Source organism: Grammomys surdaster, unplaced genomic scaffold (genome assembly GCF_004785775.1).
Source record: "Grammomys surdaster isolate TR1022 unplaced genomic scaffold, NIH_TR_1.0 215, whole genome shotgun sequence".
Taxonomy (NCBI): domain Eukaryota; kingdom Metazoa; phylum Chordata; class Mammalia; order Rodentia; family Muridae; genus Grammomys; species Grammomys surdaster.
This window is the reverse complement of record NW_021604660.1, coordinates 5,347,544-5,410,542: the sequence shown is the minus strand read 5'-3', so window position 1 is coordinate 5,410,542 and position 62,999 is coordinate 5,347,544. Positions and strand designations below refer to the sequence as shown.

The following is a 62,999-nucleotide window of genomic DNA, read 5'->3' as shown; positions in this document are numbered from 1 at the left end:
GTGGTGGTGGTGGTGGTGGTGGTGGTGGTGGTGGTGGTGGTGGTGGTAGTGGTGGTAGTGTGATGTATCATTTTCATACCCATGCCATCTCAAGCCAGACTACTAGCAAGTGCTGGGGCCATCTCTCCTGTACTCTCATCCTTGGGGACCAGCTCACCTGCACCTCTTCCACTATGGCTAGCTCTTCTGTGCTGCCCAGATAGATGCAGGGGCCACTCTCCCTGTGTGCAGCAGCCTGCCTGCAAGGGACAGGGCCAACTCACCCTCTCTTATGCTCCTGGGGTCAACTTTCCTGACTGCCTCAGGTGGTGAGGGGCAGAGGGGCAGACGGGCAGAGGGCATCTTTTTACTTGAAGAATCTAATATTAAGTATTTTCAGCCACTTTTAAAGTTTAGTTTAGCCGGGCGCTGGTGGCACACGCCTTTAATCCCAGCACTTGGGAGGCAGAGGCAGGCGGATTTCTGAGTTCGAGGCCAGCCTGGTCTACAGAGTGAGTTCCAGGACAGCCAGGGCTATACAGAGAAACCCTGTCTTGAAAAAACTGGAAAAAAAAAAGCCAACCTTGTCTTGGGATTTTTAATGTTGGAGAATTATTGGACACTGATTTAATACATTTACTGTTACATGCCTATTTATGGTTCCTAATTCTGAAGAGAAGCACAAAGAACCTCAATGATATTTTATAAGAAAGGCAATTTATTTAAAAAAATATAGCCAAAAATTTGTTTAGGGCCTTACAAGATATTAGTTTTCATTTTCATTGATCGGTTCAATTGGAAAATTGCCAACTATTCACTTAGTGTCTATATGACTCACATACACAAACACAGCTCTTTGATATCGAGTAGGCTGTATTTTAAAATTAAAGAAGAAATTCTGGCCTTTTTCTGAACATTTTTCTCATGGTTGTGTGACATGAGTGGCTAGAGCCTTGCTGTGAACACCAAGAGGACTTCCATTACAGAATACCCCTGAGGGTGTCTCTGTAAAGGTAGTATATTGTAAAATCGAGCACTAAAGTGAAAACCTCTACACACGAAGCAGGCTGATAGACTTTCAGAGGACTAGGGAGAGAAGGTAGGGAACACTGGGTGTGTGGGAAAGTGTGTGGCTACAGCCAATGTCCAGCAACCAGAGAAAGCATGTGAGACGAGCTTTGCGCTTCGAGAGAAGTGATGCCCTTTCCAGCAAGGGTTGCTGAAAACGGAAGTAGACACATAAGCAGTTTGAGCTGCTGTGGCAAACGCTGCTCTCTCTGTTGGATGACTCCTGCTGTCCTTCCTTTAATCATCTGTTACTCTTGGTTTCATTTTGCTTTCTTGGTGTGACCTTAGTTTAATGTTATTTCATACTAAATTCAAAGGTGATATCCCTTGCTAATTCCCCCAAAGAAGATACAGGATTGGCTGCAATGAAGCAATGGAAACCACGGCAGGATCCCTTCTTTTTCTGGAGGGCCTATTTGTCAAAAGGACAGAGAATAGAATGAGGAAAACTGCGAGTCAGCCAGGCAGGAGGATCCCAAACCTCCACTCAGCACCCTTCTTTATAGAAACCCCAACTTACTTTGAAACAAACACATATTTTGTCATTTGGGACTGAAATACTATTAAATTATTAATAATTATCAAATAATTTCAATAATTTAATAATTAAAAAATAATAAAATTATTAAATTCCTGTTTCAATGCTGGGCATGAAATGAAGAATTGTAAGCGATGCACATGCGAGTATGAATGGGGATCCATCTTTTCCTTCAATTTCTATAGTTTAGAGGGGTGTGAAGCCCAAGTATCTAAAGTACAGAGCAGTGTCTCTGTCTTCCGGCCAATAAAGACGTGCTCCTCAATCCTTACATTATTTTGGGAATGCATCTGTGCAAAGACTGGCAAAGTTTTGTTTCCTTCCATCCTATACTCAAATCAAGGCCCTGGCAGGTGCCTCGGTTAAGAATCTCGATTGGGACAGTTGAAGTTGCTTGCTCCACTAGAGAGGAGAGGTAAGCTTTATAGGATCCCTCAGGAAGTTTTCAGTAGAGAAGTGGTACTGAGTCTAGAACAAGAAGAAAGGGCTCCGTGTGACTGACAGCCAATGTGTAAGTGAACTGGGGGCAAGCTTCTATCCAGACCGAGACACTGGAAAAAGGCAGGATAGCCTCCGCCCTCCTCCACCCCGCCACCTGTGCGATACCTGTTCACCCTGTCCTGTCTCTGCCATCGGGGGCTCCAGAGTCTGCCCAGTGGCCACAGGTTCTCCAGCCCCGCCCCGCCCCGCCCCGCCCCGCCCCAGGGCTCTGGACTCTACACAGAGCTTCGCCAAGTCCGGGGTGCTGAGGTCCGGCGGTGAGAAGGATGGCTAAGGTCCGGGAACTGGAGGAAGCCTTCGTACAGGAGCAGTCTTCGCCTCAGCTTCCCTCTGAGATCGCGGAGGAGTGCTGCGCGCAGCTGCTTGGCAAGGGCTTGCTGGTCTACCCTGAGGATAGTGCTTACCTGGTGGCTGGAGCAGCCGCGGGCGCCGGGAGCTGCGAAGAGAAAGGCGGAGATCCTGGGCTGCAGGTGGGAGTTAAATCAGGTGAGTGCTCCACTCGCCCGGCTGCGGTGCTGAGTCCTAAGAGTGTCCAATAATAAAGAAGAAACACACTTTGAATACACATAAAGTAGGGTGCTCTGTCGGAACCATTTTACTTAACCGGGAAAAATGCTAATGGAAACACTGTTAACTCTGAGGGCTTTGCTCAACTCCTGCCTTGCTCCTCCTTGGGTGCAAAGCAGGAAGGTGTGGAGGTTACTGGACTGATCGCGTGTTCCCTTGTTCTTTGTCACTCCTTAAACTCGCCCTTAGAAATGCATTTAAACAATGGCAACTTTTCCTCGGAAGAAGAGGATGCGGATACTCAGGAGAGCAAGACCAAAGCAGCTGACCCACAGCTCTCTCAAAAGAAGAGCATCACTCAGATCATGAAGGACAAGAAGAAGCAGACTCAGCTCACCCTGCAGTGGTAAGCTGGTCCTGGTGCCCGCACAGGCTAATGATGTTCACCAGCCCATATCCCTAGGACCCTGATTTTCCCCAACTTGCTTCTCCTTAAAACTTCCACAAGTTTAAAAGACCCACGACAAATGCATTTATTTCCTCGCACTGTCTATGCTCACAGAGAACTATTCTGACCCTGTTGAAAAACCGGATACGTTCTTGACTAAAACCACAGGTTCTTCACATGTAAGCAGTGATGAATTTTTCTGTGATTGTTTGCTTAATATAAAATGTATTTCTTTGATATTTTTATGCTTTCAAGATATGATCCTTCAGAACAACAAAAAATGGAAGGCTCTTAACTCTGCTCTAATCTGTAGAAGGGCTGGCAGATACTTTTTAGTTAGAAAACAGATGGATTGAGTTAGAGTTACAAAACGGAAAAAAATCACTCAAACTGTCATGATTAAATAATTTTCAGTTTTGCAGCATATCACATACATGACTTACTATAGTAAAATATCACAAATTAACTTTTTTGCCCAAATCTTTCAAAACTGAGAAATTATCAGTAGGTCTACATATGAAGTGTGTCTTGTAATGCTTGCTACAAAAGGAAGAGATATCTAAATAAGAACATGTCATTAAGAACCCTTGCATAATGTGAAGCATTAGGGGCACAAATTTCTCCCCAATTTCAAGTAATAAATAAAGACTACTTATTTACTGGTTAGTTATCCTATCTACCTACCAATCTATCATTTATTATTATCCTAGGATTAGAAAAATAGAATCTATAAATGCTTACAAATTTTATTTTTGTTTATTTAAACATTAAGTTCTAATTTTATAGCCAGAAGTTCTGAAAGTATATGTTTAAATCCTTTCAACACCTGAAAAAGAAAATAAATATGCCCGTAAAGTTACATTTTAGATGATAAAGTTTGACGTCATGATTACTAGTTGAAAATACCCCAAAACTCTAAATAATTGAGAAATTATCTGAAATATTTAGGAAACAACTTCTGTCATCAGGAAATTGGAAAAAATGTTTAATTTTGAATTTATTTTAGAGAATTTTGAATGATCACTCTTAGGTTTTCAGTTCAAATTGAGTAATTGGAAACAATCTTGAGTTTGTCAAAATTCATACTGTACATATGTCTAGCTTAACTTGGTGTTTTGAAAAGAAAACAATAAACATAAAAACAACTATCCAAATAAATGAACAGTAGGTAGTATATTCCTACCTTTAAACTGAAATTTTTTAAACAGCTGTTTCTTTCTCATAAGAGAGTTCATTTTTGAAGATTATAGATTATATTACATTTTGCAAATTTTCTGAAGCAAATGAATGTTATACATTTTTTTTTTTAAAAAAACGAAGATCTTTGGATTGTGAGAAATCTGTGAGGCTATAGAATTGTGGTTGGAGTGTTACAAATTAGAACTGAAAATCAAAGTAAAAATATGACTTATTAACTCCAGCGTTGTCAGTTAGCTATTTGATTCTAGGTAGGTAAATTTATTTGTTTTTTAAATACTATATCCTAGTTGATTTGGATCTTTTTAATTAAAAAATTTAAAAATTTAAAAATTTAATAATTTAGTGTCTGAACCTCATGGAACCCCTAACTTTTATTTTGTGTGCATTGAGAGTATGTTAAATCTAAAGTCTTAAAGGATTTGACTCAATTTTATTCTGAATAATACCGTATATTATATTGATCTTATGCTGTAAATGATTATGTTTTATTAAACATGGAATTAATATAAAGTGCATTTTAGTAAAAATAATTTACTGAAATGTTTGGGAAAAAGGGGAATAGAATCTAGAAGCTTTGGTTCCTTGATTGTCATTCAGATGATTGCAACACAGATTATTTATTACATTCCATGTAGTTGAAATTAACTGGAAATCTACCCAGATTTTCAAAGCTTATATAGTTATATCAGTATTACAGAGTTAGGATTGTATATGTTATGTATGGAGGCTTTTATAGATACTGTCTTAGTTATATCTGATAATTTAGTTGAATATAAGTATAATCACAGTAAAAAGGTGTAAGAGTAGAAATAGATCATTACCATTTCAGCTTCACTGAAATGAGTTTACTCTGGTATCTTTTCCAAACAAATCCAGTATCTTTGGTTGTTCAGTAGTTTGTGGATAAAAGTAAGGGCATGTAAGCTTTGACAGGCTGAAGCCTGGCAGTCCTTTCAAATTGAAGATGTTCTTCTAAAAACACAGCATCTTTAATTTTACCATTCATAGTCCTAGATCAAAGAGTAACTACTGAACAGTGAAGATTCATACAGAAGACCTGGTATCTGAAATGATGGCCTGGAAGGAGTGGTTTCTACATTAACATCCCATTGTAATTGTACTAACAGGTGTTTGCTCTTGATTTTACTGTTCTAAAATTAATCCTTGTGATTTCTTTGTGTTCATGTGGTTACACGTATGCACTTGCTTACAACATAATATATTGTCTCTGTGTGTCTGTGGGTCAGGAGTCTAAACAGGTCACCTTGACTGTAAGTTCATAGTCATACCAGATAGAAATGAAGAAATTAGTTGATGCTGACAGTTCACATCAGATATTTTTACTCTTGTTTCTTTAATCTTATTGGTTATTGACAGAATTTATTCCCTGAATTGTAGAACTGAGGCCCTTAGCACTTATGGATAACCTACCATTCTCTTAGAGATGGCCCTCTTCAAGAAATTGTCACTTGCTTCTCCAGATCTGTGGAGGGTTTCTGCTCCTACTTCAGATCATCCTTCTGCTTCTGATTCCCAGACATTGTTTCTAGGGCTTGCTAAGTGAAATGGTATCATCAAGAGAATTTCCTTACCTAGGAAATTAATGAACACTTATCATAATCTTTGTACACATTTTTAAAGTCCACTGGTATGTTTTGATTATGTATGTAAACATTGGGTAGTGACAAGAGTGTAAGGAGTTTATCTATATACTCTTTCACATAAACAATTTATGGTGTTTTTAATGAGAATTACATGCAAATTTCTCTCTTAGCAATTTTGAGATATATAGCACATAGCTTTTTGCTTATTTCATCTTGGAATTATTTTAAATAGCAACTAGAAGAAAGAAAATCCATGTATATATATCTACTCATTAACTCACTTTTATGTAGTCTGTTTTCAAAACTAGCATAAGGTCATTGAGGGAATTGGGAGGTAGTAGTGGAAAAGTTTGACCTAATTCTTGGCCTTTTCTCTCAGGCTTGAAGACAATTACATAGTGTGTGAAGGAGTTTGCCTCCCACGGTGCATTCTTTATGCTCACTATTTAGATTTCTGCAGGAAAGAGAAACTGGAGCCAGCTTGTGCAGCCACCTTTGGAAAGGTATATGACACATATTGGCTATACTGCCTTATAACTAACATATTGTATAGACAATGTGTAACTAAATTTACCTAAATGAGTTCTCTTAGACAATCTTAAAACATTTGCTTTACAGGCATAAGTGAAATTTATCCTTGGAACTGCTATACGTATATATCTTGATTTTTCTTTTTGAGTCACAGATTATTGGCTATCAGATCTAATGTGAGCTCAAAGCAAGCTCCATAAAAAAGTGTCATGTTTCTTCAAAGAGGATGAATTAAAGAGATTGGTACAAACTATAATGAAACATAAAAGCAATTGAAGGTGAACCCATAAATGCAGGCTTTCCTTATTATTCACATAGTCCAAATATTTGGGTTTTTGACAGAGTTATTCTATTACTTAACAACAATAGTTATTCTATTACTTAAGTAGTTGTCCTTAATCTTTGACTTAGTTTGATTATGCTTATGGCACAGAATTAACATATTTTATAATAGGATTGGTTACATTTCTATCATTTAACATTTCTATCATTAGAATAGAAATCTATGAATCTAACATTGGATGGCTTATATATGTTGATATCATTTTGAGAATTAGAGAACAATATTAATTGCTTGGTAAAGCTTTCAGCTTTAAACCTCTTCCAGTCATCTATTGTCTGGGAATCTAGGATATCTTAGTAGAACTGTAGGGAGTTTGGGTCTCAAGTACTAGATTTCCAAAGTCCAAAGTAATGAATGTTATGGTCTATCTCCTCAGGTTTTCCAGGAGGGGATGGAGGCAAGTGATTTATATATAGGTATATAGCAGGACTTCTTTACATACCTCAAGTTTATCTTGAACTCATTATCTGGCTCAAGTTGGCCTTGAACTTGTGATCCTCTACTCATCTTGTTGAGTGCTGGATTTAAAGACATGTGTCATTATACCCAGCTCACCACTTTAAAAGTAGACCAAAGCCATACTTTAAAGAAGCAGTTTATTTGCGGGGCAGGAGAGATCCCTCCGTGGTTAAGAGAATTGACAGCTCTTCTAAATGAACTGCTGTAACTATATACACGTATAGCTATACACACATATAGCAAGTTCCAGGGCATCTCCTGCCTCTTGTGGCCTCCATGGACACTGCATGCATGTAGTACACAGACATATATGCTGGTAAAAAAACCTATACATATACAATAATACTAAAAAGTAGTTAGTTATTTTGAAAACATGTTTTCTTACAGAGGCAGTGTGATGTAGAGTATGGTATGCTACATGTAGAGCAGGGCCCTAGGATCTAGCCATGTCTGTGATTGGCTTATTGTGATAATTGCTGATAAACGATCTCCTCAAGGCTTAGTATACCCTCTAAAGCTGGATGAAACAGCTTCTGATGTCTATACTAGCAGTACCATTTTTCTGAGCCTACCCAATGATGATAATGCCTAAGTGGGAATCACAGAGCACATTTAATGTCCAGTTAAACTAGAAGTAATTAACCTATCAAATTTTTCATGGAGCTCTCTTAAGATTCAAGAATCCTTTCAGAATGGTGATGGATATTTGATATGGATAAATCTCTGGATGGAATTATTTTAAAGAAATCTAAACAACCCTCCTTTGGCATAAATAAAGTAACCGTGATAATTTATGTATTTCTTATCAACACATGCATATTACTTTAAGTGCTCCTTTTAGTTTACCACTTACTTTCTTGAGTTAAGAAATTAGTACTTTGCATTAGAACAACATGTATTCTAAATCTTGTCTTTCTTTTTAGACAATTCGCCAAAAATTTCCCCTCCTAACAACACGAAGACTTGGAACAAGAGGGCATTCAAAGTAAGAACAGAATAATAGGTCTTATAAATATAAGGTAACATTGTCTTCTCAGTGAATGGAACCATGTATTTTCTTCTTAATGAGGTAGAAGCAGACAAACTATAAGAACTAACATGTGTGTATGTGTGCATATATATATATATATATATATATATATATATAGAAAAATTTACAAAGACTATTCATAATATTTATCTTGCTTCCTCCTGAAATATATGAAGTGAACAATCTTGATAAAGTCACCAATGTCTTGAACAAAATATGTACAAGACAAAATTTAATGACCAAGGAGCCTGATAACATCCCCTAAATGATAAGGTCAATAACACAAGGCGAGCCCTGGCATGCTTCAAATTCCTCTTCAACTGTTCTCATCCAGATGGTCATTTCAGTCATGTGACATCCCATCTTCCCCCATCAAGCCAAATGACATGCACAATAACCTGCTTGATCATTTCTCACTACAAATATAAACATACAGTAAGCTGTATTCATCCTGCCCCTTGACACTCTTGGATATTCTTTTCTAACTCTCTGTAGATCCTCCTTAACCCATGTTCACCAGTGTTTCCTCTGTCCACGTTTTCATTTTGGAACAGAATCAAATCTTTCATATTGAAAAAAGCATCAGGTCAGACCTGTTGTTCCCTCCACTACTTTTTGTTTATCTTCTCTTTACTGTTCTCGAAAGACTAGTTACCAGTCACTATTCCCAGCACTAGGTACATTACTCTGCCAGAATACTTCTGTATCTGGGTAAAACCCAAATAGCCTGTTTCTACAATTACTCATTTTTTTGCCTACTGTCTAGCACTTGTTCTTTCCAACAACCTCCCTCTTCAACACAGAACCTTGACTTATAACTTCTGAGTCACTTTCCAGCTTCCTCCCATCCTTCTAGCTTGCAGGTGGTCTCATGAATTCCAGTACACCATTGACCCATAGTGCAGCCTCATATTAGTCCAAAATTTTCTGGTAACTATGGCAAAAGAGTAAAAAGCAACAAGTGGAACTAATTTCAATAAATTTTTATTTAACCCGGTATACAAAAAATATTTCAGTATATAATCCATATAAAAATTTGAGAAGATATTTTGTTTTGTTCATACTGTTTTTAAAATTCCATAAATATTTTGCACATTTCTGTTCAAAACTAGCCACAGTTCAAGTGTTCCCTACTAGTACTAGCAGCTGCCTTACACTAGTCAGCTCTAGTCTCTTGCAAAAAAATTAAGTCTTAATTTTTGAATTCTCCTGAAGTTGTCTTTCTTCATTTTCAGTTTTGTAGTGTCATATTGACGCTCTAGTCATTCAGTACAGTGTTTCCACATTGACTTTCTGAAGTTCTGACTCCATCTTTTCTCTCCAATGCTCAGGGACTTACACAGGCTTACAACTTCAGTTCTTTAAACTCTTTAAAATGTATCTACGTATTTATTTTCTTGCTCCCTCTCCTTCTTCTTTCCCCTGCCCCTCCCTCACCCTCTTCCTTTTCCTCCCCTGCCCCTCCCTCTCCCTTCCCCTCCATTCTCTTTCTGTCTCTCTGTCTCTGTCTCTCTGTCTCCCTGTCTCTGTCTCTCTGTGTCTCTCTGTGTCTCTCTGTGTCTCTCTCTGTCTCTGTCTCTGTCTCTGTCTCTCTCTCTCTCTCTCTCTCTCTCTCATGTGTGTGTGTGTACGTGTCTGTGTACTGTGCATGGCACACATGGGAAGGTCAGAGGATATCTTTGGGAGTCAATCATCTCTATTAAGTTCTGGGGATTGAATTCAGTTTGACTTGGAAGCAAGCACCTTCAGCATTTCCATCTTCTCACTACTTCATGATTTCTACTCTTAAAGATAGCTTCTTACCTTGATATGCAAAGTGTCTTATGACTTGGTTTTCCTCCCATATAGTTTACTTCTAAGTTATCAGTATATTGCTATGTTTGTCCCTTAATTATCATCCCAGTACCTTTAGAATCACTCACATATCTCTCTTCCATGTTAGCTTCCCCAGCTGAGGACACTCTTGCCTTTGTATGTATTTTGAAATCTTAGCCACTTAAAGGTATGCCTTATGAAGCTTGAATGTTCTCTTAGTCAGTTACTTTGGGTAGATTCTTTGCACTCTCATGGTTGTTTATTAATATCTATCTAAATATGATATTAGTTTAGCTCCTTTCTAAGCAGATACTATTTTGAGGACAGATACTTTGTTTCATTCATTTTTACTTCTTTCTGTTGTCTAACACATAATTTATTATCAGGCAATACTTACTTTGCTGATTTTTAAGTACTTTTGAAAATACTATGGCCTGTGAAAGAAGAATAAACTACCACACTAGGGGACAAAAGCCTTTCCATTCTAACCAAGTCAGCTTTATGTCAAGCTTGGCTCAGTCCGGTTTGATGATTTCTAAAGTACTATATTGTATAAGTAGAGGCAAAATAAGACAGTGTTTGAAGTATGAAGATAGGGGACAAAGAGGCAAAGCAACACAAGCAATCCTCTTGACAAGATCTAGAGGAGGGTGGGTGGGCAGGCTGTAGAGAAAGTCAATTAGTCCCAGAAGGAGCCTTTAGGATTAGAGATGAATCATTAACTGTGCCCATTGTGACACAGCCACACTCCAGTTCTTACGTTGATATAGCAACATTTGGTGGCTTCTGGCAACTTATTTGATAATTAAGAGTCATTGACATGATCAAGGCCAAATGATTTAAATTTTTTCTGCCTTATTGATATACTATTTGCTTTTTATGACATGGCTATCACCCTTTTGGGCATTTTTATATTATAAGTAGAAATAATGTCCACTGTGCAAACAAAGTATGTCAAAAGATATTGCAAGGATCATCCTAGATATGGTAATGTTCTGATATGATTGTTCTTATCTAGGTAGCATTTCTGGTTTTGCTTCTAAAAAGCATCTTCAGATTTTATTTTGGAAGACAGTACATCAAAGACACCATGCCTAATGGTTGGAACATGAGTTAAAGTTGAACAAATCAGGCTGAATTCTAGGCTTCCATATGTAACTGTGTGAGAACAGCCAGATCACTCAGGCTTTATCAATAAAGTGGATTGTGATACCTTATATCATTATTTTGAGAATTAAATAACATTTAAACAATATTAGTGGAAGATCAAGTATATTTTCAACCTTATAATGATACTCTTTTATAAGAGAAAATTGTGACTGAAAGCATCAATAATCATCAATGCATTTAATTTAATGTTTATATTATTATATATATATATATATATATATATATATATATATATATATATATATTCCTTAGGTTTAATCCTTTCAGTAATGATATAAGACAGGAATTGCTTTTTTATATATAAGGAAACTGTAGTTAGAATGTTATTGACTTGCTTACGTTCACAAGAATACAACCCACTAACAATGCTGGCAATTATACCAAGGTTCAACTGAGTCTAAGGTATATGTTTGTCAAGTAGTAAAAGTAAAAAAAACACTTGTTTCTAATATCAGTCATATTACAAAAACAATTAATTTATTAAACTTTACATTATCTTCATCTTTTTAATTGAGATTTTTATTAATTTTGTTCTGCTAAAGCAGTTTTTAAGAGTAATTACTATTACATTCTTCCTTAAAGAAAATAATATTTTATTAACCTTTAGTCACTAATTTTAGTGATATATATTTTGTATGAGAGCAAATTTGCACAACCAATGAACTCCCAGGCTCCTAATTTTAACCCTAAGCATCCTCGAGGTAAATATATTATCTTCCAATTATTCTTTCTGCTAGGTGTTTAGCATTTTGTTGGTTTAAATTTTATAAAAAATATTTTATGACTATTGCAAACACGAGCAACTGAGACATAAGTACAAATGAAGGAATCTTATTTAGAAAAATCAGGAAATCATACTTTCTTCCAGAATTTTAACTCATTTTCTTGAAGTGTTGAGTAAGTTTTCAATTTTGCTATATTTTCATAGAATAATTGATTTTTAAATATTTTTGTTTGGGATGTCAGATGGAATTGCTGCTAGGTGATGATGGCTCTTTTGTCTTCCGGACAGCAAGTAGGGGATCACAGTTTCTGAAACTGACCTCAGATATACTTGGGATTCATGGAGTAAAGTCTCTTTCCATTTCATAGCAATATATGGACTCTAAAAGTTGGGAAGCTATGATCTATGTGACAAGGCGTAGCAAAGTGATCAATCCCAAACTCTACAAATCAAGTGAACCCCATTTCTGTTCCTTAAACCTTATTTTTCCAGCCTCAGTAGCATATTCTGTATATAAGTAGATATCAAGACAGAAAATGGCTTTATCTTCATGTTTCTTCTTCTTTCTTTGATGCTAAAAGAAAGGGTTTCTTTTACATTTTTAAATTTAAGTCTTCAAAAAATAAAATTTTAGTCACTACAGAATAAATCACGCATATTTTCTGATTATGAATATTTCAGGAATAATTGATACATTCAATTGGAATTGAGGTACAAAGCATGGTTCTAAAAAGTTTTCGAAGTATAAAGAATGATAAGATAGGTTATCTGCTATCAAAGAATTTTCACTATTAATATTAATAAGCATTATATTAACAGTCTCAATAGTGGCTAGCCTTTGGGGATACAAATGAAACAAAAAAGCCTGTATGTGTCTTTGCTCGAAATAGGTGAATAAAGTAAGGGATGTTGTAAGTCATTTCTTTAATAGATACTATGTACAACATAGACTGGTTGAATCAAAGTTACATTTTAATTTCTGGCAGACTTTGATCAACCAAATCTTGGTTTTCAGACATGATGGGCAAAAGCTATTATCTTATTTATTAGTGGTGATTTAGTGGGTTAATAAAAACTGATATGACAGCTGCTCTTATCACAGCAGGTTATTGCAAGTCCCTGAGCAGCTTAACCCCATCATTTCCTTATCGGTTTTCATTTGTGTAGTGTAAACAACTAACATCAGGGCCACTAGCTCAGTGGGAACATATGTTTCAGGAATTCTATATGAGAAGTGATGAGGAAAAGAAGAAGTGTAAGCATAGGTGTATCCAGATCAGCTGATGAAGAAAAGTGCTGGACAGAATGTCAACATGTTGACCATGAAGGAGAAATGTAATAGTTTCACTTAATCTACTAAGAATGTTATAATTATATTTTGAGCCTGTGAATTAGTTAATCATTCCTTTGTGTTCATAACTTGTAAATGAGATCAGTCACTTGACATAAAGCATAAGGCAGAGGACAGTGGTGCTAATGAATAGACACAATATTGTTAGAAAATCAGAAAGATTAGTTGTGTGACAAACTTTTTGTTTCTAGACAACATAACTAATCACTCAGAAATTGTAATGGTGTTATAAGATGTTTCCCTTAGTAAACTGTGTGTAATCATAGTGTTAAAGAATCGTGATCTAGTAGAATAGCCCTCAAAACAAGAAGCTGGCAGAGATACATATGTCAAAGCAGTGAAACAAATTTTACTCTTATTTACCATGTATTAGCATATGTTACTTTGTAGCGATGTTCCTGGAAACATTTTCTAGTGAGGTTTGTTTTAGCCAAATCTACTAATGTCAAACGATGTTGTAAAATACTACAGCAGAGATGAAGAATCTGCACATACCCTGCGTGAACTCACTCCTCCCAGGTTTACGGGGTTTATGTTTAACTCTAGGAAGACGGCTGTGCTCGTGCGCTATCTTTCCTCGTTTCTGAAAGACACTAAATCATCACTAAGATGATAACAGGTGCTTTGTTAGACCAAAAGAAAGCTTAAGGGGAAAAGATTGTTTTATTTGCTCCCAAAGAACCTAGGAGCACACCAGTAGACAGAATAAAATCCTGAGATCTGTGTCAGCAGCAGCTTCCTTTCTAAACTTGCTGACCTCGTGTCAGTCCTATAAAATACTTAAACATTCAACTTTGGCTTTGCACAAGAGTTTTATTGGTAACATGTAAATTCACAATGTCAGGTGTTCACTAAAACAAAACAAAAAAACCTACTGGATTCATGTTTATGTTTTACTGGTTTTCAAATCCATAGGACACAAACATTGATAAATTCCCGAGGATATCTTCAAATCTTAGTGTTTAAGCCATTGGCAGAGATACTAATGATTACAGGGATAAAGGCTACAATGGGATAAGTGGCCAAGAATGGAATTCAGTGGACAGAGAGATTAGTTTTGCCTCAGAGAGTAGGCAGTTTCACTCACTAACAATATACCTCAAAGTTGACTAAGAAACAATCTTATCCCAGGAAGGAAGAAAGATATCCAACAAAACAACGGCTGGAGCCAGCACAAGCTCTTTATGGAGAGCCAGTAATCCAGGCAGAAACAGCTAAGTTTACAAAGTGCTTGTGACTAGGTGAAAAGAATGAGTATTTTTCATGTATCACTTGTGATAAAATATTTTGATCTTCCCCAAATTTTAGATTGTGCCAGTCACACTTACATACATGGTTATATCTGCTTGACCTTAATCGACAAGTTGTTTATACAATCTCTTTTATGACACATTGTTAGTTTTAAAACTTTTTTCATATATTCAATTATTCAACAAGTTTATTGACTCCCTGTTATAGGAAGCTTGCAATCTAGAAGGCTTTATTTACACGTGGAAGGTCAAATATGAAACACCCGATCAGTGCTGCAGGTCTGAGGGATTCATGCTGACTATTTGTGCTACTCTGACTCATGATGACTCCGAGAGAGAGAGAGAGTGTGTATATTAACACACATGTATTCAGACTGTATGTGGCTTAAAAAATTCTAATTGTGAGTAAGCTTGAGATTTAAAAAAAATTAGTTGCATCTTCTGCATTTCAGGGATGAAGGCAACATACACTGTTGAAGTACAGAGTTGCTCTGTGAAACTGTGGCCTTGAATTTTGCCTTCAAACCCATATAGCTGTTAAATAAGCCTTTAAATGAACCACAGGATTGATAAAATGCCACAATGGGTAAAAGCACTTGGCACCTAATTATTTGAGCTTGGTGGAAGAAAAGAACTGACTCCTCAAAGTTGTCCTTCTGGTCTCCACACACATGCACTCACAGTCACATCACAATACACACCTGCACACACACTCACACATACATATCATGTGCCCATACACACAAAAATAAATAAATAAAAATTAACATAAATCACAGATTGTTTTTCATTCTTTGTTATGAAATTGAGATAATGTATTACTTGTAGACTGTGAGCATTTGAAATCATGTATGTACAAAGTTCTTTTGTTTGTTTGTTTGTTTTTTTCAGTTTTTCAAGTCAGGGTTTCTCTGTGTAGCCCTGGCTGTGCTGGAACTCACTTTGTAGACCAGGCTGGCCTCGAACTCAGAAATCCGCCTGCCTCTGCCTCCCAAGTGCTGGGATTAAAGGCGTGTGCCACCACCACCCGGCTCAAAGTTTTTTTTATAGTAGTAGGAATTCAATAAATGGCAACTACTATTATCATTTGCTATCATTGTCTTCAACTGATGTAGTATATGTTAATTCAGAATTGCCTTTCTTCCTTTTTAAATTGTTTTATTTATTTACATTCCAACTGTTGCCCACTTCCCAGTTCCTCCTCCAAGAGTTTTTCACCTCATTCCTTCTCCCTTTTGCCTATGAGAGGGTGCTCCTCCACCCACCCACCCACCCACCCACTCCCATCTCTCACCTATTTACCCCCTCACCGACCCACTCACACCTCACCACCATCCCCCTTCCTTGAGGCATCAAGTCTCTAGTCATCAAGATTAGGTTCATCCTCTCCCACTGAGGCCAGACAAAGCAGTTGCTTTGCACACTTTTCTGCCCCAAGACTGCTAACTCCCTTGGGTCTGAGACCCTCCTCTCCCTGGCCCTGAATCTTCACAATCTAGCACACAGATAACATTTGACTTCCTATTTCCAGGCCTGTTCATGATTCTGCATTGTGGAGGTCAAGGCAGCTGACCAAGTCAGAATTCTGGTGTCTGAGTTATTATGTCAGTTACATTTGGACCAGAATAAATAAATAAATGAATTAAGTGCACAAGACTTTGACTTTGAATTCAAGTTTGTAAACTTTCATGCTCTAATGGTTGCATTGGTAATAAACAACAACGATAATGAAGAAGGTACTAGTAAGTATATATGAAAACAATCTTAATGTCATAAATAGAAAATAAATTACAAATCCACACTAGCCAAGGTCTTGAAGGATGCTGCAATTTAAAATAACTAATGCAACTGTAGTTAATTGCAATTAATGCAACTATCAGGTAATTTAAAACCTAGAAATATACTTTCCTCAGTGCTGCTCACTGTGATCACTACAGCAGGACCGGCAGGCATCTAGTTCAGGAGGCCATGAACTGGGATGAACGGCTGGTCTTATTTCTCATGTCTACTGCATTCATCATCATTCTGACAACTGTCCCAATGGCCAGACATGATAGACATGCTTTGATGTTTATTGAACTCATGGCTACATCTTGGCATTATCTGGTTGCCTGTCACCTTTGAAGGCAGTGTAGTTGTTTATAGATTGCATGGCAAACCACTTTACTATGGGTTAGGATTATTTTATTACTGTTGAAAAGAGGGTTAGAGATGAAAAACAAAAAGATAGGAGAAGTTTATCAATGTTTGAAATGATGCTTAGGATATATTGTTTTAGCAAGTAGATAAAGTGTAGTTGTTTAAACTGTAGAGTCTGGAGAGCAAAAGTACATGAAGTTATAACATTTTTTCCATTTAAAAAGATTCTCTCGACTTTGGATACCACTAGTTTATTTCTTCTAATGCAGTGACATTGTACTGGTATCTTATTCTAAAGTCATAAAAAGGAAATATTAATACTTATTTCAAACTCCCAAGTTCATAATCTGAATTCTACTACTATATCTGACCAAGTACATATAAATCTGCTAGTTTACCTATAGTTTAAGTACTGCTGATAGTGTTTATTATTTATTATTTGCTGTTTAATTATTTCTATTACTGAATTTCCTTTGATCGGGGGGGGGGTCTTTATTAGTTAAGCTTCTTTCTTTTACCATAGACATGTAAAGTCAGTTTATTAGTTTTGAGCTTTTATACTTCCTACTTTTCTGTCTCCATTTTTGTTTCAATACACCTTAGAGATCCCCTTGCCTCATATCATATAGTATAGCTTTTACCATCTACAAAAGTAGAGTAGTTATGGCAGTCTTCTGTTCAGGTTAATAGGATATTTTTTTCCTTCTACCAAAACTGATAGTTTAAATATTCTCAGTCTTTCCAGACTTACAAAATATCATTCTTCCTGTTTTAAAAATATAACATTATTTTAGTGTGTATCTGTTTGTGTGTGTGTGTGTGTGTGTGTGTGTGTGTGTTAATTTTAAAACCACTGTCTGAGTCAAATGACATTAAATCAATAGAAACAGTTTTGCTACCACAGTCCTTGTGTTTGAAGGCTCTGATCCCTCTTTCATCAGGCAGTTCATAGCCCATGTGAATGCCTTCATTAAAAGACTACATCTTTCCCCTCTGGCCCTGGAGCCCTGACATTCCTCGTCTGAGCAGCTTTTCCCCTTGAGCTCCAGTTAGTCTGAAGTTCAATGAAAATGTTCTCATCTTTTAGTTTTTTTCTATTTCCTGACCATGGATGGAAAAGCATGGCAGGAAGATGGGCAGTGGTATTTCTCAGGGGTGGTTTCCTGTGGGTAGCAGGTCTTGATGGGTTAGTGCAGTTATCCCTAAGTTTTGTTTCCCTTTCATTAATGAAGAAATGGTTCTTATCTTGACATAGGTATCATTACTATGGAATTGGCATCAAAGAAAGCAGTGCATATTACCACTCTGTTTACTCTGGAAAGGGCTTAACAAGGTAGAGTGATAACATATTTCACCAAACATTTCTTCATTTCTTTAAGTATATGTGATATCTATTCAATGAATTGCTTTGTAATTTTTTCTTACTATGAAAATGTTTTCTTCTAATTGTCAAACCTAATGTCAGTATAGTGTGAACATTATCAAGTTATCAAGTTATCTAGATAACTTGGTAAATTATATAATTTTAATGGTTAACGAGAAAGTAATGGTGAACCAAGTGTCCCCCAAGAGATAAGGAGGAGAATGCAAGGAAGAAGAATTGCCTTTAAGTTTACACTTAGTCAGGGGCTGGAGAAGATGGCTCAGGGTTAAGAGCACTTGGTTTTGCAAAGGACTCACATCCTCTAATTAACAACCATTCAAAACTAAGTTCCAGAGGATCTAATGCTGTCTTCTGGCATCCAGGACATACAGACATCCATGCAGCCCAAAACACCCATACACATAACATAAAAATAAACAAATATTTTAAATATTTTTATTTATTCGTAAGGGTGAGTCTATTTTCAGGCTGGATTCATAAAAAATAAAGTTTAAAATGTGATACTTTTAAAGAGAGTTGTTTTAAAAATCTGTATATTAGAATAATACCTTAGCAATGCAAAAATTTTATTATAATCATTGTTAAACATAATCTTTGAGTACCATATTACTTATTAAGAGAGTACTGTATGATTGTTCATTTGAATCTCTGTGACAAAAATACATGTTACTATAAAGAGTGCATTGTTTTAAGCTGCCATGAACTATCAGGAGCAGAATATTAATATGTGATGTTATGATCAACAAGACCTGTGGGTACACAACTTTTAGAAGAATGTTGGAAAAGACTAATTAAAACTTCACCTGAGATTTCCTCATGACATAGTTATGTAGAATTACTTATAACTCTTAAAAGAAGAACTAGTTTTAATGGTAAAATATCTTAGGAGAAAAATTAGTCACTTGAGTTATGCTAAGATTAATTTGGGTATTATTGTAGTAGGTTACTAGTAAATATCCACAATAAAATGTAAATACAGGCTAGGACACACACAAAACTTTAGTATAAAGTGTTTTTGCTTGTCTCAAATCTTACCCAACATCCTGAGATATCTTCTGTATTAATTTCCTCCATCAAACCATTTTATAGACATTTGAACAGTAATGATGCTATGAAACAGACTTCTTTTAATGTCCTCTGTGTTATTTTGCTGTAATGGTAATTTCTTTGAAACTAATGGAAGGTTTATGATTTTTAAGGTTTTCCGGAAGCAAACTGAAGAATGAGGTAAGAATGCTTCTCATCTGTTTCACATCTGCTATGTATCTTAGAAGGTCAGAAAGTTTTGTTACTTAAGTATAAAAGTAAATGTTATTTATTGGGCACCAATTGAAAACAAGAACTTCAAATACAGTTAAATTAGAGTGAGAATCTTTGCATGGACCTGTTTAAGAGTTTCCAGTTTGCTTGGGAGGGATAATTTTCAGTTTAACTGAAATAATTTAATACCATATACTTAGAAATTAAAAAGTAGGCCACTACTGCCCTAAGAATTTCTACTTCAATGACTAGAAAAGCTTAAGTAGAAGATACAGGAAGAAATGGTAATTGAACTACATTGATTCAGGAAAAAGCTTTCATAGTTGTCAGGAAGTCCCAATGCTGTACTGCCCTGCTGTGTATTCTGCTACTCTGTGTACACACACACACACACACACACACACCACTCACACACACACAAACACACACACAGAAGCACATATATTCATATACACACATGCACAAGCACATGTACATGCTTGCATGCACACATGTACACACACATGTACACATATAAAGGTACTCACATGCATGCATCCAACTACACACATGCACTTGTACATGCACACAACTCACAAACACACTATATGAAATCTTTTTCCCTTGGCTTCCTCTCCAACCTCTCCTTAAAGAACATATCAGCAAACTGACTTTATCTAAATGAGTTAGACTGCCATTAAGGACTGCATGGCTAATTAGGCACATGATAAGACCTTCATTATCTTCATCTTAACTAATCATTAAAACAAGGTGCCATAGAACTCAAGGCACATGACAATGTGCTGTGTGGTAAATCATAACTCAAGTAAAGTGGAACTCCATTAACTTGATGAAATAATGCAAGCAAATTATTGTAAGAAATAATAAAAGGTCCCAACTCTCTGAAATGACCAGTTTCTTTCCAATACTTTTTAAAAAGTTAATGGTTAATTACACAATAAACTCCAGATTGCTTTTTTTATCAATGAAATAATAGCTTTTATTAAATAAACAATCACAAAACTGCAAAAATATTGACTTAGAAACGCACGTTGGTTCATTTAAGATTAGGTCAATAGGGGTTGTCAGTGATTTCACTCAGGTGTTCTTCGAGTCCGATGAGATGGCCACTGAGCTTTCATGCATCCACTGATCTGCCCTGTGTACAGCATATTTTAGCTCACAAAGTAAAAGGAAAATGCATCTGAGATCTACTTGTTACTCGTTAGTTGACTACATTACTAATTCACATTTAGCTATTAAAGTTGTTAATAAACTCTTTGTGGCATGTTATTTTCTACAAGCACCTGCAACAACAGTAATATATTTTTGTAATGATGACTGACCATAAAAGAGCTTTCCAAAAGCTCAGAACCAAGTACCTGTTGCAGGCAGAGGGCTGAACTAGAGGCATTGCATGTGTTAGGCAGTTTCTACCACTGAGCTGAACCCTCATTTGCCTAAAAAGTGATCTTTAAATGAGATATTTGCACAACAAACTTGAAAATTTAAAAATTATTTTTGTGCTTAAGGTGATCAACAATTCCTATTTGATAAGGACAAAAAATAATCAGTACAAATATATGTATACTTTAGGTTATTTGAATATTAATAATTCTGAGATAGACTGAGTAGCTGCTAATCCTGTTGATTTATGGCCAAAGCTACGAAGGCTGAGGGACGCATGGGCATACACATCAAGTGGGTTCTGCTTTTTAAATCCACAGTCTAGGCAACTAATTTACATATTTATAATACTACAAGTTCTAGAGGACAAGGTAATATGTGGAATTTAAAACATGTATTTATGAACTAAAATTTAAGACAATCAAAATTTATAAACCACTATGTGTATTAACTTTTTTGTCATCTCTTTTTCATTTTAATTGTTGTTTAGCTTTTGTTATGTCCAGCTTTTGTTTGCTTTTACATTCTGAAGTGCTTAACGCTTTGCAAAGACATGTATAATAAATAGTAAAATCCCATATACTCATCATCCTGACGAAGACATGGGAATGAAGGTGCACCTCTTCCTTTCAAACTGGAAAGTGGAAAGGCAAATTCAGATGGATGTGGCAAACTCTATGACAGCAAGTTGAGGCAGCTTCCCTAAGGTGCTGTTTCTCTGTCAGGTCACCAGCTGTGAAGCAGCCTGAGAAGAAATGGGTTGGGGGAGCTTTAGGAAAGTCAATTTTTCTCAATCACTTTTCCCAGGGTTGGGAACTCAGTCCTAATGTCCCTAGGCACTCACCATATGCAGAACTCTTTTGAAAGACACATATTAGTTACATATCTTTCTGGGAGAAGTAGGAAAATCCAGATAGTTTTTGATAATACTTCATTTCTCATGGATCTTCTGTTGAGACATGTGGAGACAGTCTTAGAAAACATGAATGGTAGGAAATTATAGAATTTGGATGACAGAAATCTGAAGAATTTTGAAGGGGAGTCATAATTTTTAAAAAGCACAGTATGTTAAAATTAAAATTGTCAAAGATACTACTGGTTAGATCCACTCGATATTATAAATATGCTAATTCTTTATATAGTAGTCTAATAGACACCTTTATGGTGAGTAATTTTGAAAATAATCAAAATAGCTATAAGCTTAGAATATATAGAAAATAACACTTAAAAGAAGTATAAACCAGAAGACTCCATAAGAGTACATATCTATTAGACACCAAAGTATTTTGAGTATCTGATATGCACTCAACTGTAGACAGAAAAAATGCAGTAGAGATTGAGTAGCTGAGAAAGTTCTCTGGTATAAATAAAGACTGAGTGTGTGGTAAGGGTTGGCTACAATAAAAAGGGATGAAGATATTTTTCAAAGACTTGCTCCAAGTCATTGCTAGAGAAAGTAGGCTTATCAAAGCAAAATGTAACACGAGTTATACCTGTCAGCACAAAGCCTGCCTTGATGCTTCCTCAAGAGAAAAACAAAGTTATTTTTGTTGTTACTGTTGTTTTGCGTTTCTACTAATATGTTTGATATTGATCTTAAAATAATCTTAACATATTGATGTGTATGACAGAAAGACATGATGATAGTAGTGTTGTAGTCTATTTCATCTCAAACCTATAGTTTTGATTATTGTTTGTTCTCCTTGTTTGCTTGTTTTTTATTCTTTTATTGTTTGAGAACTTCACACATGTGTAAATTGTTTTTTGATAAAATCTTCCCCACTTTCCTTTCTTCAACTAAAACTTGGGTAGGTTTTCACAGATGGCATCCCATCAAAACTGACTCTACTTTCCCTAGGTACCACCAGTTACAAATAGCCCCTAAGCTAGGGTGGGGCTTCATGGGTTCCTCTCCAGCACATGCTGGGATCTTTGGTTGGCTTGATCTTGTGCAGATCTTGTGTAGATCTTGTGCATGAAATCACAGCAGCTGTGAGTTCATTTCTGCAATCTGTCAATCATTTCTAGTAACTACTGTTTTGCTATATAGATGTGTACGACTTCTGTCACTTGCAATCTTTCCACATCCTGTATCAGGATGACCCTTAAGTCTGGAAGAAAAGGGGTGTGATATAAATGTCCCAATGAATGCTGAGTACTCCATAGTTTCTTATGCTCTGCACATTGGCCAGTTTTAAGTCTCTATACTAATAACTATCTAATACAAAAGAAGCTTTTCTGATAAATAATAAGAGACTCACTAATCTACATGTACAGTAATGAGTCATTAGGAATTACTTTAATACTATATCCATTTAGCAGAAAAACAGTATTGTGTTTTCATCTAGGACTTTTGACTTGTCTAGACAGAGATAGTATTTATAAGTATATTCTGGGATATGGTGGCTACTAATTATGGAAAGCCATTAAACAAAACTAAAAATTAAAATTTGTAGTCATACTAGCTATATTTCAATTGATTATAAATTATATGCAGTGAATGGTTACTATTTTAGACAGAATAAATACAGAACATTAACATTAGAGAAGTTCTACTGAGCATCACTGTTCTATGATGTGTAAAAAATGTGATACATTAGAAATGTAACAGAATGAGGTGGACCAGATGTCTCAGAGATTAAGAATACTTTCTGCTCTTCCAGAGGACCAGAATTCTTGGTTCCCAGCAACCACATCAGATAATTCACAATCTCCTGTAAATCTAGTCCTAGAGTATTTGACACCCTCTTCAGGTCTCCATGGTCGCCTGAATTCATTTATACATAACCACAAACATGCACATAATTAAATAAAAATTTTAAAATCTTTTAAAATGACATATAACCAAGAGTAATATAGGCAATTCACCTAACAATAACAAGAATGACTACCATAAAGTGCTGATGTTCCAGCCACCCATTTTAGATGGCTAGAATCCATACTAAATGAAAAAATAATATTTTGAGTACTATCTTTGTCAATAAAAATTACTCAATACAAATATTTGTTAGAAAAATGCAAGCCAGGCATAGGATGTTCACATTTGATCCCAGCACTTGGTACTTTGCCTGGTCTACAGAGTGAGTTCCAGAGGAGCTAGGGTTACACAAAGAATTCTTGTCTTGAAAAAAAATGAAAAGAAAAAGGAAATGCAAAATTATTAAAACTATTATGAATAAATTTTCACAATTATTAAATTCAAAACAATAAAAGGTCTGAAGAAATGCTGTAGTTAAGAGTATAGAAAAAAACACTCCTGAATACTAGAAAAGGCAATATCTGATGAAGTTGAAGGCATCATATTTAATAGCATTCTTAAAGAAACTCTCACAGAACAGAGAGGCACATATAAGAATGTTCATTTCAGCATCGTTTATCAGCATTGTATTTGAATGCTCGAAAATAATTTAAATATTTACTGTGATTTAATGAGAATGAGAGAACTGTCTTTAGAATCTGAGAAATTTTGAAACCATAGTAGGTGGAATATAAAGGACATCAATATAAGATACTTTATGTATGGTACCAATTTTAAATAATAAATATTGATTCAGAATCTATCTATAGGAAATACAGTTAAAGTACGAATAGTGGTGATCTAGACCACACCCAGATCATTAACTTTTTCTAGTGGAAAGGAAAAGTAACCTGTCTTAGTCAGGATGATAAGTACATTTATCATACTTGCAAAGCTATTCTACATAGCTTTGCAAAGCTACAGCACAAGCTAAACAACAATAAAAAAAACTCAGAAACAGGACAGTAAGTATAATTCATTTGTAATCTTATGAATTTAGATTAATTTGAAATTTTTGTTTATAAATACATGTTTTAAATTTCAAAATTGTGGAGAATTTCTCAGAAACTTTTAATCCCTTGCAATAAAATAAAATCTAATTATATTGTCCTGGTGAAGAAATATATTCTATTATTTTTGTTAGAAACTGGGTTTTAATGTTTTTATCTCATTTTATTAAAAATAGAATATTTTCTCACACAATATATTGTTAATTATAGCTTCCCCTCACCCAGTTTCGTCACCCAGTCTCAGTTTCTTCCCATTTCCCTCTCCCTCTTGAATCACTTCCTTTCTGTCTCTCATTAAAGAAGGACAGGCTTCCAAGAGACAACAATCAAACTTGACAAAAGAAAATATAATAAGATATAGCAAAAACTATCATACTGAAGTTGGACATTGCAATTCAACAGGAAGAAGAGTCCCAAGGGTAGGCACAAGAGTCAGAGACACACTTGTTCTCAAAATCAAGAGTCTCATAAAAAGACTAAGCTAATCATTATAATAAAACATATGCAGAGGAGCTGGAGTAGACCCATGGAGGCCTTGTGCTTGCCTGTTTACTCTCTGTGAGATCTTCTGTTCCTTGGTTAGTTGAGATTCAGAGGACCTTGTTCTCTCTGGGATGTTAATTTAATAATATTATGTTTTGGGGGAATAGCTTTATCTACCCATGCAAAATACCTCTGTTCAAACTCTTTTTAAAATGTTAGTTTTGTTTAACTTATAAAGTTGCACATTTCCTTATAATTTTAAAATATCTGCTTACTTTTGGTTGACCCTCTCCTCACTCCATCCTTGAACTAATCTTTGTCCTCTCTCTTCTCATGTAAATCTTTCTACTCCCAGTATTTCTGCTACCACTTTCACATCACACATGATTATTGCCACTTCCCCAAAAGACTGTTCCTCTCTCAAAGAATTCTAATGGGCCCTTTTCTGTTTCCTAACTTTTAGACATAAATACACATTCATAAAAATTATAAGCTAGCATTGTCTTATGAGAGAGAACATGTGATATTTGTGTTTCTGAGCTCAGGTTACCTAAGTTAATATATTTTTCCAACAATATAAATTCCTACAATTTTTGTGCAAATTTCAGTTTTCTTTACACACAACTGGATAAAATTTTATGACATATATCATAAATATATTTTATATATCATATATGTATATATCTTAATATATATGTCTAATTAGCCATTCTAATTTATATGCATCTACACTGATTCCATTTTTTTGCTACTATAACTAGAGTATCATGATGCACACTTTTCTTTGTCATAAATTATAGAATCTTTTGGGCATATGTTAAGGAGTGATGTTACTAAGCCTTAGGATAGATCTACGTTTAGAGCAACTTCCATATTGATTTCCATAGAGGCTACCCTGTTTGCACTCTTATTAACAGTGAATAAGGTTCATCTTCCTTACACCCTCATGAGCATTTATTGTCATTTGTTTTCTTGAGGCAAACAATTATGATCAGGTGAAATGGAATCCTCAAAGTAGGGTATGTATGTGGGTGTGTGTGCACGTGTACAATTGTGTGTGTGAATACAGACGCATTCAAGCCACAGTGTGTTTATGGAAGTCAGAGAAAAACAGTGGTTGTCAGTTCTCACTTTCCACTTTGGGACAGAGTCTGTTTGGTACTGCATAAACCTGACAGCTGGCGAGAGAGATCCAGGGGATTTTCTTCTCCACTTCTCTTCTTGCCTTAGAAGGGTCAGGTTTACAGACGCATGCTCCCTTTCTGATCCTATGTGAGTTAAGCCAGTTCAAATCTAGGCCCCCACATCTGCACAACAAGCACCTTTACCCACTGAGTCACCTCGGTCAAACTTGAAATTCTTTTCTTTTCAAAAATCTTTCAATTTCTTATTCTATATCTTGATTTTTTTGGTTTTTTTGGGGGGGTTAGTTTTCATAGTTCCTTGTAGATATGGTTTTCTGTCAGATGTATAAAAAGATTTCACTCACTCTATGGGCTGTCTCTTTACTCAGCTAACTGCTTCTATTGGTGTACTGAACCTTTTTTTTTTTTTAATTCCATAAGATCCCATTTGTCAATTGTTGGCCTTATTCCCCAAGCAACCAAATTCCTTCTTAAAACCTTCCTCATTCTCTATGTTTCTGGCTCAGTTTATGGCTTAAGCATGCATCCCCAGCCACACTTGTTGCTTAATTTTTGTTCAGTTTTACTCTCTATAAAAATGGCATCATTTGTTCGGAAAATTTGTTTTTATTTAATACTCAGGTTTGTGATTTTTCAAATACCAAATATAAAGTTCTAGTTCCTTTATTTTGTACTATTATACAGACCTCCATTATGGGAAAACACCAAGATGAATGTATTCATTATGTATTTAATGAGATATTTTTAAATATGAAAAGCAATATTGATGTGAGCACTCCATAGACCCTTATGTATAAGAGTGGGAATCCAGATCCTAGCATATACGTTCACTTTGTTTTACTATGTCCCCTTTGTCTCTAATTTTTAGAGTACAATTCCCCTTCTCACCAACTTTTGGATGTACTCTCTGACTGCTAAATCTCGGTAACACATAAAACCAACTACTTTACACGTCTATCCCTATCCTTTTTAGTAGTGTCACAAAATTACACTATATATATATATGTATATGTATATGTATATATGTGTGTGTGTGTGTGCGTGTGTGTATGTGTGAATGTGTGTCCTAAAATCTAAACTAATAGTTACTATTTATTAAATTATATAGAAAATAAAATGTAGAGGTAAAAAGTAAAACTTACAAGACTAATGTTTACATTAATAATTGTTTTTTTCTTTATGTATTAGACTCTTAAGTGAAGACAGGAAGTAGAGTTCATCTGACTTTTGTAATTACCTTGTATTTATTCCCCCTTTCTCTTAGCTTTTTATTTCTTAATTCAAGTTCAGGTACTCTATGGCATTCTTTCACTTCAAAACTCTCTATTCAAATCTATAGTCTACTTTTTAGTTGGGTTATGGGTTTGACTCTGGTTTTTGAGCTCTTTATGTTTCTGAATATACATCCTCAGTTAGATGTATGAGATCTTTTCCCAGTCCATGAGCTTGCTCTTTACTTGGTTGGCTGGTTCCTTAGCTGGATAGAAGCTTTTTCATTTTTTGAGGTTCCATGTTGATCTTAACTCCTGGACAATTAAATTAATTAACTTAAATTTTTAAATTTCAGTTTTAGTCTTTGTTTTCTGAGACAGAGTCCCAGGTAGATCAGGTTGCCTCTGGCTCTCTGTGTAGGTGAGGCTGTCCTTTAACTCCTAGTTTTCCTGTTTCTTCCTCCCAAGGATTGCTGCTTTTGAAAAGTGTGTTAAAGTCTGTTTCTGGAGCTGGAGCAATCAGTTCTGTCCTGTGGAACATTTGTGGAGGCTTCAGGTTCATTGTGAAAAAGCACTCACTCTTCCTGTGCAGGTTTCTTATAGGTGCCAGCTCTGCAACATTACACATTATTACAAATATGCATTTGCATTTTTTCTAATTTCCTGAAAACAAATTTCTTCTGGAAAATGCAAAGGAATGACAAACACCAAATTCAGTGTGGTGGACAGTGTAGAGAAGTACAGATGAATAATTTGGAGATCAGGTGATTTAGATTCTAGTAAAGTTCTAGCAGTAGTTAACCCACCTGAGACTGGACAAGTAAATCTAATTGTCACCATCTTGCTCATATTACTGATAAATGCAGAGTTGGGATCCAGCAATCCTTGATTTTGTAGCTAAAATAATTTTAATAATTCCAGAAGTAGATCTTCCAAATTATACCATTAATAAATATGAATTTAAGTTTACTCTAAAAGTTGCAAAGATTGACAAATATTCAAAACAAAACTCTCAATGTTTATTTCTGTTTCATTACCAAATTTGGGATTTGACATTTTTTGTGCCTCTCTTAATTACAGGGTGGTTTTACTCGTAAATACTCACTTAGCTCAAAAACAGGAACACTTCTTCCAGAATTCCCCAGCGCTCAACATCTTGTGTACCAAGGATGCATTTCTAAGGACAAGGTATCAATTAAAGACACTTCTCTATCGATTTTCTGATATGTTGACTCCATATCTCCTTTTGTTTGGAATCTTATGGCACTTGCAGGAAGCAATCAGAAATCTACATTATCACACAGAATTGATTGATTTATAAGAGAGACAAATGTTTACTAACATTGATTAAACACTTTCCAATTAATTATTTACCATATCTATGATAGTGTGTAATCAGAAGGTGGTAAAATAAATTCCAAGGGCTAAAGATTATTTTTATTTAAAATTCAAAATTGAGGGTAAAAAAAAATACTAGAATGTGACTATTTCATCCTGGTTTTCAGTGGCAAGCTTTATGGTTTTGGTTGGCTTTAATTCAATTTTTATCTCAATAAATAGTCACCAAGCATTTTTCTAGGATATAATCTGCTCCCAGCACTGAGAAGGAACAGTAATTAAATATAAGTGTTACAGAAGATGACAAAAGGGAGAAGCATTTCATTGGGTATTCTTCAATATTAATTTCCAATGCTTCTTTAATAAACTCTCCCACTAAGTCTTGTTCTCTTTCTGCACTTCTAGAGTTGTTTGTTGGAGAATCCTGCCATTTGTTAGAGGATACCATTATTGAATCAGTTAATAATCTTTATGTTTCCTTCAAGTACAGCTCACATTATATGAAAGTGCTTTTCATACAACTTATATTCTGAAGTGCAAACACAGGAGTGTTGTAAATTAAACCCAGCAAGTTTAGCAACTTTATAGAAAGAGGAAATAAAAATGGAAAATTGAATTTTAATCTATTTATACATAAGCAGAGAAGCAAAGTAACTATAGAACACGTTCGGGTGACAGATGGGCTTCATTAGAGAAGAATAGGTCAAGTAGTGAAGATAATTCTCAGATTGAATACATCCATTTCCTTCTGTTCTCTCATCCAACCACAGTACTCAAGGTTAACATACTGTTTCTTCATAGAGTGAATTCATACTAGAGAAATTGCTGGTAAATATTAACATGTAGCTGCTTGTAGGGAGAGTGGTAGAAATCAGTGGGACTTCACTTCTTGGAGGAAGAGTGGTATTGGCTCACCTCCGCGGAGAGGTTTGCTTGCATGCATACAAGCCATAAAGATGTTTACTGTGTAAATCTACCTGGTGAGAGCCAGAGAGGAAGGAAAGTGACATAGAAAAATAGACAGGCAAGGTGTGCCAATGGTTTACTTCAGTGTCTCTGCTGGTCTCCAAATAATTCTAACTTTTCACATTGGCACATCATTTCTCACTCAGGTTTCAGAGGTGATTCTAAGAGCCCTGGCTTCCAAATTCATTCACAGTGGACTCTTATATGAGTCCAGGAACTGACACCCATTTTCTTGAGGACAACTTAGCCCTTTTACCTTCCCACAATTGCCAGGGTCCACAGGTAGCCAATCAGCTCTTAGAAAGAGGTTGGGTCTAAAGCCAAGGGCTTGAAGCACCCTTTTCACTAGACAGAAAGAGTGGAGCATGCTCTGTGTGAAGCTGGTCCAAGTAAACAACTGTGTCAAGAGCTGGGAGGGGCTGTTCTGTTGACACTCAAGATGGTGGCCAGCTCCCCTCCATATTCACTGTCTACAGTTGAGCTGAGACTTGCCTTTGTCTGGCACTCTCTAAACATATTTTTTCTTATGAAGAAATTAAGATGTCGTTTTAGTCAATAGTTTCCTTGCTACTAGATCTTAAAATGCTCTTATTACAATCATGCTGCATCACAGAGCACCATATCATGTCATACAGTGTCAGAGTACCACTTTCCTTGTCCTTTTCCTTCACTGGAGAGAAAGATCCTTGGGAAAACTATTTAATCTTTGTACCAGATCTTCTGCATTGAACAAAATGCCTGGTCTATAAGAGGAGCTTGAAAATATGAACTGAACAAATAATAAACACTAGAAGACTCCTTGGTCAAGTGCTTTTTTCTTCCTTAACATAGGTTGATACTCTCATAATGATGTACAAAACTCACTGCCAGTGCATACTTGACAACGCAATCAATGGGAACTTTGAAGAGGTGAGTTGACCGAATGTCTGTCTATGGCATTACGTAAACTTTCGCATCCTGTTCCTAAGAAGTTCAATGTGCTCTTTACAACCAGATCCAGCATTTCTCACTACACTTTTGGCAAGGAATGCCAGACCATCTCCTTCCCCTGCTTGAAAATCCTGTTATCATTGACATTTTCTGTGTTTGTGACTCAATTCTTTACAAGGTAAGCCTCTTGGGGTGTCTTAAGCACACTTTATATCCTTAAATAACACTCTTAATGTTTATAACTTATTTATAATTATTAAAAAACTTTGTAGTAAACAAAACCAGCTCAATTTCTGTTTACAGTTAAGAACAATCTAAAATAAGACATGGTGGCTAATATGTGATCAAATTTATTAATTCTTGTTACCTCTGTGAGGTGTATTCAGATTAACATAATATGACATCTAATGTCTCAGGGGATTTCTCATCTATTCCTCGTAGAATTAACACCTTTAAATTTTCTAGTTTAAATGCATTAATGTTCATTTCTGTACTTAACCTAGTAAGAGTCCATAGATTTCTTTAGAATGGTCACAAGAAGTGATCCTGGGAAAGAGGACTAGGTTGGCCTAACCAAACATTTAGTGGGAAGGGGGGAATTATCTTCCTCAGCTGAGCAGTAAGAAGGCCCAAACAGAAAGGTAAAATGATATTGCAATTGGATACATTAAAATAAATGTACCCACATTTACCTACCAAATTGTCATAAGGAAAAATAAAAGTTATCAATTGAAAACATCATCTGAGTTGATAAGAAGGTTCAAACCTGTTGAGCAAGTTAGTTGCTTCGGCACTCTCAGCTTTGCAGAAAACTAGAGGAAACACCAGCTACATCATTCAGAGGTAACATCAGACAGCTTGTCTGAAGAATGAGAACCAAAGGGCCATACTTTTGTGCCCTGTTCAGTAGCCACAGAGAGAGAGAGAGAGAGAGAGAGAGAGAGAGAGAGAGAGAGAGAGAGAGAGAGAGAGAGAGAGAGAGAGAATGCAGAGCTAAGTGCAGGGTATTCTTGCCTTTGCTTCAGGCTTACATTGAATGACAAGGGAGAGCAAGAACTGTCTTGGTTTTGTTTTTGTTTTAATTGAATAAAGGCCAGTATTTACAAAGAAAGGTTCATTTTGCACTAACATGACTCTCTGTAAATTCTCACCACTTAAAAAAATCGATTATTAGATGAAAGCTAGATCTGAATGAACACAGGAAAAACCTAGCTAGGCTCAGGTACACAGCTGTCACCATCACAGCAGCAACGTTGGAGCTACCACTCGGTTCTTCTGAGAAACAGCTTTCATGCCCAACCCACACACAAACTATTTTTTTTCTTTTAGTCCAGTGCAACAACAACCTGATTTTAAGTTATCACTAGGTACATTTAGTTTTCTACCTCATTATAGAGCCAGAGAGAAGCAGAGGTCACAACAAATAAAACTGTAAACTGTGCATCTGTAAGATCTTCACCAACTTACAGAGAGTATCCAATGTCTAGTCCAGAAAACTGTGTGATTAGCAAGGCTAATTAGCATGGGCAATTCATACTAGGGGTGTTGACTTACTGTCTCATGTGCTCACAGACAACTCACACTCAGTTTGGAGAAAAAAAGCTAAGATTCAGAAAGGAATCATATACTCTCTAGGAAGGTAACAAGTAAATCTGATCGACAAATAGTGTCCCTTGCACTAGAAGTAATCATTTCTGGTGCCTGGGATGCAGGGGCAGAGTGCTGTCCTAGCATACTGGAAGTCCTGGTTCAGTTCCCAGCTCTGCCTGGATGATGAGACACAAGCCTGTTCTCCCAGAACTCCAATCACAATCATTTCTAAAGTTTTATGTTAACCTTCATTTTGCTTTGGTTAAGGTTCTTACAGATGTCCTCATTCCTGCAACAATGCAAGAAATGCCTGAAAGGTATGTTCAGCTAATAAAGCAGGACAGTCCCTCGTAAGAATGATGGTTTCACCAGATAGACTGTTAATGCAAACCATTGGCTTGGAACTCATCCTTTTATCAAAAATACAATTTTTATACCTTTCTATCACCTGGAAGGGGTGTGCCCCAGTCTCTATATTTGAGCATCAGCAAATAAAATGGGTAAAATAAAAACCTAAAGTTCCTTCAGTGTGAAGCCTGCCAAAGTAAAATAAGTTGACCAAGCGTAATTGACCTCCAATGGGCTTCTGAAATTCTTTAGTGGAGATTAGATAGTGGATGCATGAGATAGCCAATGGGAAAATAAGCACAATAATAAACCCTGTAAAGAAATTTTGGAAAATTCTTAATTACTATACATTTATGATTAACTTATTCTCTACAACCAGGAAATGGTATAATGAAATTATGACCTTTCAGCAAAAAACAAAGATCTTAAATACTTAATTTAAAATTTATAGGAAGATTTTTCACACAACAATTTCTCCAGGGTGAAAACATAGAAGTTTGGTTGGAAATGACCAAAATTTTCTCTTGAAAATGGTCTAATAAGTTCTTTTTAAACAGAGACAACAAAACAATTTATGTCTTGACATAGTGCTCCAATGCATATTAATTGATAAAAATATCCACTTTTGACACAATTTCATGGGATTATTTTCTTTCATTATGTAATAGTTGTCCCTGATCTGGTCAATAGTTTCTTTTAATTATCCTTGGTGTACTTTACACATCTAATCTGTATTTGCAATTACTTAATACGATGATTCAGTGTCACAGTCAAATTTAGTGGCCAGCAGCTGCTCATATGACTACTTAAAAACAGTAGTAAGTAACAGCTGAGATGAATTAAATCATATTTTTCAAAACATCTGTGACTACGCACAATTTAAAAACTGAAAGCATAATATTAACATTGTAGCACTTCCTCCAAGAACATTCCCACATAAATAAGTTTGGCTCTGCACTTTCCATTTAAGAGACAGCAAACCTTCCCAGCATTCAAAGGATACTATACTTTATTTTCTCAACTCTTTTTCATTGAACGATAAATAAATGCTGAAATATTTTTGAGAGTAGATATTATAATCCCAAAATTAACAAGTGGAGAACCTGGAAGTAGAGAGAAACTCGTTTAATATCCCAGAGCCAGCTAAACCCCAGAGTTTGACCTGGAGACTTGCTTAGTCTTTTCCCTAAGTCTTACCACCACAAACCACAGCAACTATACTCAGACTGCTGCTATGAAACAAATATGAAGATTTAGAGTTTTAAACACTTATATGTTCTTATACACACTCTGCCACAATTTGCAATTTTCTAAGTTGACTCTAAGTCGTATGTTTTTGGTCACCTGTTGAATAAAATTTAGATGATAAGACTATGTTAATAAAACTGATACTAAGCGTAATATATTATATTGCCAGTATAATATCATCTAAGGAGTCAAAATGTGGAACACAAAGCTGACATACTTTCCAAGAAATGTATTTCACAGAAATTAATTGAGTCATGAATCATAATATGGTACTTATGTGTTACCTTTGTGCTAGGCTCAAACCAGGGCATTTTCCATGAGTTATTTGTTATAATTCTCAAAATAATCAAATGACCAGATACTATTCTGAGTCCCATTTAATAGATAAAGAAACTGGAGTTTTAGGAACTTGAGCATTTTGTTGAAGATCATGAATAGCAGCCCCAGGCTGATTCTGTTTTGGCTTCTTCAAACTCATGCTTTTGGAAGCATAGACAAACAGAATCCCTCTATTGAAAAGTGTATGTCCAATAGAGTTTTGAGCAATGTAGCACCTAACCCAGAGTTTTCTTTGCAGCTTGTTAGCAGATATAAGAAATTTTGCTAAAAATTGGGAACAGTGGGTTGTTTCATCCTTGGAAAACTTGCCAGAAGCCCTCATTGACAGGAAAATCCCCATTTTGCGAAGATTTGTATCTTCTCTGAAGCGTCAGACATCTTTCTTGCATCTTGCTCAGGTATGGGGTCAGCTGAGGATATGAGTCACTCAAATCAAAAGGTCTCTTCTGATTAAGGATTTCACAACTTAAAGGAAACAAAGTATGCAACATAAAGACATATAACCTAGTGCAAATGCTAGACCTGAGAGGATTCACAGAAACAAAATTCTATCTGTATGTTTGCAGCTTAGCTAACTACAAAGTACAAACATTAATCTCCTGGTTTTGGAAATGGATACCATGTGGATAGTATGATGTATAGCTGGATGGAGAGAATTCTGAAATTCTACATTAGTTTTGCAAAGTTTCTGTGATTCAAATTTATTTAAAAAAATTTTAAAGGTTATTGTTATTGCAATCTCAAAAGAAGACTAGTACAAGTTAAAGGTGTAAGTAGTAAGGCTGCGTAATTCCTCTTTTAGATTTATCTTTTAAATTGGGTATGTGTGTTCTCTTCTGCGGTAGTATGTGCACATGAGTGCAGGCACCTGCAGAGGCCAGAGCTATTGGATACTCTTGGAGATCTTACAGGTGGTTGTAAACTGATTGGCATTGGGCACTGGGGACCAGACCCTCAGGAAGAGCCATATGTGTTCTTACGCTTCAAGCCATCTCACTATCCTGTCTGTGTGATATTTAATGTTCTCAAACCTCCATGCCTTCTGTGCTTTAAACTGCTACTTATAGTCACTGTCAGACAGAGAGCAGCAAACTAATTCATAGGTAGGAACACCACATACAGTTATTACTGTGTTATAATTGTTGGCTTTAGGAAGGTGTTCAGTGTCCTGAATAAAAACAAAACAAAAACAAAACAACAACAAAAAAACCTAGTTATAGGTTCAGATAAGAAATGTAGCATTTTAAATGTTATTTTTCTTTTCTTCTTTTCTTTTCCTTTCCTTTGCCTTTCTTTCTTTCTTTCTTTCTTTCTTTCTTTCTTTCTTTCTTTCTTTCCTTTCTTTCCTTTCTTTCCTTTCTTTCCTTTCTTTCCTTTCTTTCCTTTCTTTCCTTTCTTTCCTTTCTTTCCTTCTTTCCTTCTCTTCTTTCTTCTTTCTTTCTTTCTCTCTCTCTCTCTCTCTCTTTCTTTCTTTCTTCCTTTCCTTCTTTCTTTCTTTCTTTCTGTCTTTGTCTTTCTTTCGTTTGTTCATTCTTTCGTTCTTTCATTCTTTCGTTCCTTCTATCCTTCTTTCCTTCTTTCTTTTTTCTTTTCCTTTTCCTTTTCCTTTTTCTTTTCTGTTTGCTTTCCTTGTTTTGGTTTTCTAAGAGAGGATTGTGTGTGTGTGTGTGTGTGTGTGTGTAGCCCTAGCTGTCCTGGAACTTGCTTCATAGACCAGGCTGGTCTTGATCTGCCTCCTGAGTGCTGAGATTAAAGGCACAGGTCACCACCACCCCAGCTTTAAAATGCTATTTTTAAATTAACACTTTATATCCCTTGCTTCGTCATGATGAATCAAAATTTTTATTTTCATTTTATAAATCTTAAAAGAAATTTTGTACTTGTCTCACAAGCAATTATGTGTTTCAGTTATCTTAAAATGCGTAAGAAATTTGACCAGAGGAGATAATTCGGTCAATAAAGCATTTAGCATTCAGACTTAAGGAACAACACCCACACAGAAGCCAGACATGGTAGCGGCTCACACCTGGACAGCTGGTGCGGGGGAGACTGAGAATGAGATATAGATCCCAGGGACTTTCTGGCTAGCCAGGCTAGTTGAATCAGTGAGTTCCAGGTTCAGTGAGACACTCTGTCTCAAAAATAGTGTGGAGACAAACTGAGGGAGACACCCATTACAGATCATGGACCTCCACACAGACACATATGTACACATAGTTACGAATGTACATTTACACACAGATACACTCAAGAGAGAAGTTATTTATGGTTGTCTTTCTTCAAGAGACTATTTTTATCAAAGCTAAAATTTTTTCTAAGTAGACTACAATTGATATAGTTTGTTGTCTTTTTTGACTATGTGCAGATTGCCAGACCAGCTCTCTTTGACCAGCATGTGGTGAATGCCATGGTATCTGATATTGAAAAGGTTGACTTAAATAGTATTGGATCTCAGGCTCTTCTTACCATATCCAACACTGCAGACACAGAATCTGACATCTACAGCGAACGTGAGTCTGCTAGGCTAACAATAGAATCTCCTAACTTGGACACTACTGACCTCTTGATGGGTAATATAACAGGGAGGTTATGCCATGCATCATAGAATATTTAAGGGCATCATTCATCTCTGTGTACTAGGTGCTAGGAGAACCAGTCTGTCCAGTTATGACAACCTAAAGTGTTTCTAGATCAGAGGTTCTCAACCTGCAGGTTGTGACCCATTTGGGAATGGGGGAGATCAATGACCCTTTCACGGGGTTACATATCAGATATTTTCACTACAACATATATCAATAACGAAGTTGCAGCTATGAAGTAGCAGTGAAAATAATTTTATGGTTTGGGGTCATTGCAACATGAAGAACTATATTAAAGGGCTACAGTATTCAAAACGTTGAGAACCTACTGACTGCTCTAGGTGATACTGAATGCCTCTGCCGGCAAAATCACAGCTATTGAAGAAACTCTTATAGAAACATTTTTAATTAAAAAATGCTCTCTTTTAAAAGATATATTTACTGTCTGAAATATTGAAGAAAAGAAAAGTAACTGATTATTTTACTGTCTAGAAATAATCAAAATAACCTGGAAGCAATACAAATGGCTTTGAGTTTTCTAAATTTTCTTCCTCTGTTATATGAACACATTTGTATGTGTTCCATGCTCCTGTCATTGTATAGCATGTGAAACATATAAAGATTGTGTGTCAGTACAATGCTATTAAAAGCAGAGATTTGATTCAGTATTAGGCTATTTGATAGTTAACATAACCAATGTGTGTGACTACGCAGCTGTGCTCAACATCAAGGGGTAGCAGCACCAGACTATTTTCCCATCACTTTCTGTCTGCCAGACAGAACTGCCCTGACTATAAACATGGCTCAAGCAATGGCTTGTTCTTAGAGTCCAGTATCAAGCCTCATTTCTGTTGGGGGAAATGCTATGTTACATCTTGTGCTTTAGAAGACCTCAAACTCTTCAGCGATAATCCTAGTCTGTCCTCTTAAATTTTATTAAGGCGGTTATCTGTGTAAATGGCTCAGTTCTTCAGTGCTGGCCTTAATTTGGAGAAGTTAGAGCCTTTCAGAAAGCAGAAAACCAACAAGCCTCATTTGGGACATTCATTAGCTTTTGACTCATCTAATGAGTTACTTTCAGCAAGTGAAAGTACTGATTTAAAAAGGAATATTCATTATATTAATGATTACCATCAAGAACGTGTATAAATGTACATATTTAACATATATATTTAAATTAACCTATATTTCAGTATATCCCAAGACAGATAAAGTGATGATTACACTAAGTATTTTTGTTACCACTAACAGGATAAAGCATTAACTTATTTCACACATTTATCCATCTCCATTTCCCCTTTATGTCACAAAATTACTAATGTTTTATAGTTCAATGTATCTTGAGTTCATAGTGGTTATAACCTATTTTAATTTTTAATTACCTACTGCTAACTATTCATAATAACAAATTTTAACTATGTGATTTTCACATATGTATATAATGTACATTGATCATATTTACCTTTAATAACCACTCTTCTCTCTCTCCCTTTGTCTCCCCAACTATTGTTCTCTCTCTACTCTTTCCTCTTCTTCCCCTTCCTCCCTTTCTGCTCCTCTCCTCTTCCTCCTCTCCCTCTTCCTCCTCCTCCCACTCTTTTTCCCCTCCCTTCCTCCCCCTCATCCTCCTCTTGTTTTTGACATGGTAGATGACTCCATCACTGTGTTCCAAGAACTGAAGGATCTCCTTAAGAAAAATGCTACAGTGGAGGCATTTATTGAATGGTTGGATACTGTGGTAGAACAGAGAGTTATTAAGGTATTTTTATGAATAATTCAGAAAATATTTTTAAGAGAAAAAATGCTAACCTGGATGTAATCTTTTGATGAGTGTGGAAAAGGTCCAGACAGTGTATTTTTAAACCACATTTTGTGTATTTGTGATCACAAGAAAATGAGGCCTACCTGGATGGCTATGAATAGGAGAATAGATAAGGAAAATGTGGTACATATACAGAGTGGAATTTATTTCCATCTGTAAGGAAAAATGAAATTCACTGAAAAATGGGTTGGTCTGGAAAGCATAATATTAAGTGAGACTATCCAAACTTAAAAAGGCAATACCACATGTTCTTCCTCATACATGATCCTGGGCCTTAATATGCATATGCATCACAGTATAACTGTCCATAAAAAGAAAGGAAGCCAAGAAATGGGTGAAAACAAAGATGGAGTGGGAAAGGGACAAGTGAGAAAAAGAGGTAAGAGACTCAGGTGGATTATGGGAAACTTGAATATAGCAATAGGAGAGGAGATGAAGAAAAGAAACATCTATTAAAATGCACTTTGTTTAACAATGCCATAATGATATTTAATGGTATGTATGTTAATTTAAAATTTTAAAATACTTTGACAATTTTGAAACCATATAAAATTGAATGACCCAAATATCAAAATTAGGAATATGACTGGTTTGAAAGCACTAGACATGGAGTCAGTTCTGTTTCATTCTTAATCTAAGGCTATAGGATGCTATTTTTTTTCTGTATCAATGTTTAAAGTTACACCTGCATGAGAGGATTTAGTTTAAAAGTAAACTTAGAAACTTAAAAAATTTGAGTCTTTCCAAAAAAGCAAATCTTCTTAAGACCAACTGAAACTGTCATCTTGTGCATTTGAAATTCTGATTTTGAAAAGTCACAATTTTATGTTTTCTATTTGGTTCCTTCAACGCTTTCAGTTAACCTTCAAGTCATCCATCATGAAGAAAGGCATTGAGAGCAAATATGTCCCTCACTAGCTGGCTCAAGCCACCCCATATCAAGGAAACTGGTTATAGTCTGGGGACTTTTTGTTCTGGAAGGAAAACAGACTCTCGCTCAGGACCAGGGAACCCAGTTAATCATTTACAGAAAAGTACAACCCTTACTTCATACATTACCGTCTATCCTTCTTAAAGCTTCATTTTTTGAAAAAGAAGATTAAAATAGCCTGTAAATTATTTCAACTTATGGCCTAATTCTAGTAGGAAACCAAGCTATAACGAATAAAGGTGCAGTGCCTTTAAAATGACAAAACAGAACAAATACAAACACAGGCTGAAGTTAAAGATTCCCTGGAAAAATCACTTTATTTGATGAAATATGTATGAAGCCACATCATCTATCTGCTTGTCAGACAGTTTCTCTACCTAGTCACTCAAACAGGGCACATGTGCGTTAAGAGGACAGATTTCACAGCTTCAGTTTGTTCTGTTATTTTTAGATGAGCAAACAAAACGGAAGATCTCTGAAGAAGAGGGCTCAAGACTTTCTGCTCAAATGGAGCTTTTTTGGTGCCCGTGTAATGCATAATCTTACCTTGAACAACGCATCAAGTTTTGGTATCCAGTGTGCTTTACAATGATTGGGTTCTGAATAATTTCACTCACTCCCAAGTTGTCCATTTTCAACAGCTTGCTACTTATCTTTTCCTTCTCAAAACACATCTGAGTACCACGTTAAGAATGGTAGTTAGGAGCTATCTTTGGGAACCAGACGTCCTGTAGTATTAGTTCCTAACACTGTTTCTCTGATTGAAGCATTACCTAAACCAGTCTGAGGAATGTTCTTTATATAAAGCATAGGTGTTTGAGGAGATGATGCAAATAAAAACAGTTTAATCTACATAAATCTGGAGTAGAAATGCTTGCCTAGATTTTCTGCATAAAACAAGCAAATAAAAAACAACAGTTGAAACATTCTCCTGGGGAACTAGTCGAGCATGGCCACAGTTTATGTCTTTCCTGGATACCCATATAGCTGCACTTGAAGAACCAGTGTGTAACTTGGAAGGCACAGGCACCTAAGTTTTTGAACTGACTTAACCTGATCTCTAAACTCATAATGAAATTAGACCACAATTAGACTAATTTCACTTTTTCAAAAATTGCATATCTACTTTTCCCTGAACTTTCAGAACTTGCTAATTCCAAATTACAATACTAACCTTATACACATGGAATTGCATTTTAAGAACGTTTCATAATACTAAAAAGGCTAGGGTCAACTAAGGTTTCATTTAGGATTTGATGGAATTAAAGTCGGATAATGGGTTGAAAAGTCAACAAGAAGCAAATTATTAAATTTAGTTTTAAAATTTTATAATTTGATTTAATAATTAGAGCACCTTTTCTTATATTTCAAGTTTCTTAAAATGCAGAGCACCAACGCCCAACTTTAGCATGAACAAAAATTTTTGTTAGGAAATCCATTGAACAGTTCAAAAAAGGTTAGACTTTTCAGTCCACCTTTTGCATGAAAATGACTCATTTGCTTTTATTTTTAAATCAAATATGGTTCAGGCCGGAGAGACACCTTATTTGATAAAATTTTCAGACAATGTTGGCCATCGTCTAATTATTTAGTACAAAGTAAACAGGAATCAAGCAGAAGAGAGCTCATTCTCTCTTAGTTAAAGCTTATCATGCTCCGGTGTATGTATGGCCTCTTAAAGCATAAAGCCTGTCTCACTTTCATCTGAATTTTCCTTTGATGTAATTAGTGGCCAAAGGGCTGGCAGGACAGTACACACAGGGAGCTGGGCAGGAGGTACACAGAAAGATTAGAGACCCAAGTTAAGCATGTTGGTCTTAGCAGGTCATTGAAAGTCCAACACGTATTTGTTTGTTTCAGTTGTTCCTTGTAAAGGGCAGTGAGATGGTCACAAAGATAACATTTCTCCCTTTTCCTTTTCTTTCCCCTTCCCCTCTTTTCTCCTGTACATGCCCCCTTTTCTGTATACTAGGTTCTTTCCATTTGATTCGGATGCTTCTGGATGAGTACATTCTTTTGGCCATGGAGACTCAATTTAATAATGACAAAGAGCAGGAACTACAGAATTTATTGGACAAGTATATGAAGAACTCGGGTAACCGAAACAGCCATTATACTTTTCATAGCTCTTTGTTTAGGTCTAAGTTTAAGAATCTGCAGGTTCTTAATCTGTGGGTTCAGAGAAGTCTCAGTTTTCCTCCATACTCAGGACCACTAGTATCATTTCTGAATACTGACGGGGAGCACCCTTTCCCCTCCATTTAGACACAGCACTGAAAGTTCCTCAATGGAATCTGGCAATTTATACAACTTATGTTCTTAATTTCTGAGACTTTCATTAAAGTTAAAGAAAATTCTGCCATAAAATGCCCACAAATCATTGTAATTTAAGGCAACACATGTAGAAACACAAGAGTTTAGTGAAAAAGAGGTTAGCCCATTTTTGTTAAGAAGCCTGCATTCTGAAGACTGTTTAGCCCAGAGTGGCTTGTTCAGTGCCCTTCAAAATGCACCTACCCACAAATACTCAACTAATAAACCCAGCACCACCACTAACCACCAAAGCCTCCAGCCTGTTTCCTATGGAAAATATTATACAAGAGTTTCCAGATTTATTACTCAAACAAGAGCCACATTCAGTGTCTTTTGCTTGGGCTTGTCAATAAGGAGTATCACACAATCTCATCTGTCACAATCTTTCCAGACGCGAGTAAAGCTGCCTTCACAGCTTCCCCAAGCTCCTGCTTTCTGGCCAACCGAAATAAGGGCAGCTCACTTTCTAGTGACACTGTGAAGAACGAAAGTCATGTGGAAACATCCTATGTCCCTCTGCCTTCCAGCCAGCCTGGAGCTGTACACTCTGCTCTGCACCCATTCCCAGCTGAGAACAGTGAGAACATGCCACTCCAAGGTATGTGGGGCAGCAATAAAGAACACCTTAATAGCCTTTCCAGCACATCGCCGAAGACCCATCCCTTCATTTCTCTCAACACTGCCAACTCCCAGGAATGCCACGGAGAAAACTCTATTAGCTGATTAAAAACTATTTTAAAATTAAGGGTCTATATTTATGATTTTTGCCATTAGCATTCATACTTATACCATTACAAATGTAGCTATTACACATACAGATGGTGACTCATATCAAGTATGACTAGGCCTTTTCATTTAATAGAAGAACATATCTTAGATATGCATAAAGTCCCTAAGATACTTTGAAGATAAAATGTGAACAGCTTTCCAGGAGTGGTGGCACACATCTGAAAGCCCAGCACTCAGGAGACTGAGGTAAGAAGGTCATGAGTTTAATCCAGGCTGGGTTGGATAGCAAAACTCTGCCATTAAAAACTGCATTACTGGATGCAGAATTGGCTTAGTGGTTAAGAGCAATTGTTCTTATAAAGGACCCTGGTTTGATTCTCAGCACCTACATGGAGGCTCACCACCTCCTCAAGCATCAAGTATGCATGTGGTAGTACATGCAGACAAAACACTCATACAAAAAAATAACAACAACAAAAAGAAATTTTAGAATAGGGTTGCTTATTTGATTTAGGCTTTAGTGAGATTTCTCTTCCAGCCACTTTAGGATAACGATGCAAAAATTTTGTGCTTTTCAGCAAAATAAATTTTCAGTGATTTGAATGAAATGTCAGAGTTTATTTTAAATAAAGTTTCGGCTCATGGACTGTTACAAAAGTTCCATTTTATAGCTTAATTTTTTGAGCATACAGAATGTTAAAACAAGAGGGGGCTTATGATGCTGTGGCTTAACTATATTAATTGAAAGCCACAGACTCAGGGAGTAGAAGATGTTAGTGAATTCTCACTCACCAGTGGTATTAGTGTGCTGTGTTCAGCTGATTGTGAAACAGTGGGCATTGTGATGTTAGTGCATTTTTCTATTACTGAAGGTCAAATCATTATTCATTCATTTTGGGTTTTATTATGGTACAGTGTGGGTATCACACTACAGGTAGGAAGGGAACTTCCTACCTGTGAGTTCTTTTTTAATTGAAGTATTTTCATACAATATATCTTGATCATGTTCTTTCCTTTCTTTACACCCCCTAACTCCTCTCAGCTCCTCCCAGCTCCTCCCCATCCTCCCAAATATCCCCCACCCCCTATTCTATGATTGTGAATTCGCATGCATACATCTTCTCCAGTTATTTACATGAGGGAAGCACTACTTAGTTGGAACAAAGGGTACGTTAATAAATAATTTGAATACTTTTAAAGACATGATCCCGTCTACTTATTATGCCACAAATACAATGGTCTCACTCTTTTTTCCAGGTCAAATAGAGCTTTCACAAAGTACTGGCCATCTGATGACACCACCTATTTCTCCAGCCATAGCAAGCAGAGGAAGTGTTATTAACCAAGGGCCAATGGCAGGCAGACCCCCGAGTGTGGGCACAGTCCTCTCAGCTTCAACACACTGCTCAACATATGCAGAACCAATTTATCCTACACTCCCTCCAGCCAACCACGACTTTTATGGGACCAACTCTAACTATCAGACTGTGTTTAGGGGACAGTCTCACCCTGCATCAAGCCTCTATGCTCACCGTGCAGAGCATGGGAGGTGCATGGCCTGGACTGAACAGCATCTTTCTAGAGACTTCTTTGGTGGCAGTTGTGCTGGGTCTCCATATAATTCCAGGCCACCTTCCAGTTATACATCATCTCCCCACACACAAGAGTCACACAGCATGCAGTTTTTGAACACAGGAAGCTTCAGTTTTCTTAGTAATGCAGGAGCTGGCAGCTGCCAAGGATCAACACTGCCTTCTAATTCTCCTAATGGTATGTAACTTTTAAAGATGTTTTTGGCCTTTGAGGAGGGAGCAAAGCAAGATCTGACACTGAGTTTCACCTCTGCTGAGCATCATAAATTCAGTAAAAAATATAAAAATCATAGAATCTTAGCTACTTGTAGAGTGTATCTGCCACACTCAAACATACTTCTTAATTCTTGGGGCTTTATTAAAGTTTTTTATACATGATTTTTAAAAAGTCAAACCTTAGCCGGGCAGTGGTGGTGCATGCCTTTAGTCCCAGCACTTGGGAGGCAGAGGCAAGTGGATTTCTGAGTTCGAGGCCAGCCTGGTCTACAGAGTGAGTTCCAGGACAACCAGGGCTATACAGAGAAACCCTGTCTCGAAAAACCAGAAAAAAAAAAACCCAAAGCTTATGCTAGATACAGTCAAAAAAGACTATTCTGTCCTTTGAAAATATTTTCAATGAAGATTATGTATTCCAGAGAATTAACAGTATATTTTAAAGATTGGATCTAAAATCAATATTATCTATTTATTTAAAAATAAGAAAACAAAAGACCTGAAGTTAAGGAGATTGAAAGACTGTTTGATTTATTAAAAGACTTTCTCCTAAGTGTAGTCCTGCATATCTTCAGGAACATGATTCTGTAGGTAGAAATTTTGTTTGAGAAATATTATGATTTACAGGACCAGCAGTGCTTGTATCTTTCTTCATAGGTATGCTTTATAAATTTAGATATGGATTATGAAAGACATATAGTCAGTTTCAAAATGAATAATATGCTAATTACCTTTTAACTAAAAACTATCATAGTAAACCATACTATGTATTACATACTAAAGCATAAGTTCAAGTCTCAAGCTAATAAAAATCTTACTATTAGATATGTTTAGGACTACACCCAGCTATGTTGTTTCTTTTGAGTTTCCTGGAGTGATTCAGTAGCAAGCAAATAGAATATTCACAACCTGTTCCATTCTAGGATACTATGGAAACAATGTAAACTACTCAGAGGCACATAGACTCGGATCGATGGTGAACCAACATGTTTCAGTCATCAGCAGTGTTCGCTCCCTGCCTCCCTACAGTGATATCCATGATCCACTTAACATTTTAGATGATAGCAGCCGGAAGCAGAGTAACTCATTTTATGCAGACACATCCTCTCCTGTTGCATGTCGGACTCCTGTAGTAGGTAAATTGTTTTCATACTCATTGAAAGTGTTTTAAGAAGTGATGAACTTTAGCTATGCAAAACAACCTGGCCAGGATCACGGAGGGTGGATGTTCAGTGAACTTGGCATGCATGGTCCTAAGGTAATTTTATCATTATTTTATGTTATGTTATGTTATGTTATGTTATGTTTTTGTGTTTGAGTAAAGAATAAATTTCCATTTCTCATTCTTTGAAATGATTAGTACACACCTACTTTACGATCTGTTATTTCTTCCAGAAATAATAACATATTTAGTATGTATAAAAATTGTAGCACAGCTTGTCAAAGGCACTTGAAATGATAGTGAACTTTCTGAAAAGAAAAATAATACATTTTCCTCACTTTCTTATGATCATCATTAGACTCATTAGGAAGTGGCAAGAATGATCTTTGGACCCCATAATCACCATTAGCACCCCATATCACTCTGGGTGTTTACAATAATGAACAAAAATCCTGGTGGCAGCTAGTATTTTCTCAATCTTTTGTAAACTGAGATTGAATATCCTTGTAGAAACTGTTGCTATCCTTTATTGTTATATATAACATATAATTCAAGTCAACATGAGCAAGTCAGTTGCCTGCCAGGAAGTCTTCTAGCTGTTCCTTCCAATTTTAGCCTCATCTATAAAGACCCTAAATGCACCACCGAGTTGGGTGCACAGAAGAAACTTAACAAGTCAATGATTGATGGACTAGTCCAAATAAATTTAGGGGCTTCAGGTATGGCTCCAGCAGCAGAACACTTACTTTCCTGTCATGTATAAAACCCAAGGTTTGAGATCTAGCACCAAGATAACAACCTTAAATATATACATACATTTAGTCTACTTTAATTAATAAGTTATTTCTCATACGTATTGAACCCAAAGCAATGTATACATTTAGTTTGGAAAACTAATAATGAAGTATCACTGAGAAAGTATGCATCTATAACGTATCAAAAAAAAGTGTGGATGTTTATATGAGACACCTGAAATCTTCAATGGAATTCATTTTTGCATTAGTGTAAGTGAAGGGCGCATGACATGCAATAGAAGCACTGAGAAGATGAAATAAATTCCATCTCTCATCACTCAGTGTACTTTTCCAATAATTCAATAGGAAGTACTTCTTCCCTTCCTGTGGCCATCACAAGTGCATCCTGAGCAGTCTAGTAGCTCATCTCCTGCTATCTGCTAATAGTCATTGCTTCTAGGTTACTCTAATGAAGCAGAAAATTCCACTTCAGGAAGTGTCCTCACCATCAGACTAAAATGTAGCGTGTTGCTATTGTTACTATTAGTTCTGTTTACTTGTAGAGATAATGGAAGCTTTGATGGAACATGGCTTGGAAGTATGGTGGATTCTAAGCTTTAGCTGTCAGAGATGGCTAATGAGCAGATTGCAAACTGGGCATTCTGTCCTCATTAGTAGCAAGCCTGATCCTTAGAGACAGAGAGCACATTGCCATGACAAGAGAATGGATCAACCATTCAAGAAGTAGACTTCTTGGACATTTTAAGGAAGGTTTTTAGAGCAACTATATGTCAGATCCTGGGTATGAGGATACTGAGGTAATCAGGACACAGTTTCTTCTTGGAGAAAATTTATGTTTTAGAAGGGGGAGAGCAAGGCAATGAATATACAAATGAATACATTACAAAGATAATTTCATAAGAAAGATAACGACTACATGCTTTCTCTCATATGTGAAACTTGCATATATACATGTATGTATGTGTGTGTGTGTGTGTGAGTGGGGGGGGCGAGAGAGATGCATTTATATGTGTGTATGCATGTAGGTCATGAAGGATCATGAGAAAGGAGGAAGAGCTTTTTTTTTTAATAACTTATTTTTTCTCAAATCGTAATTCATTCACACAGGGGTTATAAACACAGAAAGGCAGGATGTGGGGAAGGGAATGACACTGGAGTGTGGGTGATCAGGGGGAATACAAATATCATCAGATCCAGGTATCGGCTGGGTGAAGGACTATGACTCTGCCTATGACTCGCTTGTCCTTATCTAAGTTGGTATTATCTGCCAAGGCTACCTATTTACAAGGTCTATGATTACTCAGGCTGGTAAATTTCCACAAAAGCTGCCTGTTTACATTAGCTTATAGCCATCTGTTTCAATGTTTTTCCACTGAGACCCAAGACTTGGGGTTAGTATACATATATGACAGGCCTATTGCTGATTTTAGGCCTATGGCTGATTTTAGGCCTTCAGTGGGTAAGCAGGGCTGCCCCTGACATCTCCTCCCTTCTCTAAGTATAGAAGGGCTGTGGCAATTCTAAACTTGGGAAGGCGGGGATAGAGGCCTGACCTCCAGTATTTGAAGGGGATCTAGACATGGAAAATACATAGTAATGGATTGCATGTGATGGAATTAATTGGGGAAGGAGGAACCAGTTGGAGAGAGATCAGAGTAATGGGAAGGTCAGTGGGGGATGGGAACAAATCACAACAAGTATAAAGACTATATGTAGTGAGTATAGCATATATGTATATGCTATGATAAAGCCCATTACTTGAAACACTCACCTAAAACAGTTTATTAAAAGATAATTTAAAGTTTTTTGAAGTATGTAAAGTGGTGACTGGCAAAGTGGGAGCAGGCAGATACCAGGTATGGAATCCTGAGGCAGAGACATTTGAATTGAGAGCTGGGAAATCGAGAAACATTGAAAATCAGATGAAGAAAATCTAGACAGAAGAAACAGTCATTACAGAGCCTCTGAATTCAGGGAGGAAATGGCAAATTTCAGTGAGCAGAAAGAAAAATCAATGAGTCTTGAGAAGCTAAACATATGAGAGAGTAGAGCAGAATAAATTTCAAGTCAGTTTGTGGTTTGTGTAGAATTTTGTGAATCACAGCAAGAAGACTAGATTTTATTCCTAGAGTCTAAGTCATGGTCATGTGATAGAAGAGTAGAAAGTGCTTTATATATCAGCATGCTCTTTCTAGCTCTTCTCCAAAGGGTGAGAGACTGAGGCTGCTATATGGGTCTAGGGAGGGATGGTGATTGGAGGTGCAGACAGGAGATAGAGGTAGTGAAGACATATTTTAGTGACAGAATGTAATACAATAGTAAGTGTTTTCTCTGTGAAAATAAGTAGAAATAATACACAGGATAACAACAAGTGGGAAAATCAAAGAAAATATTTTTGTTCTGGTGAATCATGTACACTTGCATTTAAAACAGCTTATATATGCTAGATGCAAAAAAAATAAAAGGTTCAAAGTGAGTGGCATTTGTGGAATTCAGAATACATCAATTTGTTTTTATTTGCTTTAATTGTTTGTGTTTTCCCTTGTAGCTTCCAACTTGCAAGCCCAGATTCCCTCATCTTCATCCCAGTGTATGTATGGAATCTCCAATCAGTATCCAGTACAAGATAATCTGGATACCAATGGAGCAAGCAACAGAGAAATGGTGTCATCTTTACCACCCATCAACACTGTGTTTATGGGGACAGCAGCTGGAGGCACTTAAATGAACAATGTAGAATGCAGGTGAAACTCAAACACTCTGCTGCATTGATGTCATAATCCACCCCCAGCTGCCACGAGAGAAGAAAAGGTTGAAGGTGCAGTGGCTGAATGTTATTTTCAGGTCACTGCTATGCTGGACAACTCCATTAGTAAATGGAGATACTTATATTGCACACAAATAGGCTAAAATGTACAGTCATTATTGATCATAATTTAAAATACTATCAAATGAAGCCAATGGAAATTTAAATATGCAGACACTACAAAGATGTAATATTACATTTTCTAACTTATTGAAAAATCTCTATTTTCCCTCATCTTTGGTTTCTGAAAGAAGAAAAGTATATTCAATACCTTCACAATATCTTTAATTTATAATCATTGTTTACTATCACCTATTTGACCAAAGTCAAATGTCTAAGTTCTACCTCCTGTAGAAATGTTTACAAGGTCAAGACTTTATAGTATGTAGCCTATATCCAAGTGACTTGTCCTTCTATTCCTGTGTGATGATTTCTGTTACATGATTACATGTAACATGTTAGCATGATGATTTCTGTTACATAGCAGTGTTCCAATTCTATGTGTCTAAACAGAAATAATAAACACTTTTCTTCTTTATTTAAAATGATAAGAGGAAATAAAAAAGAATGTACAGAAACATTTTCAAAGCTGTGATTGCTTTTGGGATTGATACTGTTTCTGAAGAATGTGGAGACTTCAGGCTAAAGTACTATGGATATGAAATGAAAGAATAAATAAAGCTTGCTGCTTAAGACTCTATAATTCAAGAGTATTTGTATATCAGACTCCTGACTGTAAATGTTAATAAATTAGGTTTAGACTGTTTAATTTTTCTTGTTTGTTTTTTAAAAAGCAGTTGTTTATTGAGTACTTTTCATATAAATTGGAAAGGAATAATGGATAATAATGGATAAGGTATAATCTGGATGCAAAGGCTGGTTCAGATTGAATTACATCTAAGTTAACGCAACTGACAGCACCATCTATTTACACCTGTTTATTTTTCTTTTCCATATGTTGTGGTCTATTCTAAAAGACTTCCATTAACTATACAAGAATCTCTTAGTAGCATACACTATGATATAACAAACAAGCCAAGAAAGTTTGCAGTATTAGCAAATCATGAGAAATATGAAATGAAGTGTTCTATTCCTTTGACTAATAATTTGTTAGGACTACAAAAAGGATGAAACTATAGGCTTGGAATGCAATAACATCATTAAGGAGCATTTGAACACAATTCTTGAGAGTTAGGAACCAACATTTCAAGGCATATTTAGCATTGTCAGATGCTATGTTATATAACATGGGAAATACAAAAATGAAGGTGGTATCTGCCATACCATGAAGCATCCTTGTATGGAGAAAAAAGAGTGGGTGATAATAAATTAAAGCTTAAAGATTTGAGGATAAAGAACTTGCTTTGAATAAATGATATTCCAGGAGCATGTAGCAGCTCGATATGGAGAGAGGCAGGCTGGCTAAGGGAGTCTTTAACCTGAGGATTGTTTGGAAGACTATTTCATGTAATTGCCCAGCAGGTGAGTATAGAAGGAGATATAGGAGATGCATGAACATACTTTCAGACAATGTAGTGTATGGTTGTTCTTTAGGCTTATTTGCCAGGTATCAAGTAGCTAACCAAGAAGTGTACATAAACCTAAAAAATAGTGAAAAGCATCTCTGTCTTCATGTGCTCTTGACTGATGTTGACTTCAAGAAGAAACATGTGACTAACTTTCCCTTTGTTCCAGAGAATGGACTTGGAGTTTATGTTGTTACATGAGTGACAGTATTTCCCAATCCTGACTATTGGTATTTATACAAGATGGTTCTGCTTTATATAACTATTCTTACTGTATAAAATTTAATTTAAAGTCACTGGTCCTCAAATACTAAGTTCTAATAGAACTGACTTCACATGTCCTATTTTCAAATGCCTCTAGATAGGCAGTGTAAGCCCTGCATGATTCAAAGAAGAGATGCTTTGAATCTTGCCTGGAAGGAGATCATAAGATGGCATACTACCCTTGGCTACTCATCATTTAAGATGATGAGAGCTCTTTCATAGATCTAAATCTAGATGCTCAAGATATTTTGCAACATATTTTTATTAATTTTAAATAAAACTTAAGGATCTTGTGTGATCTTCAAGTGGACTTTGTGCAACTTGTGTAGTATTCATCACAAAGAAGTAGTCATTCAAGATATTGCTTACATGAAATTAAGACTATAAATCCAAGGTTTTGTTTTTTAATGACTTGCATATATCTTGATTTTTAGGATTTTTCTTTTCAAATTGTACATGTTTGTGGCTACTGTTAAAGACAGGTAAAACGTTCCAATTGATTCAGTGAACACCTTAAGATAAATTAAAGATCAAGAACAAGCATCGAAACTGCTAAAATCCAGTCTTTAACACTAAATCACAGATCATAATGGATGTGGTTTATTTTCCTTTCTCCAGGTAGTTTTCTACTAGGGAAAACAGAGATTTCTCAAGTTATTTGCACCCAGCATTTTCTAATGAGTACTTTTGTACTTTAAAGACAAATTCCAATGACAATTATGATGCCAAAAACTCAATTCTTTTCCTGCTTTAAGAGAGGAGAACCCTGGAGATGTTTAAAGCCTCACCCAATGAGAGCTATGTACCCAATGAGAGCTATGAAAATATGGTTGCCATGTTATGTTAAAAGTGGCATGTACACTAATAACTAGTGCTAGGAGTAAGGCTGTGTATATATGGCAATGTGTGGGATAGATTTACACATGAAAGAACAGTCTCACTTCAAAAAGGGGAACACTTCTATGGATGAATAAAAAAGTAGACTGGTGGGCTATGAGATAACTGCCCCTCAAATCTTGCTTACTAGAAGATTTCTATATTAGACAAGACCCTAACCAGGTCAATAATCTCCTTAGAAAAGGACATTCTAACAACACAGTGCCAAGAAACAAGCAGGTGGAGATGGAAGGTCTGGGGAAAAGCTAAGTTGTGAGAGGGGCTCCAGTGAGTACCTCCCATGAGATGCTGACAAGACAGGTCTCCAGACATGCAACAGAGCTATGAAAGAGCATTGACGTCATTCTGACCAGTATGATGTAATAGCTGGATCTCTTGGACCCATGGCATTGCCCAACCTGAAGCCCTTGTTGGATGCAGTGTCTGGTCAGCTGTCTGGTCATACAGTTGCCTTGGTGATACATTCAGTCCACTACAGTGTATAAGTCCTTTACAAATAAAGTTGGTTAGCAGTGAAATTTAGGCAGATGCATCATTTCAAATGGAATCTGTCTCATACAATCTAGATTGATAGGATAAACATAAATGCTCCTATATTTTTTCTTAGTTTGATTCTTAACTGTAACACACAGAAAAAGATGAACACTGAAGGTGTTAAAGGGATGCCAAATGAAAAGTTCTCTTTACAACACACTACATCAACTTCAGTCCATCTAAGTACATATATCTGATCAAGCATATATCATTGACTTACTCATCCTAGCTGCCTTCAACTAAGTAATGGGGATTGAACTTGAGGCCGTGCATATAAGAGAAGCAAGAGCTCTGCTTCTGAGCTACATCTCTAAATGTTCTTCCAGCTTCTCGCAATATATAGTTCTTGAAAGTCAAGATAGGTAGTGCATTCTCCTTCTCTATTCCTCTAAAAAGCACAAACTAAGCAAAAGAAAGAAGTGGAAAGTAAAAGAGAAAGAGAAAACATTTGATATAAATGAATTGTGAAACTCAAATCTGAAGTTCCCAAGTTGTTGTTGTTTTAAGCAGGAAGCATATGAGAGTGATATGCTTAAGCCCCATGAAAAGGTATCTTACAGTACTTCAGTTTTTTTTAATTTAACAGAGAGATATTAGTTTCCACATAATCACCACAATAGCTCTGAGCTCTTGTTAACAAAACTGCACTATTATTGTGGCAGCAGATACATAATACAGGGTAAGTTACAGACATTACAGCAAAGACCTTATAGAGAAGTAAACAGTGTTGACTATGGCACATAGGACATTTTGTTATTTGGGTAAGATAAGAAATGATGAATATATGTGAAAGGTCATTGTTTTATTTTATTCAATTATTGAACTTTAAATTAAATCTCTAGACTTATAAATGGCAAAAAAAAAAAAAAATAAACCGATGATCTGTCTGTTCCAAAAGCACATTGACCAAATTAAAGGAAAATATTTTCATTTCCCCTTTCATTTTAGGCACAAACGGCTGAAAAACACGTTATAAGTGGACTAGGAAGAATGTGGTCACTAATTTTAAGGTATTTAATGTTTAAAGAGATTTTTACCTTGTTTGTCTTGATAAAAGCTTTTCCAGAAGTATTTCTACCCTTCAGCTATACTCCTAGATATGCTAATATTTTGAGATAGGCTTTCACTAAGTTGTTTATGTTGGTGTTTATATCATGGTCCTCTTGGCATCCTGAGTGATGGAGTATCTGGCATTCACAGTCTTGCCTAAGTAAATCTCAAAAATAATAATTTTGGCCAATGTAAGCAACTTTTAGTAAAATTATGTATTCTTTGTATGTGTGCATGTTTCTGAGATGTATCATGTGTATCTGTCTGTGTGTGTGTGTATGTGTAAAGATGCTCATGTACATGTTGAGTGTACATGTGAGAGTAGAATTTGAAGCTGTATGTCTTTTTTTGCTTTCCAATGTCATTCTTTGACTCTCTCTTTAAAACTTAGGTTCACTTATTGGCTAGACCAGCTGCCAGCAAGCTCATCTCTGCCTCTCAACACTAGGATTACAGATTCTCATCACCATCTTTTATGTGGGTTCTGGAAGTCAACCTCTGGTCCTCATGCTTCCTGGCATGTGCTAACCACATGAGCTCCCTCTCTATCCCCTATACTCTCAAATCCACAAATTCAATCTTAGAGTACTTCTCTGGAAAAACAAACCTAAATAGCAGAGAAGGAAAATAAATATTAATTCATTCAAAGGATGTCTTCTTATGTTGTTGGTATGATTTTAATCCTAAAGCTGAAGGCAATCAAAGATGAATAGGCCCAAACCAAGATCTCTCATGTAATACTGTGACTTCACATCTTTTCTTAAAATAGTTGTGGAACCTCCAAGGAGTCAGTGAATACATTTCCAAAAGTGAAAAATTAACTACTCAATATGATATCTGCTCTAAAGTAAAGAGAAACTATTCCTTTTTATTAGTCGAAAACAAGGGTGCTGTTCTTACCAATCAATAGTCACCGTGAGGGCCAGAGATTTACAGCCTTCAAGCATCTTTAAACACACTGAAGCAAATATGAGCTTTGTGGGGAGTTTGGTAATCAACATTTATCAATTTGATTTGTGTACTTTAGCTTATTAATGCTCTGCACATGACCTCTATGGAAAATAGAACTGTTTCAGGTTAGAAAGTGGCAAATCCTCTTGCTTTTGTATTTGTGTATAGGGTGATGTATTTGTGCTATTTGACACATAATGCTGTTTTTCATTTATTATTCATTGTTCAGACACCTCTATAATTCATACTATCCATTTTGACTTTCTGTTGTTTGAGGAAACTGTTAATAGTCTAGAGACTGTTCATGAAAGTGGTATTTGCTACATTTTCATGGGAAGGTGAGTAGTCACTTGCCTGGAGATTGAAGACCATCAGAGAAAGCCTTCTTCCCCCAGAAGAAGAAAGAGTTTCTGGTACAGCTGTGTTTCTAACATGTGGCCGTTCTCTGTGAAATACAAGGGCAAAGCGATTAGGAACTGAGTGGTAATTCCTAACCGGCTCCTCTCCAAGTTAGTCGGTGTGACCCTGTGTGATTCTCATGAAGCTTGTCCTGGACTTATTTCAGTTGAGAGCCAGCAAGGCTGCAGTAGGCAGCAAATTGCATCAATAAGTCATGGCCAAACCCAAAGAAAAACAGCTTTCCAAAGTCCCAGATTCATCTCTTCAATGGCACAGAAGTGAATTTCTGAGAGATAAAGCCAAAGTTGATGCAATAATATGTTTTCAGAGTAGGCCAACACATATACTACTTTATTTCTGTTAATTTTTAGTTTAGCATATAAAATAAAATATTTCATTATGGTATTTTTATATGCACCTGTCATTTATACACAACAATTTAAAACACTGTTCTGAGTTAGGGATTTCATTAGTATGTGACAAGTTAGGTAAAAACTCTTTAGGTGTTCATTTTCCTCAACAGAAAAATGAGATCACTGCGATATTTAGCACCATGTTTCATGAGATGCTAGGCTCCATTAATGCTGGTTGTTATTGCTGTTATTCTAACCTCATAGAATCAGTCAGTGCAAACTATTCCATTTTAGTAGGGAAATGGGGAAATGAAAGGGTTTATTTGGCTTACTCATTACACATCATCAAAAGAGATTTGATCATCATCAAAAAAATCAAGGCAGAAATTCAAATAAAATAGGAGCTGATACAGAAGCCATGGAGGGGAGTTGCTTACTGGCTTGTCCCCTCTTAGCTTCCTTAGCCAGTGTTGGGCCCCTAGCCCAGGGATGGCCCCAACTTACAGTGGGTTGGACCCTTCCTAATCAATTGCTAATTACAAAAATGACCCCCACAGACTTACCTACAGCTGAATCTTATGAAGCCTTCCCCGTATGATTGAGAATAGATTCTTTTCTCATAAATATATCCTGATTATTCTCCTTCCTTCACTCCTTCCAGTTCCTTCCCACCTTCTCTCCCCTCCCTACTCCCCTCCCTTATCCCCTTATTCTCGTCTACTCCTTTTCTGTCTCTTATTAGAAAAGAATAGATTTCCAAGAGACAAAAATGAAACATGACAAAACAAACTATTGTAAGACATAGCAAAAATGATTATATTGAAGTTAGACACAGCAAACAAACAAGAGGAAAATAGTCCCAAGAGCAGGCACAAGAGTCAGAAACACACTTGTTCTCAAAGTGAAGAGCTTCATAGAAATACTAAGCTAATAGATATATGTATGTAGAGGAACTGGTGTAGACCCATGAAGGACCTGCGCTTCTGCTTCACTCTTCATGATCTCATGTGTTCCTTGCTTACTTGATTCAGAGAGCCATATTCTCCTAGTGTCCTCTGTCCCTTCTGACTCTTGCAATCTTTCCACAACCTCTTGGGTAAGATTCTGAGCTCTGAGGGGAGGGATTGATGGACACTTCCTGTTTAGATTCTTCCTTTCTGTATAATGTCTGGCTATACAATTCTGCATCTGTTACCATCTGTTGATAGTGGGAGCCTCTCTGACGATGACTTAATAGGAGTAGTAGTGTTTGATTTTACCCTAGGTCTCTGAGCTATGTAGTCTTTGGTTGTTGGTTACCCTAGCAGTGTTGTGAATGAGTTCCTTCTCTTGGAATAGGCCTTAAGTCAAATCAGACATTGGTTGGCTACTCCCACAAGTTCTGTGCCACCATTGCCCTAGAATATTTTGCATGCAGGACATATTTTAAGTCTAAAGTTTTGTGGCTAGATTGGTGTCCACATTTCTCTTTCAGTACCTTACAGAGTACCTTCCCACACAAAAGCGACCAGAACATAGGAGTGAAGGCTCCATGTATGCAACAGCTCCACTTGTCTGTGATCAGTGAGTTGTATGGATATTGTCCTGGGAAATGGGGCCACGTGGTCAGTTTGAGGGGAACAACCCTTGTCTTTAGGTTAGGGTTGTTTGGAGAATTTAGTGGGACCGTCTTGGCCATTAACTCAACTGAATGCAACCCAGTCCCATCACTGGAAGTCTTGCCTGGCTACAAGGGATGTCCACTGACTAGCGTCACATTCATAGATTCTAGGAAGTTTCCACTGCACTATATTTCCACAACACTCCCCAAATGCCCCCTCATTTTTACCTGTCTCACCCTGTACTCACTCAACCACACTTCCCCGACAAACATTATCCCTCATGCCTGCAGCTCCACCAGCTCCTACCCCATCCAGAAAATCTATGCTATTTTTCATTCTAAGGGAAATCCATGCACCTCCCCCATCTCTTCCTCTTCAGCTAATGTCTCTGGGTCTGTGGATTACAGCATGGCTATCATTTATTTAATGGCTAGTATCCACTTATCAGTAAATACATGTCATATTTGTCTCTCTGGACTTGGGATGATTTTTCTCTAGTTCCTTCTATTTGCCAGAGAACATCATAATTTTTTAAAAGCTGAGTAATACTTCATTCATTGTGTAATGTACATTTTGTTCATCCCTTCTGTTGGGGGTATAATAATCTAGATTATTTTTAATTTCTGGATATTGTGAATAAAGCCCCAGTAAACATGGTTGATTGAGCAAGTGTCTTTGTGGTAGGATGCAGTCTTTTGGGTACATACCAAATAATGCTATAGCTGAGTCTTAACGTAAATCAATTCTCAATTTTCTGAGGAACTGCCATACTGACTTCTATAGTGACTTGTACACTAATAGATTTTATCTGTTGTTTGTACTCCCACCAGCAATGTAAGAGTTCTCCCCCTGCTGGAGCACATCCTCACCAGCATGAAGTGTCACTTGTTAACATCAGTAACACTATTGATGTTATCCATCCTGACAGATATAAGATAGAGTCTCAAAATAGTTTTGATTTGTATTTCCCTAATGGTTAATGAGTATTTCTTTAAGTGTTTCTCAGACACTTGATATTACTCTACTGAGAATTCACTGTTTAGATCTGTACTCCACTTTAAGTTGGATTATTTGTTTTTGTTGGTTTGTTTTGTTTTTATTTTCTTTTGATATTTAATTTCTTGCATTATTTATACATTTTGGATATTAGTCTTCTATCAGATATGGAGTTGGTAAAATCTTTTCCTATTCTGTAGACTGCTGCTTTGCCTGATTGATGGTGTCCATTGTCTTACAGAAGCTTTTCAGTTTGATGGGGTCCTATTTATTAATTGTTGATCTTAGTGCCTGTGCTATTGGTGTTCTGTTAAGAAAGTTATCTCTTGCTCCAATGTGTTAAAGGCTATTCCCCACTTTCTCCTCTATCAGCTTAGGTGCATGTGGCTTTGTGTTGAGGCCTTTGATCCATTTGAAGTTGCATTTTGTGTTGGTTAATTAATATGGATATATTTGCATTCTTCTGCATGAGGATATCCACTGTGACCAATACCAATTGTTGAAAATGCTGTCTTTCCCCCTACCCCAGTGTGTATTTCAGGCTTCTTTATCAAAAATCAGGTATCCATAGGTGTGCAGACTTAATTCTGGGTCTTTGATTTGATTCCATTAATCGATGTGTCTTTTTTATGCCAATACCATATGAGTTTTGATAATATAGCTCTGTAGTACAGCTTAAAATCAGGGATGGTAATCCCTTCAGAAGTTTTTTATTGTTCACAATTGTTTTAACTGTCTTAGGGTTTTTTTGTTTGTTTATTCACATGAAGTTGAAAGTTGTCCTTTCAAGGTCTGCAAAAAACAAACAAACAAACAAACAATACTGTGTTGAAATTTTGATGGGCATTGTGTTGAATATGTAGATTGCTTTTGGTAGGATGCCCTAATTTTTATTATGTTGATCCTAATTATCCCTGAGTATGGGAGAACTTTCCATCTTCTGATATCTTTTTCAATTTCTTTCCTCAAAGACTTGAAGTCTTATCACACAGTTTTCCCTTGCTTGGTTAGAGTTACCCTCAAGATATTTTATACTATTTGTGACTTTTGTGAAGCATGCTGTTTCCCTGATTTTTTTCTCAATCCATTAGTTGTTTATATTTAGGAGGGCTATTGAATTTTTTTGAGTTAATCTTTTATTTAGCTACTTCACTGAAAGTATTTATTAGTTATAGGAGTTCCCTGACGGAACTTTTAGGCTCCCTTATGTATACTATCATATCATCTGCAAATATACTTTATACTTTAGCTCCTTCCTTTCCAATTTGTATCTCCTTAATCTCCTTTAGTTGTCTCATTGCTCTAGATAAAACTTCAAACATTATGTTGAATAGATATGAGGAGAGTGGACAGCCTTCTTTTGTTTCTAATTTTACCGGGTTGAGTTTCTCTCCATTTAATTTGATGTTGTCTATAGGCTTACTATAAAATGCCTTTATTATGTTTCAGCATTTCTCTTGCATCCTTAATATATCCAGAACTTTTATTATGAAAAGGTATTGGATTGTATTTTTTCTTTCAGTTTGTTTATATAGTGAAAAATATTGACTGTTTTTTGTATGTTGAACCAACCCTGCATCTCTGGGTTAAAGTTTACTTGATCATGGTGGATGATTTTTTTGACCTGTTCTTAGATTCAGTTTCCAAATATGTTATTGAGAGTTTTGCATCTATGATTATAAGGAAAATTGTTCTATAATTCTCTTTCCTTGTTGATTGTTTATGTGCTTTGATTATCAGGGTCACTGTGGCCTTATAAAATGAATTGAGCAATGTTACTTCGGTTTCTATTTTGTGGAATAATTTGAGGAGTATTAGTTTTAGCTCTCCCTTGAAAATCTGGTATAACTCTGCACTAAAAGAATCTGGCCCCACACTTTTCTTGGTTGGGAGACTTTTAATGACTACTTCTGTTTCACTAGGGATTATAGGTCTATATAAACTGCTTATCTGATTTTGATTTAAGTTTTGATTTTGATTTAATCAAGAAAATTTCATTTCTTTTAAATTTACCAAGTTAATGAAATACAAGTTTTTAAAGTATGTCCTTATGATTCTCTGGATTTTCTCAGCACCTGTCGTTATGCTCACTCTCCCTCCCCCCAATTTCTAATTTTGTTAATTTAGATATTCTCTTTATCTTTTGCTTAGCTTGGATAAGAGTTTGTTTGTCTTTTCTATTTTGTCAAAGAACCAACTTTTTATTTCATTAATTCTTTATGTTGCTCTCTTTATTTCTGTTTTATTAATTTCAGGCCCTAATTTAATCATATTTTGTTATATAGTCCCTTTGGGCATGCTTACTTTTTTCTTTTTTTCCTACAACTTTCAGGCATGCTGTTAAGTCACTAAGAAGAGATCTCTTCTTTTTTAAAATATAGATACTTAATGTTATGAACTTCTGTCTTAGCACTGATTTCATTGTGTCCCATAACTTTTGATATGCTAAATTCTAGAACGTCTTTAACTTTTTTCTTTATTTCTGTCTTCGCACAGTTTTCATTCAGTAGAGAGTTGTTCAGTTTCTATGAGTCTGCTAGTTTTTTTTCTTTTGTTGTTGAAATCAAGTGTTAATCCATGATGCTCTGATAGGATACAGGGGATTATTTCAATTTTCTTATATTTGTTGAGACTTACTTTGTGTTCAAATATGTGGTCAGTTTTGGAGAAAGTTCAGTGAGGTGCTGAGGTATATTTTTTTTATTTGAGTGAAATGTTCTGTAAATATATTAGGTTGATTTGGTTTATAATGTCTGCTAGATCTAGCATTTCTTTGTTTATTTTTTGTCTGGATGACCTGTCCATTGGTTAGAATGGGGTATTAAAGTCTCCTACTATCAGTGTGTGAGGGACAATATGTGATCTAAGTTGTAGTATTGTTTCTCTTACATACTTGGGTGTTCTTGTGTTTGGAGCATAAATGCTAAGGATTGAAATTTTTGATGAATATGTTTTCCCCATAACTTTTAATTTTGGTTTGAAGTCTATTTTATTAGATATTAAAATGACTATACTAGCTTGATTTTTCAGTTTATGTGCTTGGAATATCTTTATCTACCATTTACCCTTAGGTAAAGTCTATCCTTGATATTGTAATATGTTTCTTGGGAGCAGCAGAAGTATGGATCCTGTTTTTTCTTCCATTCTGTTAGTCTGTGTTTTCTTTATTGGGGAATTGAATCCATTGGTATTGAGGGATATTGATGAATAATGATTGTTGATTTTTATCATCTTGGTGGTGGTGTGTGTGTTCCCTTTTTTGTTTATGCTGGTGTGAAATTGTTTATTTACAGTGGTTTCATGGGTGAAAACACATGTAAGTAAATTCTAAGAAAAATCCTTAGGTAGGATTTTTTTCTAGCACCTTCTGTAGTGTTGGGTTTATAGATAGATATTGTTTAAATTTGACTTTATTATGGAATGTCTTATTTTCTTCATTTATGGTGACTGAAAGTTTTTCTGGGCTGGCATCTGTGGTCTCTTAGATTCAGCAGAGCATCTATCCAGGCCCTTCTGGGTTTTAGATTCCTCATTGAGAAGCCTGGTATAATTCTAAATGATCTGTCTCATTATGTTACTTGCTTTTTCCCCCTTGCAATTTTCAATATTTTTCTTTGTTTTGTTTATTCAGCGTTTTAAGTATTATGTGTCAAGGTACTTTTTTTCCTGGTACAATGTTTTTTGTATTTTGTATGCTTCTTGTACCTTTATAGGTATATCTTTCTTTAGGTTAGAAATTTTTTTCTTCTATTATTTTGCTGAAAATATTTTCTGGGCCTTTGAGCTGGGATTTTTCTCCTTCCTCTATTCTTACTATTCTTAGGTTTGGTCTTTTCATGGTGAATTCTTGAATGTTTTGTGTCAGGACTTTTTTAGATTCAACATTTTCTTTGACCAAATATCTGTTACTTCTAGCATATATTTAATGCCCAAGTTTCTTTCATCTCTTGTGCTCTGTTGCTAAAGCTTGTCTTGGTGGTTTCTGTTCAAATTCCTTAAATTTTCATTTCCAGAATTCTCTCAGTTTGTATTTTTCTTTTATTGCTTTTATCTACATTTTCAGGTATTGAATGGTTTTATTTGTTTCCTTCAACAGTTTGGGGTATTTTTTTGTTTTCCTTGAGCGATTTATTCATATCTTCTATTTGTTTGCATTTTTCTGGACTCACTTAAAGGGATTTATTCACTTCTTCTTCACAGACCTTCACTGTCTCCATATAGATGATTTTATTGTCTTTTTCTTGTGCTTCAGGTATTCTGGAATATTTAGGGCCTGCTCTGGTAGCATAGCTGGGCTTTAGTGGAGACACATTTCCCTGGCTGCTATTGTGTTCTTACACTGGTATCTAGGATTTGGTATCTAGAATTTGGGATAATTATAGGTCTAAGAGCTGATTTCTGAGTTTGTCTTTGCTGGGTGGGTGTTTTGCTCCTTGATTTCTGTTTTCTCTCTGTATTTTCAGAGAGTGTGATGGCTGTGTGTTTCCTATTTTACTGACCTGCTCAGCTGGCTAATACTGAAGGCTGGATACAGAGATAAGTTTGGGAAGGAGTATTACAAAGGTATGTGGGATCTGCAGGAGATGTGGCAAGGAGGGAGATGCAGCTGGTGATCCATCTGTTGTAAGCCTAGTTGGAGATAGAGATATTGGTTCTTGGGAAGAGAAGGAGTGAGAGGGAGAGAGAGAAAAGGGGGAAAGGTCTGCAAGTAGCCTACCTGGTTTTCTGGCAGGTGTGGCCTGTGGTTGAGCAGGAGAAGCTTGCTTCAGTTGATAATGTGCAGGGATAATGTGGCAAATGGGGACAGGGAGGTTAGAAGGGAATGGTCTGTGATATCTGCTGGAGATGTCGGCAGAGGGCAAAGGAGGCTGTAGCTAGTGTTCTGTTGCAGTGCTGGAGATGAGACTGAGGGATTGGACTTGGGGCAGCAGAGTGAGCAAAGAAGGCCTGCAGGCAGCCTCACAACAGTTCATTTGTGTCTTTATGTCAAAGGTAGATACCCTTGCTAGAGTTTTCTAGTAAGAGACTCTAATCAAGAATCTATTTTATCCAAAAACCAGAAAATTCAGGATCGAGTAAATCATTAATTTCTACATAGTAATTTTGGAAAAGCCACCCTCACAGGTTAGAATATGATTCAGTTGTTAGACATGGAAACAAAATTACAAACAATATGTAAAAATAATTTGCTTTTATACATTTTTACTAATATCACTCAATAATAGTAATTTTTCTTCTATTAATCAGCATTCCTTTAAGGAGCAGTGTCAATATTTATTTCAGATGGTTTTTTATTTTCCACAAATCTTCAATAAACATCAACAATATTAAATTTTTAGTGAAAATTTATAGAAGGGAGAAAATATTTCTCTCCCTTTTGAGAAGTCAAAATTAGTATTTTTAAAATTATAACTGATTAATCTGGATGCGAAGG

At 36.1% G+C, this 62,999-nt stretch overlaps 1 protein-coding gene across 1 annotated transcript; it reads left to right on the top strand.

The window, feature by feature from the left end:
• Positions 1-2,352: 2,352 nt before the first annotated feature.
• Rfx6 (regulatory factor X6) lies at positions 2,353-48,912 on the top strand. Its single transcript, XM_028772619.1, has 19 exons — positions 2,353-2,572; positions 2,843-2,999; positions 6,225-6,348; positions 8,102-8,163; positions 17,913-17,990; positions 19,241-19,268; positions 28,414-28,521; positions 30,469-30,546; positions 30,632-30,745; positions 32,425-32,474; positions 34,331-34,490; positions 36,458-36,602; positions 38,321-38,430; positions 39,876-39,993; positions 41,397-41,519; positions 42,129-42,335; positions 43,724-44,236; positions 45,195-45,407; positions 48,737-48,912. The coding sequence occupies exons 1-19, from the start codon at positions 2,353-2,355 to the stop codon at positions 48,910-48,912; spliced, it is 2,784 nt and encodes a 927-aa protein (XP_028628452.1).
• The last annotated feature ends 14,087 nt before the right edge of the window (positions 48,913-62,999 follow it).

Bases quoted from the DNA above. Each gene is read 5' to 3' on its own strand.
- Rfx6 (XM_028772619.1), top strand. From the start codon at position 2,353: ATGGCTAAGGTCCGGGAACTGGAGGAAGCCTTCGTACAGGAGCAGTCT. The intron at 6,349-8,101 runs GTATATGACACA...CTTTCTTTTTAG, and splicing joins GTGCAGCCACCTTTGGAAAG to ACAATTCGCCAAAAATTTCC. The intron at 44,237-45,194 runs GTATGTAACTTT...GTTCCATTCTAG, and splicing joins GCCTTCTAATTCTCCTAATG to GATACTATGGAAACAATGTA.